The sequence below is a fragment of the Lates calcarifer genome, linkage group LG20 (genome assembly GCF_001640805.2).
Source record: "Lates calcarifer isolate ASB-BC8 linkage group LG20, TLL_Latcal_v3, whole genome shotgun sequence".
Lineage (NCBI taxonomy): Eukaryota > Metazoa > Chordata > Actinopteri > Centropomidae > Lates > Lates calcarifer.
In genome coordinates, this window is record NC_066852.1 from 15,608,645 (window position 1) to 15,680,733 (window position 72,089).

General features: G+C 41.3%; 1 protein-coding gene across 1 annotated transcript; it reads left to right on the forward strand.

Moving 5' to 3' along the window:
* Positions 1-17,565: 17,565 nt before the first annotated feature.
* Positions 17,566-36,721, forward strand: fgfr4 (fibroblast growth factor receptor 4). The gene is made up of 21 exons (XM_018692200.2): positions 17,566-18,376; positions 20,839-21,056; positions 24,326-24,498; positions 24,587-24,737; positions 24,860-24,910; positions 25,630-25,899; positions 26,330-26,419; positions 26,530-26,696; positions 26,865-26,988; positions 27,921-28,111; positions 28,236-28,374; positions 28,482-28,675; positions 28,854-28,999; positions 29,370-29,491; positions 29,600-29,710; positions 30,014-30,204; positions 31,853-31,975; positions 32,634-32,704; positions 32,864-33,001; positions 33,162-33,267; positions 33,739-36,721. Exons 2-21 carry the CDS (start codon positions 20,969-20,971, stop codon positions 33,913-33,915), a joined length of 2,823 nt encoding a protein of 940 aa, XP_018547716.1. The 5' UTR covers positions 17,566-18,376; positions 20,839-20,968; the 3' UTR covers positions 33,916-36,721.
* The last annotated feature ends 35,368 nt before the right edge of the window (positions 36,722-72,089 follow it).

Here is a 72,089-nt window from a genome sequence, read left to right on the forward strand (position 1 = left end):
CATTACTTGTGACCAAAGTGAAAATAACACTTTTATTGGTGGAAGACCTGAAGGAGGAGGTTTTTGTTTGATCAAGATGCCAATAAATAGTTGTCATATTTGGAAGGAACGTGTATCTTTAGTAGTATGGATAAATTGATCCTTGGTCAGTGGGCTAAAGAGGAGTACACATTTGACCCCTCTACAGAAATATGTAGTACTTAAAGTCTCTTGGTAAAAGGTTTGGAAAACCTCTAACATTCCTCATTTGAACTTACCTGAGAGAAAGTGAAGTCAGGTGAGGTGAAGTGAGGAGGGCTGTGGAAGTCAGAGGCGGTCAGCTGAAGTCAATGAGCTGCTCCACGTAATCGTCTCCATTACATGCGACCGATTACATGTAATGATACACGTAATTACATAACATTCCTGCCTTCGTGGCCTAGGTGGACCCAGCTAACTACACCTGTAATTTAAGCGTTTAAGTGGAGGTTGTCCCTTTCATTGACCCCATGCTGTGTGAATGAGAATAAGTGTGTGTGAAGACAGTTAAATCGTGACGGGAATTATGAGGGAAAACATCCCTTATTTATTAAACTTATTGACACTGTGCAAAGTACAGCACACTCCAGTTACGAGCTTTGACAAGCAACATATGTGAGCTATACTTGTAGAAGCACCACAAAAAAAGAATTTGTGAATTCAGTGTCTTTATCAAACCAAAGCCTAAGAACCACCCCAAAATAATTTAAATTAAATTAAATTTAGCCTTATGTTTTCTCCATACTGCACACCTCCAGCTTAGACCATTTTCCCCGTCTGTGGAGCTGAGCTGCTTACTAGCCTCTTGCAATAAACCAGTGACAAAATAGCAGCTCCTAATTGTTGAGTTTAACGCCTGGTGATTACAGGGGCCCATAAAACTCCCCTCTGACAGAAAAACCCACCTCCCCTCACTCCTTCAAGGCCACACAGGGCGCCAGTGCCAATCAGCAAGTCTCTTTTTCTAACGCATTTATTCATTTTACAACCCAAAGAGGGAGGAGAAGTCTACACTCATTTAGCTAACGGAGACCAATAAACACTGAGAGATTTAGATTAATTGACCATTTACAACCAGGGGAGGGCTTGGGTAAACTCTGCATACTGAATCAGCTGGGTTGACTTTGAGCTTGTCTGTTGTTTATATCCAAAAGAATATGCATGTCAAAATACTGTAAACCAGAGGTAGACAGTAGTCAGAGACACTGTGTTACTTAACATGGTGTTTCTGCATTAACCTGATGACCTGATCCAAGAATGCAATCACCAACACAGATAATGATTTAAGAAAAAAAAAAAATACAGTCTAGAAACATGAAAGCTTAAGAGTCAATGAAGCTTTATTCTTTCTCAAAAGAGGATAAAAATACCCTTTTATATCAGAGTATTGCTCACTTGATTGCATTCATGTTTCAAATCCTTTAGCAGGATGAACAAGTGCAGAGCTGCCAGAGAAAAATCAGCTTGTTATTGATCTTGATGTAGGAATTTGCTGGGGCAATACTCATGCTCCTTTTTTTTTTTTTTTTTTTTTTTTTTTTTTTACCATCAGTGGTTTGTCTCCTTTTACAACCACAATTTCGTTGTACTTAACTGTACAGTGACAATAAAAGCCTATTCTTTTCTAACCTTTTTTATTCTTCATCGTATTTCTGCACACAATTGGCATAATTGCAGATATCAAGCTCACTTTCCTCAACATGAGATAATTTCAGATACTCCATTACAGTAAGCTTGAAAAAAAAATCATGTTGTATTAATTTTCTGAATGGATTTTGAGTATTTTTGTATTAGTGTGGTATTATCCTCTGCTTTGGCATGAAAATATTCTGTCAGAAACAAACATGCCGCTGCACGTACATTTGTCTTTTAAGTCAGTCCCAGCAAGTGAGTTAATTTTAAGTTGAATGAGTTTTGTGTTTTGGAATTTTGAGCACATTTAAAAGAATCAAATTACAAAGAGCACATAGTGTGTTGTAAAATGAATGGACAAAATGTCAGCTAAACAAAGACGGGTGGAACAGATTAGAGTTTTAGTCTCTACAGTGTTTTATTTGCACTATGACAGTTACAAATTAAGCCACTCTCTAAGCAAAGTTAAAAACTCTGCCTGAAATCTAAAGACATGGAAGTGAAATGAAGTACGTTAAAATAGTATTGGTACTCTGTGATTTATCTACACACACACACTCCATGACATTACATAGACTTGAATTCTTTTCCTAGAGACTTACCCTAACCCTAACCATAAGTACTACTTGCCTAGCCCTACCCCTACCCCTTAACCTTAACCTAAACCTAACCTTGTCCTACCCTTAAAACATGTCTTCAATTTAAAATTGAATGCTTTACATTATGGGGAATTGCTCTTTGGCCTCATAAGGAATACATGTCCCCATAATGTGCCTGTGTGAGCAGATATAGGTCCCCACAACAGGAGAAAAACCTAGACAACACACACACACACACACACACACACACACACATACGTTTGTACTTTTATAAATATCAGGACCTTCCCTGACAGAATGCATTCCCTGGTCCCTAACCCTGACTTTATGGGTCCGTTATGCTAAAGAAGTTCATACTTTGTGTTGTCCAATCCATGTCAAAAGGCAAAAGTGTAAATACCTGATTCAAGTGACCACCCTTGAAGGTGGGGTGAAAAGCCAGCCATCATAGAAAGGGGTCGCCCACTTCTCGGTAAACTGCTACATCAGTGAAACACCAAGAATTTAAACATACACTATGTATCTGTGTATTTGTGAGTCTAAGTGAATCTCCTGTGTAATTTTATTTTACATTTATACAAAAGGCTCCCAGACTCTCGGGAAGGCGATGTTAACAACAGGCTGCACAGATGGGAAAGTTTTTTGGTAATTTGACTTTAGAAAAACAGAGCATCACAAGCTGCCATTTAAATGAAAAGATTGACGGTATCAGATTGTGGAGCCAGGTTTCCCCTCTAATTTTGGTGGTGGGTGATGCTTTTATTTTTGTTTGGTTCCACGTCTATACTCGCTCTATTCTCCAGTTTACATTCTTGTGCAGTTTGGAGAACAAAGAGCTGTTTTCTGGTTATGAGAATCACCACTCGCCTCGTACTTTTAGGATTTTTTTTCTGTTTTGCAGTGGTGGCAGGTTTCTGCCTAATGGATCTGGAGGAAAATACTTGTGTAGTGGTTGTATAGCGTCTTTGTCAGTGGGGTCCTCCAGCCCAGGCTGAAGATGCCCTCTCATTAAGTCGAGGTTGCTGGGACTTATTGTTGTGCTAATCAAGCACAGATGTGGACACCCCGACTCCGGAAAATCATCCAAGCAGTTTTGACAGCAGACGCCTCTCAGGAGGAGGGGGGGATTTGAAATCCTGGAGGGACCATTATAATTGTTTTTGACAGGGATCCAATCCAAATATGTACATGCGTGAAAATGAATCAAGCTTTAACTGTCAACCTCTGAACTGAGATATTTATGATGGTGGTGTGGAGGAAAGAGACTGGTTTCTTTTGTTATGGATGGGAACGAGATGATGTTTTTTTTGTTTTTGTTTTTTTTAATTCAGATCTCCTGATGAGTTAGGAGAAGTGTGGTTGGTGGGAGTGAAAGAATTGATCCTCCCTTCCTTAACAGCAAACACCAACAATGTGCTCTCGAGTAAGTGGTATAAGTGTGATAATACAGCCCTGATGAACAGACTCTCCTTCTAGCTGTTTTTTCTCACTATCTCCTGAGGGAAATATCTAGTTCTTTAACTGCTAAACGTTCCACTATGTTTACCAGCTAGCCTCTAACTGTGCCTGTCTGCTGATTGCTGCTGAACAGGAAGTGTTAGAGTGATGAAAATGAACCAAAACAGCAGTTGTTAAGAAATTTGTGACAAAATTGTCGTTTTCTGAAGATGCTGGTAAACAGGATGCTTGCGTATGTCAGTGAGTGGAACCAATGTCAATTTGTGATGATGTGCACTCACTTAATGGCACAAAAACAACTCCTTATATTAAGCTCCTAGTCTTTCTGGTTTGTGTCCTCATATCTCGCTCTGATGATGCTCAGAAACTCACCTGTTGATGAGATATTTCCCTCAAAAACAAAATTATCAACCTCGTGTAAGTTAAAGGTACAGTCACAGGATGTTCACAGTCATAAAGATTGATCATTTGGGCAACATGAATGGCAATACCAAAATTTATGGCAATCCATCAAATATTCTGGACCACGGTGTTGCACCAACCAACCAACTGGAATTGCCAAACCTTACGGACAGAAAGTCACCCTCTAGCAGCTCATTAATTGTCTGCTTTACAAGCTTTAATTCATTAGCTAGTCAGCTAATTACAGATACCTCATGGAATCACCAAGGTTTTGCTCAGAAGGAGAGAGCTTCTGAGTTGCTGCTGAGATTTTTTTTTTTTTTTAATTCACAAGATACAACAAATAAAGTCTAATAATTTTGATGTAGCAAAAACACAGAGACAGCCAGGCCAGCTGTTTCCTCCTACTTCGAATCATCAGCATTACTGATTACAAGGTTACGTCCTTGTGGTGTACTCAGAAGAGGTGAGAATGAGGTAAATCTGAACATAGTTCCTGGTGACCTATTGGAGGCCCTCATTCTCTCACAGGTGTTTCATCACTCTTTATTTTTCAATCCTCGACTGAGCAGCAGAACCCAAGCAACCACAGAAAGCCTGTTACAAATTTATCAGTGCTGCCATTTGTCATCTTCATTCACAGACTCAGAGGAAGGTGTGTTTCCGCTCCTGTCACCAGCTCTCTCTGTCTGTCTGTCACGGAGCGAGACTGTAGTGATGGTGAGGTATGGACACACACACACACACACACACACACATAGAGGCTGTTAGTGTATGGCATAATGATAGAACCTTTGTCTCTGTGTGTGTGTACACCAGGTGGTTAGCTTGCTTTTTGTGCTTTGATAAACTGTGTGATTTGGTGTCTCTGATCCATGCTCCCTGCAACAACACACCTGCTGACAACAGCAACACAGCATAAGCTGAACACACACACACACACACACACACCAGTCTGGACTGGTATAGTCAGAAATGCAGTAGAATAATGCAGTTGCACTGTGTGTTAAAGGGCTGTATCTCCCATGCAGTTCTTTGTAAATCTACTCAAAGCTGAGACTTGACACTTTAATGTAGCATCCATTATTTTATTTCAAATTCAGTGTGCTGAAGCACAGAGTCTTAGGAACAAAAAACATGTAACTGTCCAAATACTTGTGGTCTGGACTGTAGTGGTCTTCATTGTTGGTGGTGGAAGTCTGTCATTCTGGTACTGGATTCAAATTACCTTCACATGCTCAAAGGATTCACAGGAAACAATGCATGTATGTAATCCAGAGTTACTGTATTGTTTCACTGATATTAGCTTCATTGTTTACTGTTCACTTCCACTGCCGCATCAGAGCTGTGTTATGTTACTGCTAAGTTAATCAACTCCTATCTCCTTTACCCCAGGCTTTCATTACATCATTTGACATTCTTACAATCAACTTAATCAACATCAACAGTAAACAAATACCCCTAAATTTCAGTGATTCCTACTTTCACTCTCCAGATGAAGCACAAGGGCATTCCTACACATATTCCCTAACGCGTAACCAATCAGCATCTTGGATAAACAAAAACCATCCACTCGCATTCCAGTCTGACCAGCGATAATCAAGCCTTTGTGTATCCGGTGATGGTGAAGAGGGCTTGGTTCATGTCAGGGAATGAATGCACTGATGCCACAGAGACTGTGGGATTAAGAACATGAAGGGAGGGGAGTCACTCTGCTGAGATTAACACCTCAGTTTGCTTTTCCCACATGGCCTCTCAATCCCTCTGGAATGCAGCATCACTGTCCCTTCAAACTAACGTCTTTCTTTACAATCAGGGCTCATTAGAATATGAGTCTGGACCTGAAGAGGGTCATGGGTTTGCTTCTGTCTGGACACGAAAAAGTCTTGGTGCACTGACAAGTAAACAGAAAAAATATCTGTGTATCTACACAGGACTGTAGGTTGTGGATCACTATCAGTTAGTTTCTAGATTTCTGGCTTTGAACGTTCACTTTCAAAAAATGTACTTTTGTGTTCTCTTCATCTCTCACTGGCCATCTGTTGATGATATTGCAATTTTGTTGTTGACGATACAAGTCATTAAAGGTCATTAATTATGTAATGTACCTTTAGGTTTCCATCTGTCCTTTGAAAAAGTTCCTAAATTAGTTTTTGTGTTGTGCTCTCAGTCAATTTACAAAAGTAGAATTTACTTATTTATTTATATGTTTTAGAACCATTGATAAATGACCTGGAATTTGTTCAGTTTAGAATAAACTTCATGCGGTTAACTGGGGGCTCTAAATTGCCAATAGTTAATAAGTCCTTTTCTTAATTGCATAACCTCTTAAGTTTGATCTTTTAATTTCCAATATTTTTAACATCTTTAAGCATTTTCAGGACAAAAAATAAAGTATTGAATGATGCACAAACAAAACAAACACAATGTTTATTCTGCAATATTTCACTTAAATGAAAAGCTTGGCCCAAAATGAAACCTTGTGAGTAGACTCAAAGCTGCTGTGTGTTTTTTTAAGTTTGACAAAAAAGAAAAAGAAATAGCTAACTGATTTATAGATATGTTGATTTGTTGTTGTTTTTATTTACAAGCATATTCATTTGCAAAGATACTGATTAAAACAAAAGGGGGACACATGATTTGTTTTTCTGTGAGTGCTGACAGAGATGCACTGTGATCAATCAGTTTATATTGGAATGTTTTGATGTGATCAATCACTTTATATTGAGATGTTGCCTTCAGTATCTGCCAAAGCAGCGCGCTTCACATCTAAAGATGGACTGGGACATCTCCGAGTTGTGGACAAATGGACAGCCACATGACCTGAAAGTACGAGCTTAAGATTTAAATCCCTCATCGTCTAACATCCCATTGTCCCCCAAATCCAGCCTACCTTTAAAAGAAGCCTTCTCTGAGCTCTGCAACAATGTGGCCCATAAGACCCCCCCAGACAAAAAGAAAGAAAGATCCTCTCTCTTTCTTACCCCCGACTCCCTCTCCTTCACTCTGTGTAAAGACCTGATCCTTCAGTGTGAGAAGCTCTTAATCAGGGGCCAAACAATGAGGCCCCAGATCCCTGCTTTTTGACAGAGGGCCTGATCTAATAAGCAGAGTAGGACTCAGATGAGGGGGGCGGGTGGCTTGATCCAAGGGATTACTGCGAGAGATCTACCCTGGAGAGGGGCCCTCCTCATGGAGGGAGGAAGGGAGAGGAGGAGGAGGATTAGACAGAGAGGGAGGGAAAGATGGTAGAAGGCATTGAGGACAAATAAAAATGATAGAAAAAAATTAATGCATTAGACATTTGTTGGTTCAAGCAGTGGTGGCTTCAAATGCATCTATAAAAAAAATTGAGCTTGTTTGTGCCTCAAACATGGAGCCTCACAATCCTGCAACAAAGGGAAAAAAGTACTTTAAAAAATTATTATTATTCTGGGCTTTTTCACCTTTATTCATACAGGACAGTGGAGAGAGAGTAGGTGAATGACATGCATCCGAGGCACTAAGGCCCATGTGGTACATGCCCTAGCCATTCGTCTATTGGGGTGCCCCAGAAAGAAAGTACTACTAAATAACCATATTATGTGTTCAACAATAACCTATTGTGATTCAGTGGCAAATTAAGGCTCAAGCCAAATATTTCATGCTCATACATTAATGTACGTCACTTTTCTGCACCTACTTCACAAGAAACCATCATTTGGACATGCAGGAGGCAGCAGTAAAGGCTATTTCATGGTTTCCACATCCTCAAGGGTCTACACGGGTCCACATGATATAAATTTCATCATCTGCCCAAACCTGCAATGGTCCAAAATTTGAATAAGAAGCAAAATTTGAGCCCTTCCTTCATTCCCTGCTTAGTCACCCAACCATCACCCCAACTCTACTATCTACTACCACCATCCCCATTCTACTATCCCGCCTTTTGTCCCTGATAGATATTCTCTTAGTCACATGATTACATCCCTTCATACACTGACCAACCAGGTGGGCAAAACGCACATAACAAAGCATTAGCAGCTGCATATATTTCTGTCTTTATGTTGAGAAAACTAGCATCAGCTCTATAATAACAGGAGAAAATATTCTTGGCCTATGTAAAAGATTTATGGTGAAATTACTTAAATATTCAATTAAAAACTGAATATAATGGTTAATAGTTATTAGTTCAGGGTTTTAGTCAATGGAAGGCAACAAAAGACTACATGGTGTGTGAGGTTAATTCATTTGAGTGCTGGAGTGCGTGGCTCTTAATGTGAAGCAGGGGGTGCCTCACTTCCTGTCCCAATGGAGAGGGCGGATCCATTAGCAAAAGCTACTGTGACACCGGGCGCTCGAGACCTTTGATGTGTTCATAGCAGCAGGCTCTAGAGGCGGAGGAGTGAAGACCTGAGGGCTTTCAAAGAGCAGACCTGGTGTGTCCAGATTGGGTCTCCATGCCCATCCATTCACAGTGTTATCTGTTGAAAACGAGGGACTTTTGTTCTGGACTTTTGTTCTAAACAACATATTATCTGATCAACTTATCAAAGTTTAAATCAACAAGCTTGTTTTTAATTTAATGACCATTTCAGTTTTTCTCCATTGATTTGTGTCCTGACACTGCAAATGCACTTCACATAGATTCACTTAACTTTCCTGGTGTTTGTTGAGAAAAACAGGCAGAGAGTTGCTCAAATGCTTTACAGTGTTTTGGATAAAATGAGGATCCGTCCATTCCAGTCTGATGTGGCAATACAAAATACAAATAACACGTGACGTCACCTCCAGGTCACACTGACCAGGGTCATGACAGATTATATTTATCATATTTACATTCATCTAAGGTTTCTGGTCACAGCGGCTGTGATGTGGGTGAAAGTCTGTGACTTGATTTAAATGACAGGGAGATAAGGAGGAGGTAGACAGATTGTCTAAAATATTTTGTAAGAATTTGAAAGTTAAGGTTTTTCTCAAATAAAAAACTGCAGGTGTGAATTCATAGTTTGTTTGTGTTTTCACTGTTGAGTGACTCATTTCTTGTTCCAGTATTTTTTTTTTTTTAGTTTGTGATTTTGATGATTGAACATGCATCTGCTGTTTTGCAAATAGAAACCCATTTTTGGCATTTGCGTCATTTGTTCTCAAAACCATGCCTTTTATTTTTAACAGTGAATCAAATCAATGGAGAAAAGCTGATAGAAGTGACTGATAACTTTATCAAGTTTGTTCTGGCACTTTGCTACAGTGCATGCCATGTAGCCATGACGGCGTCTGTGGTTTGATATCAGTCAAGGATGTGTATTGCATGTTGTGACTCTCTGTCTCCCCTTTGGTTCCTGTGTGCCTCTAATAATTAATTAGATAATAAACCACCAAAAAAGTCATCTTAACAGAAAAAAAGAGTTTGTTTTGCAACAGTTTCATAAAGTTGAGAGCCACAAACCAAAAAAACTTGCAGGAGACATTCAAGTTTAACAACAAGCCACACAAGGACAAGAATAACAAGTTATTGTATAACAGCTTTGGAAGATTATTTTTAGCTGATATCAGAAAGATAAACTGAAGCAAAGAAGAAATTCATGACCTGCCTTATAAAGAGATGAGGAAGAAAAGACAGGAGAGAGGCAGAGAGGAGGAGAGGAGGAGAGGAGGAGAGAAAGCAGAAGATTCCCAGTTAAGCGAGGTCAGGAGGAAGAGTTGGACCACAGATCTGTTTCCATCCTCTCCTGTTTATTGAACTGTAATCATGAATAATACCCCCCATATGTAACACGTTACCGGATTTCCTCCAGAATACTGCAGCCGGGAGTCTGCGTTCACTCAAGCCCCCACTGTTGAGGTTAACCAAACATGTCTCCGCACGTACATCCTGGGTATATCATACAGTGTGTTTGGATGGCAGTAATCCCTCTGTTGCCAGCCAACAATCTGTAACACACGTGAATAAACTACATACAAATATTCCTTTATGTGCATAGACATACTCCACAGATACTTTACAGCAAGTTAAGTAGTGTGAGGTGTGAACATGTATTACGTAAAGCTTTTGTTCTGTGATACCATTTGCTCATTAAGTGAATGGTTATATATGTATGTACAGTATGGAGCCATAGTTAATCATACCCTTACGCATGTCTTCTTATATTGTTTAGGTATTTCTGTGCGAATGGACAACTTTGATGAAAAACTTTGATGAAATGATCTGATATTAAACAATTAAACTGCGTTTTCATATGTGTCCACATCCATCAGGCCACAGCCTGTGTCCTTTTAGGGTTAGTGATAAGTAGAGCTTTAATACAAGAACAATAAAATGTTGCACTAATGAGATCTTCTTCTCACCTGATTGACTCCCAGTGTGATGAATTTTACACCTGGGGGAGTGCAACATGCTGGGAGTTGCTATGGATGTGGTACCTAACATTTCACACACACCCTACCCTGACCACCCATCTGACAGACACTCTCTCTCCCACAAACAACATGAACACACATAAGTATGTAAAGTAGGCCCAGTCCATTGGTATACATGCCTTCGATCACGTCTGTCACGTGTTGAGGATCCAGGAAGCATCCTGCTCAACTTACTAGAGGTAAGATTCCTCTCTGCAGATAAATACAAGAAAAAGTGACGTCACAGTGAAGAAAATTACAGAGGGAATCCTTCTCCTCCTCCGCCTCCGCTCGAGGTTATCAGTGCCAGGCCAGCGGGGTTGTTTCAGCCGTGGCATTCGTCCCAACTACTTCAAAGAAGGGACGTGTTCTCACACACACACGCACACGCACACACACAGGCAGTTAGCCAGCCAAACAAATAATTAACAAAGTCAGTGAGATTAATTAAAGCAGCAGGGTTCAGACAGGGTTCAGCCTTCTGTGTGTGTGTGTGTGTGTGTGTGGTGAGGGGGGGTAGAATGGGACTCCCCTTCTGGATGTGATTGGAAAACTAAAGAAGAAAGGGAGAAGAGGCGAGGGAAAACAGTGGCTGTCATTGATATCTATCTTCATGTAAACAGCTGGGTGTGTGTGTGTGTGTGTGTGTGTGGTTAGTTAGGAGGCAAGAGAATAAAACTCTCCAATGAGTAACTTAGTGTCCTACTGAGCTTCAAAAAAGAGTTAGCTGAAAGAAATGATAACAATATAGTCTTTCCCAGAAATTGAAAAAAGACTGAACAAGGTGGACTAAAGTGAAACAAATTGAACCAATTAAAATAAAATAAACTGCTATTTTAAATTAATCAGTTTCACTACCAGCACATCAAATACAAAATTTATGAAAATATCCAATAAAATGAGGATTCATACATTAGCAGGCAGTATTTGAGGCAAAGTTCACGAAATAATACATTAAAGTAATTACATTACTTTGTTGCAAGTAAGAACATAATGTTATTCAACAGTAGCTGTGACACCAGCTGAAGCCAGGTGTCATCTCCTGACTGTCACCCCCATCCCAGCCATACAATGGCTCATTTATTGAATGCACAAAATGATAATTGCTGTCACAATATTAGATTATACCTGAAAACTATCTTGTGGTTCTACGTATATATTGAATTTATACACACTGCTGTGGGGTAACATCTTAATGATGTTACATGACTATTATTCATTTGTTAATTGATGTATATTTTTCCTTTGGTTTGTTTCTTGCACTATTGGGAATCAATAAAGTTTAATCTTAGCCTATTATAAATATTTTCTGTAATCTGTTAGTTAGTATTTACAGAGTATTTGCTCTCATATCTGTTTTGTATTTGTTGTTTGTTACGTTGGTGTTAAGTGGGAAAATCCCACATTGCTGACAGTATTTCCTGCAGAGAACAGACAGAAAGTATAATTAGCTTTTGTAATATGAAACAGTTTAAAACATGACTGCATACTGAAATCCTTTGTTGGTACCATGTGCACTTTTTTTAACATCTTTGTGTCATCTGAAGTGATATTGTGATAATCATTTTATTCCACACAAAGCTAAGACACCACGATCTCTATGGCAGCACCATCCCATGTGCTGGAAATATTCTGGATGTTTTTCTTTGTATTATTTTATGGACATTTTTCCAGACTTTGGCCTGATATATTTGGTATCTATAGAAATCTTTTGATTTCCATTTAAATTTAAAATAAAGTTCTGCAGGTTTGATCAAAGTTTGGCTGCACAGCATGCGTTTGTAGTGACAGGACCACCTGTACATCAGATGACATGTTTTAATAGCAGGTCTCTTGCTGTGGGACCCTCCTCCCTGCCCTCTCTGTTCCTTTTCTCTCTCTCTCTCCCTCCCCCTCCCCCCTGCCTCTCTGCTCTGCTTCTCTTTCAGCGCTGTGTTTTGGCAGCAGCGCTCTCCTGCATCACAAAGCCCGTACCCTCAGCTTGTCCCATTGTGTTGCGAACATCGCAGGTAATGATTAACACAAACACACAACAATGGGAGCTTTAGCACCCAACCAGCGTGGGAGTCGATCGCCTTAAGGTCGGGACAGGCAGACGTTCACGTTGCTGACCTGTACTTAGAGGCCATGAATTCTATATGATTTTACATTTTTAGTTAAAGGTCTTGAGAAATTATGTTTTTAACAAGCTTGTGCCTCTGGGTTTATGTTTCATTCTATTTCAGAGCGTTTTTGAAGGCAGCAGTTTTCAGTTGTCTAAACCTCTGTCTCAAGTCCAATATACTGAATAGCAAGTATGTACAGACTGGTGACAAATCAAAGTAAAGAGCTTAATAAATCACCTGAAAAAAACAAATGTAGCTTCCATACAGGTCACAAAGACTCACTGAATAGTTTGATGAGCATTAAAATGATGTGAATCATAAGCTCTGGCCTTCACAGTCACCAAATCTCAACCCAAATAAACAGAGAGATTTCAGAGGAATAGATGAATTGTCTATTGTCAGAGACTTTATCTATTGATCTACTTTTGTATATCCCTCGTATATTTGTACTTTAAAGGTGCACCAACACTGAGCTCTGTTCTTCATATTGAGGTCAAAAGTGGTCACTCAGTGTGTAAATCTATTTTATTGCTTTGTTGGTGTCTCTGTGGGAAATCCACCCTTGATTTTATTGTTATATACAGTATGATAGTGTGTGTAGAATTTGATAAGATTTTATTAATTGTAATGGTTCTTTTTACACAGATTGGCTTACACAACCTGGTGCCTCAAAAGCTTTGCAGTTTCCACAGCTACCACACAGCTACCAAAAGTCAAGTGGGTGCTAGACTCTAAAATTTTGCAAATGGAAAGAAAACAAAGCATCCTCACATTAATCTCCATTGCAAACAACCAGTTTACTGTCTGAGCTTTCACTCAAACACACCTGATACATGAATTGATATGTTTATTGATCTTTCGTGTCAACATGCTCCTCCACATTAAGAGTTACAAACAATTCAGCTTTTCGGATCTTAAACTGTAGTTCGGTCTCTAGTTTGGATGTAGGACCAAAACAAAAGATGTGCTTTTAAATTAAGACGCACTCGTGTTGGTCATTTTGAAGCTGAGCATTAGCTAAACAGTCAGAAATTTAAAAGTAAATGGGACCTGATGTTTCTATAATGTGTCCCTGCTGTGAAGCAGACTAATGAGCGACCAGCCACACCTCACACATTCCTCCTGACCTTTATTCCACCTCACTTTCCCTCCACACACACACACACACACACACACAGACACTCCTAACTTCACCTCACCCCAATGATTATCATTCACCCCAACATCACCCTTTCTCCTCCCCAATCTGTTATCAGCTGTCAGGCACCAACCAGCCCTGGTATTCCCCATTAGCATTAACATCAGTATGCAGCTGGCTATCAATGCTATCTGGACCTGGGGGCACCGGGAGGGTCGGGAGGGATCCGTCATATCACTGATGTCATCAGATAAAGTAGTGGGACAGAGGGTCTGGTCCTGGTCAAGGAGGGGTGGGGAGTGTCTTAAGTTGAGGTATTTTGATTCTATCAGCAGAGAGGAGCAGAAAATTAAAACTCATAAAAAAACTGTGTAAACAACAAACTTGTTATTTGCTTTTTTTTGAGAGTTGGATAAGAAAAATGACAACAAACAAAAGCACATAGATTTGCAGAAAGACAAAAAACAAAACCAATGAAAACAAACTAAAAGCAGCAGAAAAAGTGTTATACATAAAACTGAGGAATGACATAGGATAGAAACACTCAAAATAACTTACATTCATATGTCTGTTATAAGAAGCTCCAGGATTATTTAGTTCTCATAGTGGAAAAGACTGACAGGTGAACCAGAGCCACAGCCTCAAAGGACAAATGCAGGTAGAATTCATGATCACTGACCTGATGCAGGTAAGGCTGTAAGTTTTGATTTGATGTGAATGGAGCCCTGTGCACATGGTTGTAATCAAAGTCCAATTGGTGTCTCTTATTTTGTCCCAAACTAACAATATTGCACCAAGGTGACTGGAAATACAGGCTGCAGTGTATATGACATTACAAATACAGTTTGACATTAGAGCTGTCACACATTCAAGTTCTCTGTGAGTCTCCAGGAAATCCACATGGACGATTTTATTGCCTGTAATTTATAGTAGATATAGTTGACTCCCAAAACACATGTATTTGCCTTAAAATGCTCAGTGAGTTAGGGGTGTGTCAGTGTGCTTTAAATATAAATAGTGTGTGTGTGTGTGTGTGTGTGTGTGTGTATGTAGACTGATTATAAGATACTTGTGTTTTAGGAGGGGACAGCGGTGTTAATGTTATTGCACCTTGTTGTTGTGCTAATGAGACATAGGTGGGATTGTAGTCACCTCCATTGCTTCTCACACACACACACACACACACACACACACACACACACACACACACACCTGATTTTCTGACCCAATTCAGGGGAAACTTGGAGGGTAACATCAAATTAATCATTAGTGGAATCTGTGCTCGTCAGTCCTGCTGTATTGAACCAGCAGTGAGTCACACACACACACACACACACATAGACACACACACTCAGGTATGACACAAACATACTGAAGCTGTCCCAGCAGTCGACCACGCAGCACTAGCTGGCGTTAGCACAGCTCTTATCTACTTTATGACTTCCACTCTGCCTGGTTTATTTGTGTACTTTGACTTTCGCTGTAAAGCTCTGTCTGACCTGAGGTAGCACTGTGCGGTGTCAAAGGTCAAATCTGGAATTTATTTCAACACATAAATTTCAGCTAAAACCACGTGTACTGCTGCCACATGAGGAGTTTGACCTGCGGATAAAAGTAAACGGAGTGTGCAACTTCTTTACCTCTTTTGTGATTTATTCGGAACTTTTATTTTGAAGATGGTGGCGCTTTCTAGCAGGCAGAGCTTCAGATGAACATTTCTTAGAGCATCTCAGAGGCTCGCTTGACTAAAGCAGGTATCATGTAACTATGTTTGAATTCTGTCCAGGACCTTTGTAGCTTCTTCCCAACACTTCCTGTCTCTAATAAAAACTATGCAGCGGAGGCAAAACAAAAGATTTCTGAGAAGCTGAAATGAATTTACTGGTGGAGTCTAACCACTGTGGATTTTTATGGGAACACGGGTTAGCTAACCGGAAAACTTGAATGGTACAAAACCAATTCAATTACTGTATATTATAATATTTAGTCTCACAAGAAATAACTTCTGTTTGTTGTTTTGTCATGTGTGGTTTTGGTGAACGTCTCCTTCCCTCATCTGAAGTTTTTGAAGCACGCTGTGGTCAAAAGTATGTAGACACTTATTCTATATTCTACCCACATGTGACTGTTGAATATGTGAATCCAAAACCATGGGTATTAATCTACTGCTATAACAGCCTCCAGTGTTCTGGGAAGGCTTTCCACCAGACTTTTTGGAACAATGTTTTGCTCCCCATTCTGCCACAACAGCATCAACGAGTTCAGGTACTGATGTTGTACTGGCTCATAGTTGACATTCAATTTCAGTTTAAAGGTGTTGCATGGGGTTGAGCAGATCTCTGTGCAGGTCAGTCCATTTCTTCCACACCAAACTGGGAAAAACATTTCTTTATGAATCTCAACTTTGTGCAGAAGGGAACTGTCATCTTGAAACAGTGCACTATTCAAATTGCAGCAGTAAGTTTTTCCTTCACTGGAACTAACAGCCAGCATTTGACTCTATAATGCAGATATGATATGGCTGCAGAGACACAATTATCCCTTGAATGAATAAAGTAAGGTATCTCAGGCCTCAGTTTAGTGATAAACACATGAATCAAATTCTCCAAAAGCCACAATTAATGAGAGAGCACAAGAGGGGTTTCAGCAACATCAAATTAAAAGGAAGACACAAAGATGAAAACAGGAAATAAGAGGATTCTCAACCTTCTGACTTTTTCCTCTACACATTAGAGATAATAGACAGATAGCACTATTTGATCTGATGGCCTGGACGCTTGACAGAGGTTACCTTCTTGCACACAGAATCACACAGATGAAACTAAAAGTTCAGGCTCAGGAAGCTACAAATGGAAGAATTAACTTCTCCTTTATTTGTTTCTTGCCTTTGGATTCTATTGGATTGAGTAATGCTGCTTTAACAAAGTCCAGCTTTTATTACTGAAGCAAGATACAGGCACAGATGTATTGTCCATTGTGTCAAACCTTTCTGATAAAGTCCCAGCAGAGTTACAGTGGTGTGTATATAAGCAAAAACAAACTGAACTGGGGGAAAAGTTAATGAGTTAGTGAGTGAGTTCTAGTGATCTTATGTTCACATTTTTATCACTTTATTATCATCATCAGGTGTTTGCTTTATCAAACCTGTGTCTCATGCTTGTGCAGCAAAGATGTCACACAAAAACTATAAAACTTCTCTCTTCCCCTGAGAAATGATGACACTGGTCTCATTTTAGTAAGCTATTAAGCTTTTCATGCGAGAGGAGACATTAAGGCTCAGAGTGTTAAGCTGATAAAATCGGAGCTGATCTTGATTCTCCGCTGCAGCTAATGGGATTACTCGCTCCTGTTCTTTTACTGATGCAATTAAAACACGGAGGCAATTCACACGCATTCACTCACTGGAGCAACTTAATTGAATGCGCCTTCTAAAGAGGCCTTAATGCTCTGTTTGTAGAAAGGACAATAAACGCGCAATAAATTATGAAAAAAATCTGTTGTAATTATGTGATTTATGTGGTTAACTTGGCACGCGCGGCTCAAAGCGGGAGACAGAAAAAATCACAGAAACGATTTAAAATGTTACGTTTGCTTGCAACATTTAATAAATGTAGTGATTTCGGGAACTTGAGCGAGCTGTGCCGCTGCGGAGAAGAGGTAGAGGTAGGGGGTCTCGGGTTTTATTTGCCAGCTCTTTGCATGGGATGGGGGGTGGTGGTTCTGTGTGGGGGTAACAGAAGCGTACCCCTCCCCTCTCTCTCTCTCTCTCTCTCACCCCGTCCTTCCCCCTCCTCCCTCCTCCTGCTCCCCTGGCCGCTCTCAGACCATTGTTGTTGTGACTGCCGTTCGGAGAGCAGCAGAGTGCTGTAGGAGGGCTGGTGTGTGTGAGGGACGCAGTCACTCGCTCCTCTCTCTCTCTCTTTCTCTGCTGTAGAAAAGAAACGGACTGAGGAGACAGAGCTCCACATTGCAGCGGCGGGAGCTCAGATCTTTGCCGGGATAAACTCGCCGAGGGGAAAGGAGAACTTGCAGAAGCGCTGCGTAAAGACGCACGTAAAGAGTTTTATCCAACACGGCGCTACAGTCTAACCTAAGAGGGGACTCTGAACCAAGGGGCACGTTTTATCACCCAAGCTTTTTCTCTCATTCTCTCTCATTCGCCACATCGGATCTTTTTTAAAAAAAAAAAACATCATCAGAGAGAGAAAGGGCAGGTTTTTACACGCGCAAATCCACTTTCTCGCCGCCCCTCTCTTTGGTTTTCTTTCTCTCCATGGATTTAGCGCTCTGAGCGACCGGCTGCAGTGGACTTTGCCCTCCCCCGGGGATCACAGCTCCTTCCCCCGGTCACCACCAGGAGAGACCGGCAGCTGTCGTTCATATTCCAGGGGTCTTGTTTTCTTGTTTGTTTTTTCTTGATGGATTTATAAACTCAATCACTCCGTGTTGAGCCGGATACAAAACACCCGAGAGCCGCTCACACAGAAACTTTGCTTTGGGAAAGGATACAGCGGGAATACCGGAGCTCCAAATGAGGATTTCAATATTCGCTCGAGTCGATCGGGACAAGGAGTGACCCACCACCACCATCACCATCACCTTGGTGCCAGTCATCACGGTGAGGACAGACCGGGAGGAAAGGAAAGGTGGGTGAAAACAGACTGAGACAGCTGGAGATTCTTGGAGAGTTTCATTCATTTACAGCGGGCATGGCGGAGTGAGGGTTAGTCCACAACAAAAAGCCTCTTAAGGAAGCTTCACATTCACTTATCTAATGCCTCAAATGTTGATATTAGGGCGATGTTACTCTTCTTTTTATTCGTCTTGTAGAAAACAGGGTACATTTCTTGAAGTAAGGCAGCACAAGGTATGTTTCTCCACCGCCTGACCTATCACTCATTTGATCACTCATTTGCATTGTAAACTAGCGGGTTAATCCACGTTTTGTAAATTTAAACGTAGATTTCGGTGAAGAAGCTGTGGTTTTGATGCCTGGCCAAGTTGAAGTTGTTGTGTTTTGCAACGCGCAGAGCCAAACAAGTCACTTAGTAGACATTGAACCTTCCACATGGACTATTTGTCAGCAGAGAAGACCGTGTCCCTCAGAGTCAGAGCGGAGTTTGAACCTTGTCAGACCACAGACCTCATTAAACCACATAAAAAACGACACATTTCATTCACGTTAAGGTGTCAAAATGAAAACGGGCGTTATGACAGTCCTGATCAGAGGCTCGTGCAGGAAAATCCTCTCAGGTTTGGTCCCTCGGTAGGAGTATTGCGGTTTGATTTGGCAACAGTTTCAGTCGTTTACTGATCCCAGGAGGTGTCTGACACTCTGCCGCATCGATCGATTTGACAGGCAACGTGACACACGTGCGGACACTGTAATCATTCAAGTCACTGTAACTGTACACTGTAACATAAATACTGACAGGTCTAACTTGTTTTTGGCAGCTCATAAGTTCAATATAACCTGCAGGGACCGTTTGACACTAATAGTCCATACAGGGCTGATTTATTGAGTGTGCTTTATGTGACAGAAATATGCAGTATATTAAAATATTTTCTAAAAAGGCCATACACAGTGGCGCCCTTCTCTCCGTCTCTTTTAGGGCTGAAAAGTAGAATACAGTAGAAGTGTTTTGGCTCCAGCTGAACACAGCAGAGTGCAGCAGCCAGGCAGCGTGCCAGCGGAATTAGCAGCAGCAGGAGAAAAAAGTTTTCCAGTCCTTAATTGAGAAAGAATACGTTTCATTCAGCGAGCTGGTTCTTTAAACGGTGTGTGTGTGTGTGTGTGTGTGTGTGGGCGCGGCCTGCAGGCATGGAGCGCACGCACCAGGGTCTGGCGCCTGTGCACAGTTGGCTCGACTCACAGCAGCAAAATCACTGTATTATTCCTGTAGCGTTCTTATAGGCTGTCACAGTTTATAGTTTGTCTGCAGAAAGAGTTTATGGAGATAGCGTTTTACATAAAACCGATTTTTAAATAGCTATATTATAATGTAATGTAATTGTTTTTATAGCAATAAAAGTAGAATAGTAATTTGTGATACTGGGTACTTACTGAATATATCTTTTATAATGACAACAAAATCAAACCTTTCGATCCACATTTGTGGACATTGGATGTTGTTTATTAACTCTTATTTTTTATCAGGAAACTTTATTTGAGTAAAGTTCTTTTATATTGATGTTACATATGTTTTATTAAGAAAACAAATGAATAAAACAGGCTTGTGTCAGAGCTGAAACAACAGGTAATGCATTAGCAAGTATTCTGAGTAATCAAATAAAAAAATAAATCATAAACACGAGTTTCAGCTTCATAATTGTAATAATAATTAATAATTAATAATTTGTAGACAGCACCACAGAAGAAGAAGAAAGTGATGGGCATTTTTCTCTATCTAACAGTTAATTGGTTAATTAAGAAAATAATCAGCATCCTAATAAATAATAGAAATAGTCTTAAGTTGCAGCCCAGTTACCAAATCTGCTGCTGTTTAAGATTCTTAAGTGAAGTTCAGAGATATACTCTGATATGAAACGCTCAAATTGAAGCTTTCACTATTGCCCTCTGAGACTAAATATGTGTCAAAGTGAGGAGACCGTGCTGTAAGTACATCATAAACCTGTTTTTGCTGCCTGTTTTGTATTTCCACCTCCTGTCCTGCACCTGAAGGCTCATCAGCTGCCAGCTTGAATCTCTGCTGCTCCTTCAGATTCTGTAGCTTCCTGGCAAGTTTCAAGTGTTTTCCCAGTAAGGGCCCATTATCCCGGGGCAGACTGAGCGCCATCCATTGACAAACAACAGGCGGTAACAGCCCTGCTCCTTATTCATGACGCAGGAGAGCCTGGACAATGTGAGGCCGACGGGACAGTTAGCAGGACATCTGGTTAAGAATACAGCTGCTCGCAGTCAAAACAGGCTCTCTCTCTCTTTAACTGTTTGGCTGAACAATTGTTTGTGTTTTTGCCACCCGTTTGAAAACCGAACAGAAAAGTTAGTGTCTTTAGCTGCTCTCCAGCCAGATCTCCCTAAAGAATCAAGTTTCTGATCAACAGATAACCGACCGTCTGTGTTTGTTTGTCCTCCCTTACCTCACAGGATCCAGATTTAGAGACTTTGTGGGCTTCTGAGATTGCCAATGCCAGGGACTGGAGTGTGAGGCCCACTCCAGGCTTCCAACATTTATCTCTACCTTTTAACCACAAGACACACACGTCACATCTGGAAGATGGCGAGGGTCTGCACGTTCTGCGTTCTCCTGCTCTGTTTGGTGGACAAAGTCTCGGCCAGGGCCATTGACGAAAGACGAACTAAAGGTAAGACGTCTGTTCTCCACTGAGATCATAACATTTTCTGGGCATCATAAGGTTTTCAGACAGTTTCCTTCATGTCATTACCTCTTACTCTTGGGGGACTGTGAATGTATCTGTAAAGGTTTTGATCAGTCCACTGTTGCTTTTTAGAGGGTTCTAGTTTTGTGTTAGCCATGACCCCAGAGGAAGTCCAGGTGACAGAAAAATGACAGAGAGGCTCTAGCAATGTCTTGGAAGGAGAGAAGAGATGGGGAAAAAAGCTCTCAGTGTTTTTGCTGCCGTAAACTGTGCTACCTGATCCATCCAAGGCCCTGGGGCTCGGAAGTGTAAATCTGCCTGGCTGTGTGCCAGCTGTAGAGGATGAAGGGGGGGGGTTCAGGGGCTTTTTCATTGATGCTTTACAAACAGGATCCAAAGCAATAAATCAGTCCCTGTCAGTTTTAACTTTCATCAAAATGTTTCTATCGATTTAAGTGTAATCAGTCTAACTGTTGGAATCTGCATTTTTAAAAAATGATTTTAATCGCTTGTATCTCTGCTGCAATAAGGCAACGCAGTTTTAATGTCAGATTAATAGGATGACATTTTCATCAGGATGGGTGTAGACTGATGAAAGACAAAGTGGATTGTTGTCCTGGAGGCATCAAGCACAGAAGTCTCATTTCCTTCACGGTGGCCTCACTTTGTTCTGCAGGGCCAGCTGGGGCTTGCTGTTCAGACGACAATGTGCAGAAAAGGCCTCTCAGCTTAATTTAAAAGGAGCATGAGTAAAGACTCAAACCAGGTTGATAACAGAAAGATATGTTGGTCATAAAACAAGTAAGTTTCACCTGTGGAGACAAATTATGGTGCAGATTTTTTTTTATTCAGTCAATATGGGCCACAGTGATCACAGAATCTCTACTCTGTGAGATCCTGTGATGGGCTGTCTCAGTAGGAAAGTTGGTTTTCAATTCTGTTTTAAATGAAAGTCTCATTGTATCAATCTACTACTATGTTACAATCTCTCATTCATCGTAACTGAGAGGAGACAGAGATATCAGAGAGAGAACGTGAACTTCCCCTTGATGTCAGTTGAAAGAGTTACAAGAGACCCTGCCACCTCCCCTCAGATGACTCCAGCTAAACAGAGATTGAGAGGGTCACAGGGATCCACAATGCCCTGACACTCCTGACAGGGTTGATTTAATTCAGTCTTCACTCTGGAGGGATGATTCAGAGAGTAAGAGTTGGACACAAAGAACATAGTTTGAATTTAATATTGGATGAGAGATACACAGGTTTTTTTTTTACAGCGTATGTTTTTTTTTTTCAGAGGAACGTGTTTCATCTAACAAAGCTTTTATTGATCTCTTTAAATAACCCTTGTGTTTTCTGTCACGTTGCTAATCTGATAATGGCTGTGAGTGAAAATAAATCACAGCGCTCTCCAAATATAATTATACATCTAATGTTACTAACTGCACGCTGCTGCTGCTGCTAAATACAGGGATCTGACTTGTCCAGTGTTTTTTTTTTCCTTCCCCCGGAGAAACTTATTTTCAGTCCTGTTTTCTCCCACATCATTACAGATTATATAAAAGTCTGAGTATAGCTTTTGTCTGTACTCTCCTGCTGTGATTTCAACTGCCCTCCATCTAAACAAAGCTGAATATAAGAAAGAATCCTGTGTTTTCCTTTAACATGGCATTTTGTATTAAAATTGCAAAATCAAGAAAGGAAATGCTGTTAATTATTTCATTAATCAGTGACAGGGAGACATTTGCGAGACTGAAGAGAACAGAGTGCGCCAAAGAGCGCCATCTTTTCCTTTGGTCTCTGAAAAGATGAACTGGGTTGGCATTTTTTTAGGAGTGCATCTGCTGGTCAGGCAGGGTGCTCAGGCCAGAGCTGCTTGTGGACAGAGTTGGTCCAGTGAGTGGGTTGTGATTTTTTAAGTTTACGTTCAAAGCTGCTTCATGAACTTTGATGGGCAAAGACAAAGTTGCCTTTGAATGCAAAATAGAGGGAACTAGGATAAAGAGATTAATCTCAGTAATTCCAAAACAGCGGGAGCCAATCAGGAACAAGACTGGGAGATCTGGTAATTAAACTGGTATGAAGTACATACTGTATTAGTGGATTTTGCTGCTGAAAGTTCCCTTGGTCGGGGCATGGAGGCCTCTTCATTGTCCCAACTGGTTTCCACAGAGGGCTCTGCTGCCAGCCCAGCCGGCTGGCTGACTGGCTGGCTTGCAGCAGCTGAGCGGTTTGTTTGTGATGTGTTGTGTTTTGTTTGCCCCCTCGCCTCTGGGTGACAATTCACACTCTGCTGCAAGTTCAACTCTAGGGCACCGTCCCTATCCCTGCAAGTTCATTAGCATGGCTGCAAAGTGTGTGTGTGTCTATATGTGTGTTCAAATCTGTGATTTACTGCAGACTATTTTGTGCTCAAGTTTGCTCCACTAGAGGAAAATGTGTGGTTTGTTGGGATAAAATTAATTTTCTTAATGTTTGGAACTCAGAGGACACAGTCAGTAGTTTCTCAGTCTAAACAGATTAAATGATGAGTGTGTCCACATTATAACTAGCCACCAAGACCTTTCTGTTTTTCCTTTGGCTTTTTCAACCAATCACTGGTTCCGATTTTCCACTCCCAAGGTTGAAACCTTGTATTTGTTCCTGAAAGCATTACCTTTACGTTTACTCTAAGCGATTAAGGAGAAAAAAAGCCACGCTTCACTCCGACAAGAGAACAGATTGCCTTTTCACTAAGGGCTCGCAGGAAGCAATCAGACAGAAAATTGCCCATTGGAAAATTGCTCATTCTGAGTGACTGAGCAGTGAGCAAGGTCCCCAGCCAGGGCGCACATATGCTCTGACAAGCGAGTGGGCGAGCACATAAGTGGTTGAGTGACCCACCGAATGGATGGCACTGTGGCTGATGGTGACACGATAGTAGCCGGGTTATCAGGGCACTCTATCACCAGTTCCTGGTGGCATTAAATGACTGCGGCTGTTTAGGAACACGGTGTTCAGTTGCCGAACCTTTCAGAGGTAAACTGAAACCGCCAGCATGTGTTTTGACAATTTTTGTCCTGTTCACTCAGGGCGCATTCAGACCAAGGACTCCTTTATTCTGTGAAATAACTGTATCGTGACACCTGAAACTTAGTTCTTCTAGACATAAATGACCATCATTCGCAGGAAAAGGTTAGATAGCAGGCAGTGCCTTGTCCAATCACTCACAATAAAATTCACAAGAGGGTAAAAAACAATCCTTTGTTCGCCAGATCTACGGGTCTCCAGACCTCTGATCGTGCCAGGTTACCCAGAAAACACCACAGCGGTGGTGGGCGGTCAGGCGAAGCTGACGTGTAAAGTCCACAGGCTGGCATCCACCAAGGTGCAGTGGCTGAAGACGGAGGTCAGCCAGGGAGGACCGCCTCGCCTCAGGGCTCTGACGGTGAGAAGCTGACACACCCATTTTCTGCTTAGAGAGTGTTTTGATTCTGTTTTTGTCAAATTAACAAAATGATCTCTCCTCCGTGCAGGCCCTGCAGAGCAACGCGTCCAAGCTCAACACCCTGCATCTGTCCAATATCACTGTGGAAGATGCAGGAGAGTACATCTGCATGGCCGAGAGCACCCATGCAGGACAGACGGTACAGGCCATGCAGTCGGCATGGCTGGACGTCCTGCCTGGTGAGACACACATGTCACCAGCTTTTGCACAGCTTGTTGGACTTTTAAGCCACTATAGTTTGAGCATTCATTCATAATACAGTATCACACTGTTTTCTAACCTCAACGTTTCCCCTCTGTAGGCACCATCATTTCCCGAACAGTGGAACTGAGTGCTGCTGAAATCCCACCAGGTAAGTGTGTATGAGAAAACAATGGATGTGTTTCTTTTATTTCCAATTGAAAACAATCACTGTAGAGTCTCAAAACATTTGTTATACCCTGAAAAGACAGAGCAACTATTGAAGGTGGTATGGCAGCCATCTGTGCGGGCTCAAACACAAACATCCTCCTCTCCAGGCTGGAATGAACTTCTCTCCTCCCTTCGCTCACTTAGATCTCCAGTGAACCTTCACCGCCCCTCAGATTTACTCTCCATCCACTGTCACGCTGCAACATGTTCATTAGCTTTAGTTTCTCTTCCTCCTCATTTCTTTTCTTCTTATTTTTTGAGTGAGTGAGCAAGGATGGGAGGGAGTTTGCAGTGTTAGCTAGATCGCTCTCAGTCCCACAATAATCCACACAGGGACAAAAAGATGAAGAGGAGGGGGTGTGTGGAGGAGGGTTGGGTCAGTTAGGCCTCCTGGTCTCCATGGTAATTTCATTGTATGTGTGTGTGTGGGGATGGGAGATAATGGGGTTGAGGAGTTGAAGGTCATAGTTGAGGGGTTGGCTACTTGCTTTAGAGAGGCGATAAAGAAATGACCTGCTGACTGGCCTTCTCTGCGAGGTGATGTGTGAAAAAGACATTAATTGAAAGTGAATGACAGGAAAGAAAGTATGAAAAAAACCAGGCAAAACAAGATCATGAACATCAATGTAAAAATATGCTTCTGCTGCCTGGTTTCAACAGATGTTCTTGAGGACCTGAGTGAGGATACCACGGAGCATCTTCTGCTAGAGCCGGGCAACGTGCTGAAACTGCGCTGTGACATGAGCACAAGGCCCGGCATGGCAGTGAACTGGTACAAGGAGGGAGGCCGGGTTCTGCCCACACCCCGCATCCAGATCCGTGGCGCCATCATGGAGATCACGGACGTAACATATGAGGATTCGGGTGTTTATGTTTGTGTTCTCCGGGGAACCAAAGAGCCTGTGAGAAACTTCACCATCACTGTAACAGGTGAAGACACTAACACTGTTGTGTATTGCTTTAAGAGTTTTACAAAGCAAGTCACGGCTTCAGTCAGTGATAATATGGTTACCTAAACAAAGCTGAGGATGTTACATCATTTTAGAGCTCACATGATTGCCCAATTGATTCATTTATTAGCATATCTACATAAAAGTATTAAGCAACTATTAATCAAATAGTAACTGAAGTAATTTTTTAATTGGGTCCAGCTATTCAAATTTGTATATTTGCTGCTTTTCTTAGTCTCACGTGATAGAAAACCGATTGATTAACCACTTTCTGAAAAATTTCTGATCAAACAATTAATCCATGAATGTGCAAATCTGAATGATGTGAATTAAATGTTTGAAGTTCACTGTAGAATTTGTTTCCCAGCTACTTAATATCTTCATACCATCTATATTTGTCATGTGTCCAGACTCATTGGGGTCGGGAGATGATGACGAGGACAACGGCTTGGAGGACTCATCGGCTGAGATCGAAAATGACCAGGTTTACATCTCAAGAGGTGTGTTGGTTGTGGTAGCTGTAATCCTTGAGGATTGAGGAGAACTCAATCTCTTGGCATCATCAGAGCGTTTTGACTAACAGTTTATTGGCTGGTCTGTGTCCACCCAGGTCCCTATTGGACTCACACCCAGCGTATGGAGAAGAAGCTGTATGCTGTTCCTGCGGGCAACACGGTTAAGTTTCGTTGCCCGGCCATGGGAAGCCCCATGCCAAGCATTCGCTGGCTCAAAAATGGGCGTGAATTTAGAGGAGAGCATCGCATTGGAGGCATTAAGGTTAGAAATTTGAATGATCTAGCAGACCTTTGATTGTCAGTATTGTCACTTGCTTTGAGTTGGTTGTAGTTTTTCTTTGCTCAACCATTGCTTGTACTTCATCATGTTATCCTGATCATAAACTCCTGAGACTCCTGAGTTAATGTTATTTCATGTGTCTTTTGACAGCTGAGACACCAGCACTGGAGCCTGGTGATGGAGAGCGTTGTTCCTTCGGACAGAGGAAACTACACCTGCGTGGTGGAGAACAAATATGGCTCCATCTCTCACAGCTACGTCCTCGATGTCCTGGGTAAGATGTGATGATACATAGTTCAGGGCCATCTAGACTATTTGTCTTTCTTTACCAATATTTTGTGGAAATGTTCAACAGCTACTAGTACATAAATAATAATCTTCAAAACAGGCATAAGATGTTGTTCTAAACCTTAATGATTTGTGACTGGCTGACAGTATTTATAGCAGCAATAGCAACAGTTATTTGTTAGCACATAGGAAACAGCATCATGTCTTCAAATAAAGCCTCCAGTCTGAGGGAGGGGATAACCAGAGGGGTGAGGAGAAGGTGACAGGGGCTGGTGTGGACGCCTGACCGTCCACATTTTGCCCGTCACAGCGGACGCCAGGCGTCCACACCAGTTTTCTACCTGACCTGTGACAGGAGATCAAGGAGGACTGTGGTTTATTTGTTCGTTTGTTCGCTGTCCGTCCACCACGGGGTCAGTTTCTGTCCCCGCTGACGGGGGGAGAAGACTAACGAGACAACTAACGAGATCAGAGAGCGAGAGCAACCACAGATCAAAGAGACCCCGGCAACCAGCTGACAAAGAGCCACACTAATGGAACAGATTTTCATCCTGAAATGACATTTTCTGCTCTTTTGCCAGCAGACAAACACATTATAGGTACCAGTGACAACTGCTGGCCATTTTCAGACATTTGTTTACAAGTATCTGGATGTTTTAGCCACAGTTTGGTGCGACTCCAGTTTCCCCCTCATTTGTCCTGCTTTCATGGACTCCTGGTATGAGGGGTGTTTCTGAGACTGTTAGAATTAAACCATGCTTGGCAGATCAGTTAAATATCTGTCTCCATGTCTCTGGATCACCTTTGAACTCTTGCCCTGAGAGGAGGGGGGATTCCTTTAAACTGTGGAGCTTAGTGAGATATTTCAAAGTCTCTGCTCACTTCACTCACATCCTCTCTGATTTCTTCCCTATACAGAGCGCTCCCCCCATAGGCCCATCCTGCAGGCTGGTCTGCCAGCCAACACCACAGCAGTGGTGGGCAGTGACGTCCAGTTCCACTGTAAGGTCTATAGTGACGCGCAGCCTCACATTCAGTGGCTTAAACACATTGAAAGAAATGGCAGCCGCTTTGGTCCTGATGGCACACCTTATGTACAGGTTCTCAAGGTTGGTGACGTATTAGAGTTTTTTTTTAGGTTTGTTTAAAAAAAGAACATTTTAAAAGACATTGTGTTGTGACGATCGTTGTGTACTAACTTTTTCTGTCACTTTCTGCGTATGTGTTGAGCAGACCGGCAGTCTGAACATGTCAGAGGTGGAGGTGCTCTACCTGTCCAAAGTTACCATGGAGGATGCAGGAGAGTATACCTGTCTGGCTGGAAATTCAATCGGTTTCGCCCACCAGTCTGCTTGGCTGACTGTCATCTCAGGTAAAGGACAAAGATTTTATTCAATTGCTTTTAATTGTCTTTGCCCTCTGTAAGTAGTTTTTGGTTTGTCACTTTCGGGGGGTAAAAGCATTTTTTTCCGTCTACAGAAGAGGAAGCAGCAGATGCTATGGACACCATTGAGACCAAGTACACCGACATCATCATCTACGCCTGTGGTTTCCTGGCACTGATCATGGCCATCGTCATCGTGGTTTTGTGTCGAATGCAGGTCCACCCTAGAAGGGAGCCATTTGATGCTCTTCCTGTTCAGAAGCTCTCCAAGTTCCCTCTTCGCAGACAGGTACAGAGCATTATGTATCGTGGCAACTTAAATCTGTCTCCTTTAATAGATGGCCAGGTTACGCTGAAAGCAATGTCCAACCATGTCTGAAGAAAAATGAGTTTATAGCTGTTCTGAAACCTTCCTGTATGTTCCTAGTTACTAACTAAATTCTCCCTTTCTGTATCTCCTCCTTTAGTACTCAGTCGAGTCCAACTCATCAGGGAAGTCCAGCGCGTCTCTGATGAGGGTGGCTCGCCTTTCGTCCAGCTGTTCTCCCATGCTGGCTGGAGTCATGGAGTTTGAGTTGCCCTATGACCCAGACTGGGAGTTCCCCAGAGAGAAGTAAGTTATGTGTAATGTAGAGTCAGTTGAGTCATAATTTGCAAAGAATGTAGCTCATATTTTGGAAATTATGCCCACCCTTACATTTGAAATCATTATGAAAGGGTTCTGTGTCGAAGTTTACATTAAAGTTGTACCTCTTGCATAGAGAGTATTTCTTCACAAAGTTTAGTTTGGCTGCCGGGATCTAGACTCATTTAAACATTGTAGCTCTCGCATCATGCGGGGACCTAAAAAGAGACAAGTCCGCAGCCCATTTTTGGCTCTGCCCAACCCATGTTTTAAGAAACCAGAGCCTAAAATTATGGATTTGTACAGTTTTCATTTGGACATACATACTTTCACTAACGCTCGCTCTTTCTCTCTGTAGTCTAACATTGGGCAAACCTCTAGGAGAAGGCTGCTTTGGTCAGGTGGTCAGAGCTGAGGCCTATGGCATCAACAAGGACAGTCCAGACCAGGCCACCACTGTGGCAGTCAAGATGCTCAAAGGTAGGAGAGGAAATGATACAGACACAGAAATACCCAAGGGATTAGACTGAAGTCTGCAGTCTGTGATGAGGGCATGCTTGTCTAAATGAGAGGTATTTTTCCCCTCAGATGACGCCACAGACAAAGATCTAGCAGATCTCATCTCAGAGATGGAGCTGATGAAGGTGATGGACAAACACAAGAACATCATCAACCTGTTGGGAGTCTGCACACAGGATGGTGAGCGTCTGACAAATGACTGAGGCTTTCTCATTTGTTGTCTCAGCTTGTGATCAGTCAAATTATATTGATGGTCTTATTGGCTCCCAAGCTAGAGAGCATTAATGAAAGGACAGCATTCTGTTTGTTAACACAAATTAGAACACACGCGCCCTTATTTTGAAAAGAAAACAATGCCTTTCTCTTTACCTTCTCAACCTCCTCCCAAGCCACATTGTAAATCTTAATAAACCAACCTAAATGAAACAGGCTTTCAACTATGGTGGTCCCAACAGTAGAAACAATCCTGTCTTTCACCCCCAGGCCCTCTGTATGTGCTGGTGGAGTATGCCTCCAAAGGCAGTCTGAGGGAGTACCTGCGGGCCCGGCGACCCCCAGGTATGGACTACACTTTTGATGTGACCAAGGTGCCTGAGGAGCAGCTCACCTTCAAAGACCTGCTGTCTTGTGCCTACCAGGTGGCCCGAGGGATGGAGTACCTGGCCTCTAAAAGGGTAAGAACTTGTAGTAGCAGCGTGTCTGAATCTCTTTGTGGTATAATTTGTTAAATTATACTTTAGTGTTGGTACTTTGTGTCTGGGGGATTGCTGTGAAGTCCTTTTCAGTTGAAGTAGCCAAGAAACTAAAATTTAATGCTGAAACAATTCGATTAATCGATCAGTCAACTCAGATAAAGTCAGTTGATCAATGCTTGCATACCCCTACACGTGTGCTTTGTATTGATTCAATAATAATAATAATAATTTGAGATTTCTAATATATAGAAATTTCATTGTAATTGCCAGATGGTGGATTTTGCGTTTGGGGTGCTCTAAGGAACTTAACACATATTGGTCCTCATTACAGTTAAATGTGGCCATGTCCCTGGGTAGGAAATACAGCCACAAAATGAAAGCAGGATAGTAAAATGCTTACATTTGTGGACTTCTAAATTGTATCATGGGATGTAATATCAGGAGTTTGGTTCTGACTTGAAAGGAAATGTGATTAGGATTGGGTTCCTTTGTGCAATTCAGTGTTTTTGTATTTGCGCACTTGGCCTTCAGATGGATGAGTTTGTTTCAGATGGGTCTGGATGGCAGCTCCAGCTCTTTCCTTCCCCCGGTCTCTGTTGTCGTCCTCTGTGCTTCTGTCTGTCCCTTTCTTTCCATTCTTCCCATTCCCACCCCCCCATGTTTCGATTCCTTTCATTTTCCCAGCATGCACTCTGTCTGTGTGCTTCTTATCAACACGTCTCTTTGTCTGGCAGCCGGTGTCTCAGACAGGCATTCCTGAACAGAAAGCTGCCGCAGCCTCAGCACTGTTTACTCTTCTCCATCCATCTGTCCGTCCCTCCATCGCCGGGTCTTTGTCCTTTTTAGCGCTGCCATAAATCTGTTAGCAAACAGGCAAGAGAGCCATCGTTTGGGTGTAGGCATCAGGTTTCTGGCCCTGCAGCCTCCTAAGAATGCAGGAGCCTGAAACTAACCCTCCATTATGGGGAGACCCACAAACCAAGACTGGTTCATTTCGCACGTCCCCACAAATCCCACGTCTATTTCGAATGAAAACCAAAATAAACTTAATGACATCCATTCAATGTGGGCAAACAGTTTCTTTCTTTTTTTCCTCCCAAAGGGTTGTTTTTTCTTCAAACTCCCGGGTTTCTATATAAAGACATTTTAATTTTGTTGCGTTCACTAAAATGAGACACTGTGTGTTGACTTTAGTCTCCTGAGTCTTTTCATTTTTGGAGAAAAATCTGCAGTGAATCATTTCTACCTCCCCTACCTTCGTGTTTTTACCAAATCATGGCCTGGAGCAGACAGAAACATGTCATGTCACAAACTGAAATTCAAAAGACCATTTCAGGAATATAAAACTTTAGATAATTAAGTTTGGTTCAACCTTCGTGGCTAGGACTGTAAATTTATACCTCTGCTAAAGGGAGCGTGGATACAACACTAAAAGCGGCAACATACTCAATGAAAAACAATGTATTCAGCCCATTTTCCCAATTAGATCTCTGATCCCACTAACCAGCACCATTTAAACTTTATGCTAATCTTCTAATCTGGCGACCCAGCAGTTGGCCTAAAGCTCATTTTAGGGTTTTGTCATTCCTCAATTCTCACTCTTTCTCCTCCTCCTCTCTCTCTGCAGTGCATCCACAGAGATTTGGCAGCCAGGAACGTTCTGGTGACAGAGGACAATGTGATGAAGATTGCTGACTTTGGCCTGGCCAGAGGAGTCCACCAGATCGACTACTACAAGAAAACCACCAACGTGAGTGACGGTTTGCAGCCGCATATTTTCAGGAATCACTTTGTGACTTTCCAGTGGGAGAACTCTGTTTTCCAGCAGTTAATGAGTGGGGTAGACTGCAGCCAAATTACTGCTCTCCTTTTTCTTTTCCACAGTTGAGAGGCTAAGAAGTTGTCATCATGTAGCATAACATTTCAGGGAAAATATTCTTTTCCTGCTTTCCTTGATCCAATGTCTTTATGCAAATGATCAGCTGCAAAAAAAGAGTTACCTCAGTAACTAAAATGTTAATCAAGTAGGAGATCGAGCTGAATCTGACGTCTCTGTTATAGTCCAGATATCTGGTTTATTAAAAGGTTAAACTTAAAAAAACTACCTCACCAGCCCTGCTTGTAAACATGTCTGCCCCTCAGTCAGGTTCCTCCTGCCTGGCTCCTTTCACAGCTTTAATGCTCCTCAAGACAGATGTCTGATGTTTCCCTCTGATTGGCAGCAGGCTTAATGGGACTTAATTAGAAAAGAGGGGAGATGAGGACGGAGGAGGGGGAGGATTGCGAGGGAGGAATGAGAGGGCACTGAGAGATGTAGAGTGAGAATGTGGTTTGGAAGAAAAATGTTTACAGTGAGGCAAAAGAAGAAAAAAAAAAGCGGAGCTCTAATGTTTCCATGTCCATTCCAGGGGCGGCTGCCGGTGAAGTGGATGGCACCAGAAGCCTTGTTTGACAGAGTCTACACACACCAGAGTGACGTGTAAGTTTAACTTCTCAAACTCAAAGTCTGTGCGGTACAAGACTGATGTAAATTACAGTAAAATGACAAGGCTTCATATTTCCTTTTATAGTAGAGAGAAATAAATATACATCCTTGTCATTAATACTCTGCCTCTCCTCGTCTTTCGCCTGTCCTCAGGTGGTCGTTTGGTGTACTCATGTGGGAGATCTTCACGCTGGGTGGCTCGCCATACCCTGGCATCCCTGTCGAAGAACTCTTCAAGCTGCTGAAGGAAGGACATCGAATGGACAAACCCTCCAACTGCACACATGAACTGTAAGCAGGAGCTCCCCCCTTTAATTTTCTACTGTTAGGGTCGTCTACACCCATCTACGTTAGCCAAGAGAATCTTATGTTGTTTGAAGATATTTTGTTACAGTAAAGAGGTAGAGTGGTGATTTATTGTTGTTAAGTGTTTGTGTTTTTTCCTCTGCAGCTACATGATGATGCGCGAGTGCTGGCATGCTGCTCCCACCCAGAGACCGACGTTCAAACAGCTGGTGGAGGAGCTGGACAGAGTGCTGCTGTCTATCTCTGACGAGGTGGGCTTCAAACACACACACACACACACACAAACATGCACACATGCTAACATATTCACTCATGAAGATGTACACACACATTTTCTACTTCCTCTCTCAATCTGATGCCCAGATGTCCCCAATACACAAGAGTCAAAGCGTAGAGAGTCTGCTCTAAAGACTCCAAGCAACAAAACCAAAACCAAATGTGTTTTACTGTTGAAATTGATGAAATGTCAGAGACTTTTCCATAGATCAGTCAACAGCTGATGTGATTGATTTGTTTGTCTTTACTTGCACTTAATCACAGAACTTTATAGGCTTAGATACAGACCTAAGAACCTTTCAACTTAACCAAATCCAAAAATTATTGGTCCAAAAATGTTGTTTTTGTGCCACTGTTTGCTGTTTACATTTCTATGTAGTTTCCTTTTCTGCTTCCATGGAGACAACAACAGTTGGCTAATGTCTGGACTTCCTCTCTCCTCTCAGTATTTGGACCTGTCGACGCCCTTCGAGCAGTACTCCCCGTCATGCGAGGACACGTCTAGCTCCTGCTCCTCTGACAACGACTCCGTTTTTACCCACGATGCCTTGTCCACCGACCCCTGTCTCCTGGGCTACCAGGATGTGCGCTCCCGGATAGACATGAAGACTGCGCTCCGATAGGCACTCACACATATACACACACACCAACACAACACAACACTGACGGCCATGCTGAAGGTCCCCAACAGCATTTCTAAAGTTAAGTTAAAGTTTTTATTCTTGTCAATTTTTACATTGGACCTTCATTATGGCACCACACAAAGCCCTTAGATATAGGCGGGCATCTTTTACACACACATACACACAAATACACACATGTGCACATGGAGCACTGAGGCCGTTGGGCTTCATTACATGGTGGAGATTTGTAGGAAGGCGTTTGACTGTGGGCAGAAGAACGAGCAGAAGAAAAGACGATAAACAAACAAAACATGGTACTTTGGACTTTCAGCTCGGGCACTGTACTCAAGAACAGTTGTAACGTTGGAAAACTGCGGCACTAAACACAACAGCAGAGACCCTGGTACTCACAATGACTTCTTTGATCAGCTCTTCCTCAGAGAAGCGATGGACAATGATCTCCTCACACAAACTCAACCCAAAACCAGGGCTTGAAACCTCGGTGATAAAGACATTTTTAAAAAATTATTTTGCTATGATAAAAAAAGAAGAAACTGATTGTTAAATATAAATCTCTCTATATAAGATTATTTTACTTTTGTGTTGCTTATTTAAAAAGAAAACGGTCTTAAATCTCAGGATCTCTCGTGCTAAGAAGCTGCTGTAACAGCAGCAAAGTGCCTGAATTTATGATTTCCTGTGAATATATTAGAATATAAAAAATATTGTATGTACATATCAACAACAGAAAGACAATTGCCTTTTTATAAATTATTCTGAATGACACACTCACAAAAAATGAAGGGTATTGGAGGCGAAAGAAGAGAGGAATTTTATCAAGTGTTTCAAGTGCCAAGCCTGTCACAGCTGTCAAACTGTCTTCATGTTCAAGTTTCATTCCAAAATACGACCACACAGAACGTCCTCTATTAAATACACTTTCCCAAATGGGACCTTAAATTTACAATTTGTAATCTGAATGTAAATTTAAAAAATCCAAACACAATTGGAGTTGCTCCCAAATCATGAACTAACAGTAGATGTTGTTAAAATTTGGTTTGCATCAGCAACAACAACTTTTGCAAACATTGTCTAAAAACCACCCTGTATTCTGATTTATGACCAACTGAGAAACACAAATTATCTAATTTTCCATTGACAATTCAAGCCTCAAGTGTTTGTGGTCAAACAATTATGGATTGGGCCTTAAAAGACGGCTTAAAGTTGGGAAATTTTGGAATAAAACCCTCCATTTGTCATTTTGTAGTGCTGCAGCCTTCAGCCCAAGAAAACAATTAGTGGGTAAATGCAAGAAGGAGCCCAGTTATTGTTGCTGTTGTTGGATGAAAACCACAAATTTGCAAAACTCTTTGGACACAAAGAAAGAAAAAGCAAAGTTTCTCACAGGCTTTAATGTGTTTAAAATGAGTTTTGAGCAGGTCTCCAAACCCCAAAGGTCACAAGACAGACTCATTTACAAGTAAAAACAACCATGTAAACTTTGAGACAACATCTCGTGGTCTTCCTCTAACAACAGCTTTGCTTGTTCAGTCTTTCCCTACATTGCTGCTTTGTCAGAGACAGTGCGTCCACGGTGGGACTCACCCTGAAAAGGAGGACTGACGATTCAGCCCGAGGACTCTGTGGGGAGCTGGCCCAGGCGCACTGTCACTGCTGACAAGGAGAGGAGGGCAGGGAAGGGGAGGTGGGTTTGGGGGGGACACTGAATGTGAAAGCCAGTGTGATTGATTTCAAATAGAGGAGAAGGGGGAGGGACTCTCCTTTGTTTGGCTGTAACCCTTCACCCAACCCAATCTGTTGGCGAGGGGTCCTCAGGTCCGCAGCCTGGCCGGACAATGAAGGCTTTGCAGCCTTAATGGGTGTGACTACGGACCAGAGGGAGTTTTAGGGGGTGGTGGTGGTGGTGTGGGGATAGCTTGGGCTTGTGTGCAAATGAAGAGGCTCTTATTATGGTAATGGTCTCCTCTTCTCTTCCAAAGGCCCCTATCTTTATCCATAGCCACCATCTTTTAAATTACAAATCTTAATTCACATTCGCCGCTCTGCCGCTGCCACCAGGACCAGCTGCAGAAAATTCCCCTGTGGGGTAAAAATGCCAACTGGGTCCAGGTCTGCCTCCTGAATCTGACCACAGACAAAACAACTAAAGACACAAACAAAATAACCATTGACAGTTGTTGTGTGGAAAGAGACCTTTCTCCAGATCTTTGATCCCTCAAAGATCAACACTTAGCAGTTGGTCAACGGTAAATCTGCCTGTCAGGATTCACCAAACTCCATTCAGAATTGGGTAAATTTACTCATTAATGCTGGTGAAACACACAACCTCCTTCAGTCTCCTGAAAGAAATTTCATTTGGCTAATATAGGCATCACAAGTTGTACTACACCATTATTTTCTGGTCCTTTTTCTTCCAGATGTTGGAAAGAAAATGTAACTGTTTAATTCTAAAATGCTTTAAATTCGTCACTCAGTCCATTTTACTGTGCACAAAACCAGTCAGCCATTTCATCAAGGAAGGATTAACGTTATCTACTCTGCTCATTTGTTTGCATTTTGTGACAGCTGGTGTCTCTGATGGATATCTCATTTTGGGATGAAGCTCTTGCATTTACATGAAGTGTCCGGATACAATTTGCATCTTTACATTCCAGTTATCCCAGATACAAACTGTAACCAATCACAACGTTCTTACACATTTCCTCAAGAGAATTATTTTAGAAATATCTAATTTATTTGTTTATTGTTTTGTTTTTATATGAAATAAAGTATAATTTAAAATAAAGCATGTCCTTGTCTATGTGTTAGCTAGAAAAAAAAGGTAATTCAGTCTGTCAGGGTAGACAAAAACCAGACTCAGAGTAGAAGCCAAAAACATCCTGATTCTGGGCAAGTTGTTATCGTTCTCATCAGCTAATATGCTCTCATTTTAAACCTACAAAAACAGAAATGTTCTCCTTGTGCTGTGGGCTGTCGTCAGGCTCAGAGGACACCTGGCTCACAGTGGAGGCTCGTCAGCTTATCTAGTTCACCTGGACTCTTTGGCTATAAAAGCTGGTCCATGTGCTCTCTTGTCTCAGTTGGCTTCTGCTCTGCACTGGCTTGTCTTCATTTTGCACCTCAACAAAAGCACATTTCTGTTAACTTTGGTTTAATAAATATCATCTTATTTCGGTAAATCCCTCCTTGTTCCATTCCTTGAGCCAGTTTGTGACTAATGGGATCTCATGTGCAATTTTGAGATTTAACTTGAGAAGAAATTAGCTGGTTTGATCAGCTTATTCTCTGTGTCCTCCACGTGTCCTTGTTGCAATGTTTAGCATCTGCATTTAGCATGATGTTTACGATTTGAAGAAGAACCAGGAAATGTTTTGGTTCTTAGTCTTAAGATGCAGGTGGATACAAGGGGAGCAGGAGCTTTTGTCTTCACTTTGGTTGTGTTGCAAGCCCATTCTGTCATTCTATACCAGCTGTTGAGATTTAAGGAAAGTGCTGGTACATGTGATTTCAGAGTATACCCACAGTTCAGTGGGTAGGAGCCATGTATACCCCTTTTAAGGGCTGTAGGAGACTTAACAAGATGAAGACATGTGTTTTACTTGCGTTGGAAACAAAGGGAATAAAATCTTGAAATATCACAAAGTGTTAAGTTGGCTGAGGTAGAAAAGTTGGTGTGTAAATAATTATAATGTGAGTAAGTATAATGGAAACAGACTTAGTGAATAAACTGACATACTCGAAGCACATGAAAAAGCAAGAATCAAACAGAGAGGGACAAATGTGAGAAAGATGAAAGACAGAGACGGGCACAGAGAGACGGCGAGACGGAAGAATGAATAGATGGAGGTTAAAGGTCAAGAGGAGGGAGGAGAGGGCAGCGGTGATCCCAGCCAGCCCTGGCTTTTGAAGTTTGTGTGTGTGTGAGTGTGTGTGTGTGTGTGTGTGTGTGTGTGAGTGATTATATGTGTGTTTTATCTCCTGTGTGTGGTCTGTACATGTACATTGGGGGAAACAAGTATTCAACACACCAGCATTTTTTTCATTAAACATATTTCCAATGCAGCTTTTCATGTGAAATTTAGACCAGACATTAACTCAATAAAACTACGAAGACAAAGAAATCATAACATTCCAATCTGTAAAAAAGTTATGTGTAATAACGTGGAAAGATTTGAACTCAGTATTAAAAAAAAAGCATGAAAACAGCTGAGTCCACTGATTAGTTCTTCTAGCTGTGCTAATTAGGGTCACTCAGCACCTGAATGCTTGCAAAAAATTGTTACGAAGCTGTCACACATGAAGCTTCTCGTGATGGGTAGAGGCAAACCGCTTTCCCACGAGCACTGATTAGACAGATCAAGCACAAGACGACATGCCATGTTTGGAGGAGAAATGGCTCTGCATATGACCCTATAAATACTGCACCTACAGTGAAGTTTGAATGTGGAAGCATCATGTTATGGGGTTTCTTCTCATGGTGCTGGCAAAATCCAAATTATTGAATGGAGCTATGTACAGGGAAATCCTTGAAGAATCTGTTGCCATCCACTAGGATGATGAGACTGAGATGCAGGTGGACTTTCCAGTAGGACAACGATCCAAAACATACTGCAAAAGAGACTGTCGTTTGGTTCCAGAGGAAGAAAATAAAACTGGGAATGGCCCAGCTAATCATCAGATGTTAACCCAACAGAATATTTGTGGTAGGAACTGAAGATCAAAATTCACCAGCAGATCCCCAGGAATCTTCCAGATTGAAAGATATGCAGATGAATGGGCTAAAATCCCATCTGAACACTGTGAGAAATTAGACATGTCTTGAAGCTGCCATTGCAAACAAGGGCTTCTCCACCAAGTATTAAATCCTTTTCAGTTAGTGTGTTCAATACTATTTTCCCTTTGTCATTCCACGTTATTGCACATACTTGTTTTGTTTTTTTTTTTTTGTTTTTTTTGTTTTTTTTTTAATGGAGTGTTACGATTTCTTTATCTGTGTAGTTTTATTGAGTTAATACCAATATCTGGTCTAAATTTCATGTGAATAGCTGCATTGGAAATATGTTTTTATATGTTCATGGTGTGTTGAATTCTTATTTCCCCTTCCCATATGCTCCCTTCCTGCTTCAACTGATAACGCACTCTGTGTGTGTGTGTGTGTGTGTGTGTGTGTGTGTAATTGTAACTACAATTCTCCCAGAGTCCTAAAGGAGCTGAGGATAACACACTCACACTCAGTCCTGAACCAACAGACTCTGTCCTGCTCCAACGGTTCAGACTCTTTGACCATGTTCATACCTGGCATAAACATGTATCGTGTTTTCTGTGTGTGTGTGTTTTTTTTGAAATCTTCCTTGTTGCATTATTTCTTTCTATTTTGCTGTTTCTATCGTCTTCCTTTCATTTCGGATTTGCACTTCTTGCCCTCGTGTGTTTCATGCTCCTGTGATTGTCTCCCCTGTCCTGATGTGTTGCACCTGTGTCTAATTGTCTCCCCCTCTCCCTACACTGCCTTCTGCACCAGTTCATCTTAATTCTCTGCAACAAGTGTTCCAGTCATTTTCCTAGTGTATTTGTTTTCAACTTTCTAACCCTTTTTCCTCCGTAAACAGTCATGTATTCTCATCACATCATTTCTGAAATTATCAAAACAATACAGATTGGGTCTGCTCCAGGAAAACTCTTCTGGACATTTGATGCACACGTAATATACTGTCTCTCTATGGTCTTTTTGAAGTTTTCAGACGTTGTGGACAAAGAGAGAGAACTAACTGAGTACATACCTCTGCCACTGCAGAGGATGTAGCCGGTGTTTCAGTGTGGCCCAGACCACTTCTGAATATGGTCTAAGCAATTGCATCTCCAATGTGTTCCCAATGCCTTTTGGGTGCATTCACACTTGTGCTTAGAGCTTTCCACTCGTGTGATGATGATGCACATGCAATAGAGATAGAGAGGCCTCTTGGATCCAATCGGGTATTAGAGGTATTGACACACAGACTCGTGACCTGCAGCAATACAATGGGACCTGTCACACCTGTTTAGACTCAATATGCTTTGGTGCTGAGACTAGACCTTTTGAAGCCCTCTAGCCAGTTAGCCCAGTTTATAGTGAATTTTGCACAGGCAGTCAAATACATCAGGTTTAAGTTTGAGTTAAAGACTGAGTCAAGATCTAGCTTAAATTTAGGATAAAAATGTTAAGGAATTAATATAGTCAGCATTTTATTAAATGTTTTCATCTGAACAATATTTCAGTTGACAGAAAACCCTTATGTGATCAGACACACACACAGATCTTCATGTCAGCTGTTTAAACACAAAGACCCCTTATCTCCAAAGAACAGTCTGTTTGATCTATTGAGGTTGCCTAACTCAGGATTTGAAGTGTGTGTGTGTGTGTGTGTGTGTGTGTGTGTTTGTCAGTGTTACCTCTACTGACCTGGCATCATGAAAGGAAATAGTTGAGGTCATTTAATGTTTGTTCATCACTTATGGGTCAAAAAAAAACTACATTTACATTTCTGTCAATGTAATGCTGTGGTGGTCTTGTGTATTTCTGGTCACTACGACATCTCATGAGGAATTCAGGATCAACAGTAGTTGACCACTTGTAACTTCCTGTATGAATATACTGTATAGAAATAGTTCAACAAGGAGTGAATGTCTTGGCCACTTGACCACTGACCATATGTTACGTGTTTGCACAGAGGGAGACAGGGATAGTTTTGGAGTCTCTGCTCTCATGCTAAGCTGACCGCTGGTCCAGCACGCCAGATTTGTTGTGGTTTATTCCACTAAATGTTCTGCTCAGGGGTGCCTCTCTGATTAGTCAGCGAGTGTGTCCAGCCTGTATTGTGGGACTCTATTTGTTGTCTAATCCAGCTCCCATTTAGTCAAATGAACTGTTGCCGCCGCTGGGAAACCCCCCACTGACTTTCATGATGATTTTGGGTGTTGCTGAGCAAGCTTAATATCAGCACGAACCTCAACACCACCTTCTCTTTAAAAGGAATAAAGTGCATATCCACACTTAGATGAGCTTGTATCTTTGTGTCTGTATTTTTCTTCCCTCTGACCACACTAAGCAGTAACTTTATCATAATCTTGTTTGAGCAGTGCCTAAACTAGTAGTAGAATAATATTTCAAAGTCATCTTGAGTTGTGACAATGTAAAACCAACTGTAGTAATTTCACTGAACTTGAGAAAACAAATTCAATTAACTTAAGATGTTACCTTGAATCTACTGACCAGTGATGCTGGAAAACACTAGTCAGGAATCAAGTCTTTGATTGTAAAGGTAACATGCGAGGATACTCTCACTAATCTTACAAAATTAAATGTGTACGTGAGCATAAAATTCAGTACTAACCATCATCACACTTAGCTTTAGCTTAAGCTTTGCTTTCATTGTTATTACAAACAAGTCTTAAAATAAAAACTATAACTTTAAAGTAGAGTGATTTGAAATGAACAAAACTTCTATGTTTACATTAAGTTAAAGATGAGTATTTGTATGTTTTACAGTATACCTGAAGTACCAGCAGGTTGTTTATTGGACCTGTCTTCCCACAGTGTTTGAGTATCTGAGAGTCAACATGAGTCTGTAACTTAAACTCAACAGGATGTTCGTGCCTGAGTGTTTCCTCTGGCACCAGACATCTTTATGTTCTTCTGTGTTTTCACTCAAATGGCATCGTCTTCATCTGCAAAAATATTCCAAATTAGGAGGGAAAAGTGCAGAGTTTGAATGAACTGCAGGTTGTAACTGTGTGCTGTCTGTTTGAGGATTTAAAGCCTCATCCTTGGCTGCTCAAGAGACTTTCACTGTCAGCTTTGAACAGAGAATAAGACATACTCCAGATAAATTTTCAGTAAATTCCGGTCTTTATTTGTTGAATCAACAGCAGTTATCATCACTTGGCAAACTTCAGTAATCAAAGGATCATATTTATTATGAAAGCACTGCGACCAGACACTTTGATCCTTTAAAAAGGAAAGAAAAATGTCTTTCAGAGGCTAAATGAATTGTTCTGCTGACAATATCTATCACGTCTTTCTCAACCCGTCATCCATATAACGTCATAGAAATTCCAACTCTCATCGCGAGCAACCTAAATATTTAAGGCTTGCTGTGCCAAAAAACTGAATCATACCAACTCCAAACAGCAGTTCTCAAAATCCCCTGGTTACCTGAGGGATATAAACTCACAGTGGAATGAAGAGTTAGTCTGAGAAGCAGAGAGAAAAAAGCGAGAGAATGACACACTCATGCCCTCTAAATGGATTCATTTAGTGAAAATAGTTATATAATGTGATATTCACCTCGTCTCCTTTTTGGAGGTGTTTCTCTTCCAAACTGTCATTGGTATAATCATCAGTTCTTGCAGGGTATTTACCAAGGTGTGAGGAGGCACAACCATAAAGACTAAAGTCAGAGAGCACTGTAAATGCCACATACTATTGTACATGAAAGACTGTAACATGGTTGTCTAGATAGGTGGTATGTATATGTTGTTTACCTGTGTATACACACCACTGGACACAACTGTGAGGGGCTGTTTTATTTGACATTTTGTGATTTAAATATCTGATCAGGCAGCAAACAGAATGTGGGGGTCGACTACAGAGATGTGGGGCCTACTCCTGTTTATCACAGTTTAAAGTTTAACTGATTTGCTGCAGCACACTGAACCCTGGACCACACACACACACACACACACACACACACACACATACACAAGTGGAGCAGTTCTGCGTTTTGTGTGTGTGTGTGTGTGTGCAATGTTTGTTGGTCTACTTTATCTATTGACCTCCGGAAGTATTTGATTCTGTCTACACACACAGTGTGTGATAAGGCCAGGAAGAGTGTGTGGACACAGGATGTTGAGTTAACACTGGGACAACATGAGAGGGAGCTTATCACACAGAGAAGCAGCCGTAACACAACAGGCAGCCGCGTGGATCCATACCGCTGTCTGCTGACACAGCCTGGTGGAGGAGAGGACACCAGTTACAGTGAAGAGCTCATTCTCAATTTACTGTCCCAAAAAATCACCAGCGATAAAAGGTGTGAATATGAATAGATAGATAACGTAACAACAGTTGAAGTCTGCATTACTGACCAGGCAACTGCTGAAATGAACCAAAGCCTGAGAGGTCCCAAAGCTGTTTTTAATTGGCTGGTTTGTGGTAGTTTGATGAAATGCAAATATGCTTGAAATATGCACCACTTAAGCCCAGTGCCCACAGTGGAGCCTTGTAAGTACATGGAAAAGAGAGCGGCGATGTAATATCTCAGGGAGGTCGTGGCGAATATTCAACATTTTACAGCACTGAAAATGACTTTCCACTGTTGCGCAACGAGTTTGATCAAACCAGTTATTTCACAAGCCTGTCATTATATTTCCATCACTGTTTGTCCTTCCTGTCAACAAAAATATCTGCTCCAAGTTAAGTTTAACCCTTACAGACTTTATAGACGGGGTCATTTTTGACCTAGCCTGTGAATTACCTCAAATTCTGAACCAAATATCTATTTTGGTTTCATCAACACTCAGTTCACTGGTCATTAATCTTTGATTAATGTTTCAGGAAACAGGGACAGTACAGTTATGGTTTTACACCATCACCACAGAATAAAATGTTCATAATCATGCTTTATTATGGCTCTATTTCACCTAAGAATGATTACTGCAGGACTCACAAGTCTGTGCTTTTGTGTCAGTGAACAAGTACAGTTACAATAAGTTGTTTGTTTTGCAGTCCTGGTGAACAACTTACAAAGCACTGAATGGGAGGCTGTCTTGTAATGCAATATCCAGAACCCTTTCATGAGTAAAAGTCATAGTAATTATTGACAGGCAGTGTAAAAAAAAAGAAACAGAAAGAAGAAGAAACAATATGTGGTGAGTCCTCTGGAAGTTCTCGTCACATAAGCCCTTTTATAAAACCTGTAAATGTTGCTGCTTTTATTCTGCCTCGATGTTCTGTATGTAAGTTGTAAACGCAGCATGGTGAAGGCATTGTTCTCCCAAATTGACCTCTGTGTTAAACTGAGAGCCGGCACAGCGGACAGACACAGAAAGGTGCTGTAATCAAATGTCTTAACAGCGATAGAGTGCGTTGTAAAAGTTGCTGTGGTTCAGTTTCACTGTCAGCAAAGGTGATGCTTCATTTTAGTAAAGCACAGAATTGATAAGGAGGTAGTCAGGGTGGGCGGCACTAGGGTGTATGTCCAGACTCCTGTGAGATTAGCTTCAAGCAACAAGGTCAGGGAAAGATTGTAATTTCAGATAAATGTTACAACAGTGAACACATTGTATCTTGTGCTTCAAGTCACTGCAGAATTAAACCAAGACCATGATCTTTTCTTTAATCTTAATCAAATGCTGTGAGTGCACGGTTTGCAACGTTCATTCATTCATTTGCAACATTTAAAAGCATAATGCATTACATTTCCTTCAGAACATATTTGCTGTTGCAAATTCGTTTATAAATGTCAGTTACAGAAGACAGGGTTGTATGTTTGTGTGTATATCAGACACAGAGAGATGATTTGACTGGGACAGTCTGCAACAGGCCGGATCAGGTAACATCGGAGCAGAGACTAAGGTCACAGATGACACAGCACCCCGAAACCGTAGACACACCCCCACCCCCCCGCCTGGCGTCTGCGGTTACCCACAGAGCCAAAACAGAGACGTATAGAGCTGATGGTATTACCTGTTAATGACATTCCGTCAGTATATTCTTTGTTTTAAATGCACACATTTGACAACGTGTCAACATCATTCCTTCCAAGTGCACAGTGCACACGTTTTATAAATGAAAGAAAAGAGTGCAAATGAAAACAAGCATTAACCACATGATATGAAAACATTTGTTAGCCTGTCTTCTTTTTCCTCATTAAACCAAATACTCCAAACAGACTCAGTTATCCTGTAAACATCATGCAGTAAAGCACATAAAAAGCTCATATTGTGATATTGTTAGAGGCTGGAGGCCCCCCGGCATCCTGAGCTGCACATGCAGACAGGAGGGGCCCCATAACTCTGGTTTGCCCTCCACCCGTCTCCGCTGCTGCCGACTGGTCCTCGTTATTTATTGCTCTGTAATTTCTGCAGACTAATTGATTTGGCTCGGCTTTCAGGCTGCAGGGAGACAGGAAGTCAGGAGAGCGAGAGGTTAAGAGAGGAAAGTGTGTGTGTGTGTGTGTGTGAGAGAGAGAGAGAGAGAGAGGGGGACAGAGAGAGAGTGTGTTGGTGGTGAGAAGGACAAACATTTCTTAGAGATAGACAGATGTGTGTGTGTGTGTGTGTGGAGGAGAGGATGAGTGTGTATGAGAGGAACACCTCTCTGTGTGAACATCATGGGTGTGTCGCATTCATTGCTGGTTCATCACGTTTGTGTTTGTCTGCTTAATATGTAGAAATTAAGGATTAAAAATTTCTTGATGTATCTCTTGACTGTATTTTCTGACTCACTTTGAACCACACATGGGTAACAAATTCACTTGTGTTTATCAGAGCTTATATTTACTGGTGCTTGTGTTAATACTCCTCCATATTTTTAGTGGGACTAAAATTTATAACCAGACCTCATTGTGACCTTTATCTATTCTTATTAACCAAGTGATGGTGACATTAGTCACAGTGTGTGACATCAGTGAACAGGGTAATCCGCTCTCATTAAAAATTAATCAGATTATGTCGACATGAATATTTTGTAGTAGTAGTAGTAGTAGTAGGGTAATACCAGTGAATCTATCATTTGATATTCATGAAAGAGAGGTTTTTAATTTATCCTGCAGGTAACAAGTGAGGTGAGTGCACCCAAAATGTCAATAATAGTTTCTCATTATACGTAATCTGTGTGTGCACAGCTACAATGAGCACAGGGGGGGTCAAAGCTAAACCATGAAGTTGGCTAGGAAAGTGAGGGTCATGTGACTGACAGACAGCCAAGGGCGTCAGTAGGCTGACTGTTCAGTGCTGTTGCGAGCTTGTCTACTTACAGTGAGGAAGGTAATAAATGACTGTGTGTGACACTGTTGTCCTTGGAAAATTAGAATTCCTAGAGCAAAGGGATAAGTGCTGTAAAGTTTCAACCCAACATGTTTATTTACATGCATTTAGACTTTTAAATTTAGTTTTGACTAATATGAACAATACAAACATATTTGAATGTTAAATTAGTGAAACTTAAGACTTGTAGCAAGTTCAACACTCCTTAAAAATAAAATCTAACTTTTTATCCATTATGAGTATTCATACAAACAAAATCTTAGTTAATTATGTTTTCAAAACCATTTCTGGAACCCTTCATTATGGTACTTCCCAATTTATGGCTAAGAAAATAAGACCTTTGTTGTAAAACAACAGAAATTATCCTGTAAATGAAATATAAGAAATCAAGCACGCTTCAGTCTGCAAATTGATTTTTAATGTATTCGTGTGTGTTCACTTAACTGTTATGAAATGAAATGAAAACATCATCTATCTGGATTGGAGGAAAACACATTTAAAACAACCCAAAAGCACAGGACAGTTTGCTTTGGAAAATGGTCAGCAGGAATGTAAGTTAAACATTAAGTATATGTAATTAGCAGTAAATGAGTTAAAACATGCAAAGACACAAGTATGGTCCTTTTAAGCCAAACTAAGCAGCATTTGAGCTTTGGCATTAGGTCAACATTAGATTTCTACAATTTATAGCTCCATGTTAAGTGGTCTCAGGTCAGAAAATGAGGCTTCAATTAAATTATCCCCCAGACAACACTTAGTAAAGGTCAGTAGCTCACTGAGATCAGCCCGCTCAATGTAAAAAGCATCAATGAACTGTTTGTGCAGCCTAGACCCAGTCGATAATGACCCTACTTAGGCGGTGAGCTGAAATCAGCAGAAGGCTTTCAGGGGACACCGTCACACCCTGAGATCTAAACTGCCCCCTCAGGCATCATTATAAACAGACACACCATGGACAGCAGGAGGAAAAGGACTGGACGAGATATAAACTCCACCTCTGCTGGAGTCTGCATGTCACTGATCTCCTAAAGATTACAAAGATTACATTCACAGTTTTGAAGGAAACACAATCCTGCCCATTTTTTCTTATCCAATAAATAAGCCAATAAATACACCTATAACATCTACTCCATGATTAATGTTTTAAGGGTATGTTTAGGCAATTCAAAGCACTTCATTAAGCTTAAGTCTAGGTCGTGGATTTGTAAAGAAGTTGACTCTGACTTGAAGCAGGAGAGAGGAAGCTTTTAGAGAGCAACTTTACATGCTGTGTTAGCTTGAACAAGCCCCTTCTCAAAATTAAATCATGAAAAACACAGTGTAACCCTGCTAACTCATTTTGCACTTTGGTTTATGTGTGTGTGTTAATTTGTGAGCTTTACAGGTGTTGGTAGATTAATTTTGTTTCCTTTGGACAGCGCCAGACTGGCGGTTTCCCCATTTCCAGTGTTTATGCTAAGCTAAGCTAAGTAAACTTTTCCTTTAACTGTGCTATTCTTCTATTTATCTTTGAGCATTTGCATAAGTTAAATTGGATTTCATTAAGAAAAGTGGATCTCCAGGAGCCTTTATCTCTCTCCCAATGCCGCTAATGCTACGTTGTCACGTGCAATTGTAAAGCTGTCAGAACCTCATCATCTGTTGCATGTCTGTCATGTTATAGAGGCTGAGACAACATGCATGAAGAGAAAGTGTGGGAGACAGTGAGCCTGTACAAGGATAACAGAAGGGAGAGAGAGAGAGAGAAAATGTTTTGTGTCTCTCTGAGAGGGAGAAAGTCTGACTGAGGCAGAAAAATGTGTGAATAATCCAATCCAACCTAAAACTACACGGCTCTTTTAATGGGGAAAGATTTCTGGATCTGAACCCAGACAAACTGGTGCTGGCTAGACTGCTCCACAGGTCAGGCCAACATCTCTTTAGGTGGAAAAATAAAGGATTTAATAACATAAGTGAGAAGTGCTTGACTAAGTTTCTTATTTTGTGAATGAAAGTCCTGACTGTGAAGCCTTTAAACAACTAGATGAGCTATATTGGAAATCAAATATCAAAATGTTTCTTTTTCATGGGCAATTACATAATGTCATTGTTTTTCTAGATGGGTCATGACCCAGCAAGATTCCCCTCTCTAAGTACAGACTAACCCATATGGACACAATCCCTCACTGGCTTCCCACCCATTAACCCAGTCGTATTTGCTGGATTGCACACACCATGCTTAAGTTAAAGGGCGAGTATACTCTGTCAGAACGGTTTGTGGGGTGGCTGGATAGCATGTCATAGAGAAGTCTGGTAGTGATTAAGACACATAACACATAATTGCAATGTCCCCGGTTCAATGTTGGCCAGGGACCTTTGTTGCATATCATCCCAGCCTCTCTCTTTCTCTCTCTTCCATTTCCTGTTTGTATCTCCACCATCACTGTCAAATAAAGCCCAAACTCTTTCAAATATAAATAAATTATCATGTCATGTATCATTATACGAAAACCCTTTAACCTCAGATTCGGTCAGTGTTGCACTCCAACATAAATTGCATGATCAGATCATCTTCTGCGGTTTGAGAAACTTCCACTTCCCCTTTGCCTTAAAAAAACTTTTCAAAACTGGATAAACCAAAAAAAAATGAGGAGGTTTTCAGCTAGCAGCCATATATTATCTTGTGGCGGAGATAGAGAAGACAGAGAGAGAGAGAGAGAGAGAGAGAGAGAGAGAGAGAGAGAGAGAAGCGATGCCATTTCTCAAAGGTGTGAAAGAAAAATAGACAGCAGATGTCATCCAAGCAGGGGGTCTGTCTCATCCCTCCCCATCCAGATGACTTATTGCCTCTCACTGCGTCTGTCTGTCTCTTTTCTCATGCTAAATGTGCCAGTTAAACGTTTTGGAAAATGGAAGAAGAGCTTATGACAGAACTAAAGGAGCTTTTAGTGTTTTTCTTTCTTTTTGACTGAAAACAGGAGGTGTTCTGGGGTCCCAGTCTGCAGGGAAAATGATATATATTGCTGCTTTTTAAAATTGTGGCTGCTGGTTAATTGGTAGATCATCATGCAGTGGCTATGCTGGTGGCTGTTCAGGTCAAATGCATTTTGGATCAGGCTTAATAGTTTTGTCACTCAGTTCAGTCACTCAGAGTATAAATCAAATTAAAGAATCCTGTTTTTCAGGATGTTACGCAATTTCTGGTATTAACTATTACAGTGTATTAATAAAGCCAAAGGAAAAAATCAGTAGGAAAAGAGATTAGAGTTGTGACCTCAAGATTAATAAAATATGAAATATAAAAATATGAAATTTTGAAGATTTCTAACATTAAATTCTTCTTTTAAATGGTTGGTGTTAAAGTGGTGACAGTTAATATTCCATGATATCCCAAACTATGAATGTTTTTCTTTAATTTCCTCTTAATTTGTGATGCAGAGTGTGAGCAACATTTAGGGATTTACTGTCTACTTTTATTAATTTAAGTTTCTTGTTGTGGCCATTAAAGTTGCCTTTTCCTTGTCCATGTCCAAGTACAAATTTGAATTAAACTGGACTGAATTGGACAAATATAAAAAAAGAAAAAGAAAAAAAAAAACTGCAGCTTCAGGTTGATCCACATGTGGCTCTTCAGTCTGCCGAACCATCGTGACGCCTTCGCTCAGCAGCTTTTAGGAACTCTGCTTCATGTCTGTTAGTGCTTCAGCAACCACATCACAGGTCGATCTACACATGGCTGAGAGGGTTCAGAGCCTCGACCATGTGTGAGCTGCAGTAATTGGTGGTGGGTGGTAATTGCCCAGGCGTCACTGAGCGGGTGTGTTTGTATGTATATAGTGTGTGTGTGTGTGTGTGTGCCATGTCTCCAAAGTGTCTCGGAGTCTCTGGTCTCTCCAAGCTGCTGACAGTTCCCCATTAGACACTTCATTACTGTCAAAGCAGCAGAAACAAACCATTCGGCTCTTACCGTGTTCTCTCCATCAAAAATGGGCATTAAAATAATTAAAATGTGATTATAATGTGATGAAGACTTCAGTGGGAGGAAAGCAGAACCTGTGTTGAGACTTCACTACAGGAATCATATTATTTTAATTTTTTCACACATGTAAGCTGAGTTTTCATTTTCCGTCGTGTCTCTTCTTATTTCATTTTGTCCTTCCACCTCTTCCGTCTCACCCTCTGCCTGTTCTGCTTTTGTTTCTGTCGTTGGTTACTGTGGTTTATCTGGAGGAAAAACGAATGTCTTTACCAAATTTAATGGCAATCCATCAAGTAGTTGTTAGGATACTTCAGTCTGGAACAAACTTGGCCGCTGCTAGCATGGCTGAAAGGGAAATATTCAAGTACGTCAGGTGCCCTCCAATCAGAGGACATTTGCCATTGCCTGAAAAGGTGTAAGTAGACTTTCAAGCTCGACAGTGGTGTGGGCTTCTCAATTTAAATGTTAAATTATTCTCTACAGTGTCATCAAACATAATTAAACCCACCTGGTTTGCCCATCTGCTCTCTAACGGGACAGTCTGACTCTGTCCAATCAGATTCTGGTCTAAGGACAGGGTCAAAATTTGTACTTGTAACTTCAGTGTCACACACACTGTGGGAACTGAGTTTGACACACAGATCTCTGCTTTGTACCTTCACAGTGTCTTTGTGTAACCTCACCACTGATAAAATTTGTTGACAGATTTTATTTACCTCATTACATTACATTAGATTATAAGTTTACAAGGGTTGATTTACAACTACTAACTTTGGAATTAATTGTGAACATCATTTTACAAGCTCAAAATCTTATATACCCCATATCAAAGTTTTTTCAATTGTCTGTGAGTTTAATAAGTTTTTCAATTATAAGAATAAAGCCAGGTTTTTCATGAATTAATCATTTTTGGCCCAGTTGTTGTTGTTTTTTAGAATCCGCTGGTATGAACCATAGTACATACTTTCAGCTGAAAGTGAAAACAAAGATATGCACATGGCAATATTTGAACTAAGAGTCGTACAACCACATGAGGCTCCATCTACATGGAAAGCTCAGTGGGTGAGCAGTTTGTGGTGTACAGCTTTCAGGAAATCCAAAACCACTTTAGGACTGTTTTGTGATTAAACTGAAAAACTTGTCAGTCAGATCACGCAAAGTCAAAGTCATTTATTCAATAGATGTGTTTCTGTGACTATTTAATGCATTCTTCCATTCCTCACAAACATGTTTGAGGTATTGAGGAAACTGAATATTGATTTCTGGTATTTCCTTTCACCTTTTCTAATTCAATAGACTATAATTCAGTCAATAACTCTTAGAGCTATGGTTATAACATGCCAAAATATTTTTTGAACTTCAAGGCAGGAAATTGAGCAGCATTAAAAAAAAAAAAAAAGAAAGTGCCTCGCTATAAAAATTAGACATTGAGGTTACCTCTGCAGACTCACCTCATTTCCTCGCACATGGCTTCAAATGTGTCCATGTCATTTTTTTCCCCCAACTATAAATTTCCATTTCAAAGTTTTTTTTAATGATATCTTTCTTTGCATCTAAACAAGAGAGTCTCCAAGCATAATTTAACAATATTACAGGTTTATGTTTTTTATTCAAAGCATAATCTTAGAGGGACTATTTCTAAGTTTTGCTATTGTTACATTGCCAACGTTAGCATTAACAGCTGTTTACTTACCAGCCTGAAAGAAACACTGAGTTCAGCATCAAACTTCCTTATTCCTTTCCCCATCAAGAGCTATCTCCACCTGTGGAAAGCAACAGCAATGTCTTGCTTCTATCTCTATCACTTCTTTTCTTCCACTAACGTTAGCGTGCTAACCAGCGAGTCCCATGCCATCTCGTTACTTTCCGTTAGCGGCTCATTGTAGCGTCCAGACTGCTCTTAAGAAGTAGCTCTGTTCAGAGAGCATATTCTAACATCTTGTCTTGTAAAAGCAATGTTGGCTGATGGTCTTGGCAAGCAACTATTACCACCACCCGCCGTCAGCAAGAAACCACATTCAGCGGCAGAGAAAACTTACAAATAGCCTCTTTAAACTTACTTGCCATTACTAGCACACGAGTCAGAATAGCTGAGAGTGCACCTTGGTAGTCGTAGTCTGCAGTGCCAGTGTAAAACTTTTTATCTTTGCGTGGCATCTACGGCACGGTTAAGATAAGGAGGGGTCATTATTAAACAGGTAAACATTAATTGCAGGCCTAAGATTGCTGCATAAAGGGCACAGTACTTCCCACTGTGGCACAGCTTGAGGCATTAGATGTACTGTAAATCATCCAGTGTTGATGTAATTCCTGTGATACCGGGATAAAATTAGAAGCGCTCCGACTGTATGTGTCAGTGCAGAAAATGAACAGCACCTCTACTTTGTGAATGGGTTTGATATAAATGAAAAGGTTACCCAGTGTGACTTGAACTCTGTCCTGTACTTTCTCCTCTCTCTCTTCCAGGTAAACTGATTATGACTGTTATCAGGCTAATTATCTGATCTGCTCTTCCTCTCCGCCTCACTTCTCCTGCAGGAAAACAGGAAGGCAGGATTAGAGCGACGCGCTGCGCTGAGATCCGGAGAGACCGGACGAGTTGCTGGGTGGAATGCACACATACACACACACACACACACACACACACATATAAATGCAGAGTGTGTGAGAGAGGGTTTAGAGTCACTCTGAATACACAGTCTATGCACAAACACACTTTCTCCCACTATCTACCACACACACACACCAGTGTAATCACACACACATTCATGTCCCCATTAAATCAATTAAGTAATCATGAGCAAACAAATAGCACAAACAGCACAGGGAGAACTCGCCGGATCGTGGATCTAATAAAAAAAAGTCACGGGGGCGAGGACGACGAGGAAAGAGCCAAGAAACAATAAGGGCCTCAGACTGCAGCCAAGAACACCACAGTAACGTTTACGACCTGCATTAGGGTTCAGACCCAGTCATTATGAGGAAGAGGTGCTCATTATAGCCTTTTATGGGAGGAAACAAATAGTCTCCTGTGACTCGCATTTTAGTTGAAATGCAAAGATGCAAAACAACATGTAAAAAAAATTGTGGCTGCAGTTGGCCAAGAAAACACGCAAAGTTATCTTGGACAGATATCTGTGACCTTGAGAGGCGGTAATTGAGCGGAAAGGGGATGTAAAACATCCGCTGGTGGGGTTTAGGGTTTTGTGTGACTGTGCACACACTCACACACACTCACTCACGTACACACACAGCAGCAGCAGTGGCAGCAGTGTTAGTCCCATGCTGGCCTCTCTCTGGCATTATCTCATAGCCTGAGCACTCCCGCTCCCTCTGAGGTCGGCCAGCTCCACGCACAGAAGCATTACGCACATCTGCCTCGCATTAATCGGCAAATTATGGAAAAACTGCGCGTCAAAAGACATTACTGGGGGTGGTGGGGGTGAAGCGGTGGGATCTACACACACAATACAACCTCACATTATTTTTCTCTCTTGATTGCACTCCTTTTAAAATATACTGTACATCTTATGTGCATTGTGTTTGTTTTGTGTTACAGTTTTCCTCGTTTTTGGGATTATTTTAACTCTATAGGCAAAACAATACGATGTTATTTCCCATGGTTGTTTACACCTGTGCTTGGATTTATTTCACAACTACACACTGACAAATTATAACTACAACTAGGTCACAAGGGACCCACTTCCTCGTTCACAGCCACCTACTTTGCTGGGGGGCCACCCGTGACGCTTGTTGCCATGGATACCATTCACTACCACAACCACCGCATCCATGGGCAGCTAATAAGAAATTCACATGACCTCATCGCAGTGCAGGTGGTTTCTGTGCCATTTCTTTACACTGAGAGTGAAAACAATCAGCAGGAAGCTACAGATTACACACTGATGCACTGATATCAATAAAGTTTTTTGTGTCAAGAGAAACAGTGAATCAACAGTAAAGGGATTCCCCAGCGGCCCTTTCCATTGGAGCAACAACAGGAATTTCCAGGGGACTCCCTTCTGCTTAAGATGATTATTGTTAAAATGTAGTTTTCCCAGTCCTGCACCTCAAACTCCTTGCTGGTGAATGACCAGATATTTTCAACAGATACTTTGCCTTCTGCATATACTGGATCAACACTGATACGTACTTCCAGGAAATAGCCCTAGCCTCATGTGCTGAGTCTCTGACAAAAGCTCAGACTGCCAAACTGCTGTCAATATGCTATACTGGAGGTGATGAATAAAATTTTTATCATGTCCAATAATCTCCATCAGAAAAAAAGCAACTACCATGGTTGACAAATCTGGACACTCTTTAATTTCTTTTCTGCTAAGAAACCGCACTGACTGCAGATAAAGTATTTTAGTCTCATTAGCTTTTTGTGACGCAGGTCAAATTAAATTTAATGTTCATGCAGTGGTTTGGTTTTTCCCACAGTGCATCTTGAAGTGGATGAAGCTCGTCTTATCAAACAGACAAAGCGTATGATAATAATTTGGTGACATTCTTCTGAGTCCTTGTCAGAGGTTGGTATTTTTCATCCTTTTATCAGCCTTATTTTCTGGCACCAGTATTTGATCTTGGCTCTGGAGAAACCAGCATCAGGTTTTGCCACTCTGCTCTCTCATCAGGACAAACATCCAGTGTCTCTGTCTAACCACTGAATGTACTCCGTGGTCAGATCTTCCCCTCCCCTCCCATCTCTTAGATATTTCTGTAATGAATAAACTTTCTCACCTCTGACATTCACTCTCTAAAAGTTTGTGTTTGTCAGCACTTATGGTTTACCCATCGTCCCCCCGGATACTGACTCATTCCGTGACTCTCTCTTTCTCATTAAGATTTGGATGCATCAGGTTGTTGCAAAATGTTTCAGATGACACTAACTGACCTGACAGAGTCATAGTTAGTTTGTTTGTTTGCTGGTATGTCAGTGTGCAAAATGTCACTGATCAGAGTTGGAGGAAAACAACGAATAATGCATTTCAAACATCAACAAGCCACAATAAAGTGAAGGATCATCAGTACAATATAACACAGACCAGTTTATAATTAATGCCTCCAGTATCCAGCTGATAATCTTTATGGTCTCGACATTTTTGCTGTTGTTTAGGTTTTCAGTAAATTGTCAAAGTTAAACATAAAGAAATTATAGTTATTCATTTTGGCCACTTGACAAAAAACGTACATATAGCTCTTTTGATGTTTACTATTGCATAACAATAACTATCTAACTAACTAACTACAGTGTTTTCACGATTCTTTAGGGCCACGAGAGCTTTGGTGCAGGTCCTCAAATCACTATGGATTCACTGTCAGATACGTCTGCTTCATCTGTTTGTCTTAATGCTCGATGCTTCTGTCTCTTTATTTTCCATATTCCTTCACCTGTCTCTCAGCTCTACGAATGTTCACAGGTGGTCTGCCATGTTTTTAGAAGTGTTTAATTGGTAAAGAAAATCCCTGCTCTGTATCTTTTCCCTACAGTAATATAAAAATAGAATTTAATCTAACTCAATTTGTTAGTTAAGCCTTTTTCATTTTCCTGTGGTTACTATTTCCTAAACTTTTATTCGTTTATGAGTTTGCATAGCTATTGATTGGGGTTAGGTTTGATGATTCAGCAGATGATAACTGGTAACTAGTTGGCACTGTGTGACTGTTGACATAACACAAAAGTAGCCAGAGACACATGGCTGATTTTTGAGTGCTAATCTGGGTCATGTTAATCTGAACATCCAGGTTGCAGCTGCAGAACAAACTCCTAAGTCTTACCTTTTCTCGTTCCCTGTCTCTCTCTCTCTCTCTCTCTTTCTGTCTCCTCAGATCTGAGAGTTGTAAATCCAGACCATCTTGGCTTCATTTCTGACAATCTTATTTACTCCCCAACATCACAGCACTCGTTGCTCATTTCCTGCCGAATAAAAAACACAATTTAATTTGCCTCATTAAGGCTAAATGTGGAATGTATGCAATGTGTGTGTTTGCGTGTAGGCATGTTTGGATGTTTTCATGCCAGAACCACAATGAACACACAAGCAGTAATAATAAGTGAAAGAGAGAGAGAGAAGTAAGAAGAGAATGGAATAATGCTGATGGATGGTAAACGGATAGAGTGAGATAGGCAGATGTGGAGTAAGACAGAGAGTGAGAGAGAGTTGGAGAGAGTTTTATTTCACACTATTTAACTTTTCCTGATGGTGTTCTGCTGGCAGGGAAATACCTGATTAGTCAAGTTGTGTAATGTGACTTCCTCTCTGCTGACCTTCAAACCACTCACTGAGTTCCAAGTGCAGAATAAAATAAGATAACATCAGCGATTAGACTAAACAAATTATGTATCAGTCAGACCTTAAAAGTTTATCTAAAATGTCACAGATTAATATTACAGCAAATGTAATACCTAGGTTTGGATTTTTTTTTTTTTTTCACAGACACAGATATTTTCCTCAGCAGTTGGTAGAGTCCAAAAACTAAAGCTAAAAGAGTGTGAATATTGGATATATGATAATGTTGCTCCATATCTGGTGGGTGTGTAAATATTGCAAGTGATTGTTTTCTAAAACGTTCATCTTATCAACTTTAAAAGGTGATGGTGTCACAGTCACAGCAGGAGAAAAATTTTGGGGTGAGAGCGAGGACGAGAACTGTGAACCTTGCATCACACCAGAGCTTTGTTCTGACAAGGGGAACTGAGGCTGAGCTCATTTAAAGAAAATCAGTATCTTCAGAGATTCATGCTATGGGTTCTGAATGGTATGACAATATAAGTGATGGGAGATAATATCCACAGTTCTCATCCTGGGTAAAAGTGCATTTACGTTCAGCCAAAGCTAATATGAGGCTTCAGCAGTCTTAGACAAAACAAGCAGATATCTTCCAAAGTTACAGGGTTTCCCTCTTTGCTTTACTATCCTCCTGCTGCAGCTCGGCAAGGAGACGCTGTCCAAGGGAAACAAATTTTGTACTAAAAAGACAGTCACTTGATTTGACTGCGTGGATGTTAATGCATTTTGGCATGAAAGAGTGCTGTGGATTTTGTCCAGCATCACTTCCATTGGAGACAGATGGAACAGTATCTCTTCATGCCCAGAACTGATATGACTCTTTCATCGTAAATATGGACATGTGATGTATCGACTTAAACATTTTTGAACGTAGCCTCTAAAGCTTGTAACACTCTCTGTAACACTGATTACTTCTGTGTCACACTCTCTCACAGATCTTTTATTTTAGCAAATGTATATTATATTCACATGCTATACCTGTGGTACCTCAGTCTTCAGTCCTGTTTGAGTGCAGACAAACAAATACCTCCCGAAAAAACCCACACACACATTTACACACACAAAACCATCTTTCATGGCAGAATCATCCAGCGGCATAAAGTGATTCCCACCCAGATACAGTCAGCCTTTCAGCCACGCAGAAGGAATCTGACAGGAGTGTGTAAGTCACTGTGTGAGGTTTAACGTCGGATGAAGAAAATTACTCAGGGGGAAAAGAATTAAATAAGCACTGAAACACACAGTGCGTACAACTGTGCTACTGTGTGTGTGTGTTTATGATAAACATACCACACATTTGCTTCTTAGGTGTGAGATTCTGATGCTTTTCTACAACATTTGAGACATCAGTTTGTGCTCCAGTAAGTTATTTTTGACATTTCAATGACCAAACAATAAAATGAAATAAAATGAATGCTGGATTAATTGATGCCAAGATTATTGTAGGCGCAGATTGCTAGTTTAGTGTGTATTTTAGAGGGGAAAGAAAGAAAGAAGAAATCATAATCACTGCGTAAAATATTTAGAAATGCATTAAGATGCGAGATGTATATGAATAAGAACTTTCTGCAACAGATGTCTTACATTTCAGATAGTAAACTGTGAATCAGCTGCTTTCTCAGTGAGGTGGAGATGTCTGGAAAAAAAAGCTTAAAAAATGCAGGTTTTTTTTCATCTCATTGCTTTATGAGTGCACACATGTATCCTTTATAACAGAATCTCTATGTTGTGAATTGGAATGAAATAAGCTTGACTCAACTTGTTTCTGAAGGTTTAATTGTGCTTTGACTGCTTTATTACCTCCTGAGCTCCAGGTACTTGGCTCTCCTTAATTCTCTCAAGTGGTGTGTTGACAGTGAAAACAAGCCGGGGGAACAAACGCCAGGAGGGATCCAAGGATCTGATTGCACAGCCTCAAACCCCCCTACTTGGCTCAGGGTACAATGGGGGCTTGGAGGGAAAGATGGACGCTCATACAAAAGGTTTAGAGTTTTGAGAATGTGTAAGTGCGCCGGAGGTTTCTTTAGATATTCCTGCTGGAATGCCACCGCACTGAGAGCATTTTCACTTTTATGAGGAAGTGTGGTTTGATTTTCTTCCAAATTAGGAGGAAGAGACTTGTGCCAGAGTGAAAGCAATACTTTTAATTCTGAAATGTTTTACAATTAGATTTGTATACACCAGATACATTGCAGACATGTTTAATGAGAGGGTATTTTTCAACTTAAAGGAAAAAGTCTGGTCATATTCTATGTTTTTCTTCCATGAAAAGACCAACACCAACAACTCAACAATGAATGCGTGTTAATGAAAATGGCTGTGTGGCTACACTGACACTTAAAATCAGTGACAGTAGAGGACAACAGAGAGAAAACAAAGTTTCCCTGACTTTACTGCCCACACAGCCAGTGTCCCTCAGCAGGCTGGCTTATGTCATTGTTATGGAAAAGCTCTGTTTTTCCCATACACAGTATAACACAGAGTCAGTTTGTGTCAATCCTACAACATAACTTCCCCGTGGCTGTAAATACTCACTTGAACACCAAATGTGTATTAATCCACCTCTAAAAATAGTCCCCAACAAAGGTATTATTTATAAATTTATTTAAAGGACTGAGACTTTTGTGTGTGTGTGTGCCACACACAGGGTAAGGAAGTCAGATTATTGGTTTTGTTTGTTTTTACAGCCTAGTCATATAAATCTCACAGGAGTTGACTTTGAACCATCTTCTTCTATTTGCACTTTTACTTTAATTGAGATGATTTCTCAGATCTCATTTTGACAAATGCTGTTTGATTGACATGATCAAATCAGTTTTACAAAGAGACTGATCGTTTTTATTCCCTTAATGATGTATTTTATCCATTGATTTACACCACTTTTATTAGCCTGAGAATTAAACAACCTGAGGTATCTCATCTGTCCATCGTTTACGAAATTAGTCTGATAATGCCATGTCAGTACAGGTCAAGACAAGGTCACATTTTTATCCTTTGCATCATCTTTTCATTTGTAAAGGGTACTCCAAAGTACCATGAAATACAACCCAGATGGAGAACTGGTGATGCCAAGATCTGCAAGGAATTCTAATTATCAATTAGTAAAGACATTTTATTTTGACAGAGGGGAAGCTAGAGAAGGAGGAGGGGTTAGGAGGAAGGGAAGGGAAATGGTGAGGTAGCCTGAAAGTTAGGGTGGAGGTAGAGAGGATGTAGGTAGATGTGGGGAGAGGGCGGGGGGTTATTAAAAACGAGATAGAGAGGTGGTAGAGGGGAGGTAATAGGGGAGGAAAAGGGGAAGGGGGAGAAACCCAAAGCTCTTAGGGAACAAAGAGGCACTTATACAACTAGCAGCAACAGCTGAAAACATCTTTAAGCTGAGCTGGGCTGGCTGAGAGTTTAGTTTGTGTGTATGTGTGTGTTTTTGTGTGTGTACGTGTTTTTGTTACCTCACTGGGACCTTCTTTAGGATAAACACTGACTTTGTTAGGACCAGTAGTCCTTGTGGGGACCAATGCTAGGTCCTAATAAGGCAAAACATGATTAAGTTTAGGTGAATTGGGGTTATTTCAGGTTAGGGTTAGGCATAAATTGGTTAAGGTTAAAGTTAGGGTTAGGGTTAGGCTGTCCACAATGAATGGAAGTCAATGTCCTAACAAAGATAGGAGCGCAAACCTGTGCGTGTGCATGTGTGTGTGTGTGTGTGTGTGTGTGTGTGTGACTAAGACCAACAAGAACCCTGAACCTGTACTAATCATATACTGAATCTGTTTTTTAATGTTCACAATATTCATGAAGCCTAAGCTTGAAGCGAATGCAGCATTTGTCCCATGAAACTGTGGCAATTTTCAGGACAATCTGCTTCTTAGAACATAAGATATATTGTGTGCAAATTTCACTTTTTCTGCCCAAGATGGGAATGGTTCATCCTCTTTAGACCATGAATGTGTTCAGTACATTTTATAGCAAACTCCCCAGTAAATATGTCCATTCCTTGTGTGACATTGGACATTTTGGGTCAGTGGTGTTGCTACAGTACAGAAAAGATCCAAGGGTCATCAAAAACAGTTTGATTAATCCTCTGGAGACCATAATTAATGGTAGTAAATTTCATCACAATCTCGACATTAGTTTTCAAGAAATCTTGTCACGGACCTCTGTGCTTGTCAAGGGTAAATTTTAATCTGATACTGAGGTCAAGGATGTCACTAAGACTATGATGAATCATCTCCTGTGGACCATGTTTATTCAGACATATTTCATAGTAATCCAGTGTGCAATTGTCGAGGTATGTTGATGTGAAAGAGAGACAAATTTGTGGATGAACTGACCATCTGACACTACAATACTCAGGTCTGTTACAACAGCAGTGAAATTTGGACCAAATTCAGTTCATTTCAGCTTGGTTTTGGGTAGCGTTCAGCTTTGGTGAACTTTGACATAGAAAATTGCAACTGCAAGCAGTCTTGACAGTGCTGGCCAACCATTACTTTCATGCTGGTTTCTCCTGGGAGCTGATTTTTATTCCCTCTGTTACTTAAAGCCCCCATCCACTCTAAAATGTGTTTTGTTTATTTTATTTTTTTTACCACACTTGAATGTTTGAACTTTACTGTGCAGATTGATGTATATGCATGTTCAGAGTGTAACACCAGGTTGTTTTTACATTTGTCTGCTGAAAGAAAAAAAAAACAATAGCAGACCAATAATTATTCAGCACGCAGTATTTTCACGTCTTAAAACAAGCCGGGACGGGAACTAAACGCTCTACCTGGTCAACAACATCTCTGCAGATATATGTAAGACCTCACTGGCTTCTTCCACTCCTCCAAAGCTCCTCTTCCCATCCTCCCTTGCGCCTACATCCTCTTCCACCACTACTCCTCTCCTATCTTTTTCCCTCCTTCACTTCTTCGCACTCCCCTTCCTCTTCTCCCATCCTGGCCTCCCTTATCTCCCACCCTTCCTCCATGCCAGCTGTTGTTTTGGAGGCTATGAGTGGAAGGTCTGCAGGTCAGGACCTGGGCAGGACCTCTACAGTCCTCAGTCCAGATAAATGCGGGCATTGTAAAGAGAGCAGAAAGTGCATGAGCCATTTTGAAAACATCACTTGTGTTTATTATTATATGCTGATTATTTTCACTGCTTTATCTGAGTGTTTGGCACACAGGAAGGGACTGGGACTGGACGAGGAGAAAGCCTTAAACTTAGGTCCATGTGAAGCTTGAACTGATAGAAAGTATTTCAATACATGTACTTTGACCATTGTAATTTACTATTCAGGTTTATGTTTATTCTAAAATTATATGTCACATTGAGACATCTCTTTATCAATATAGTTGTTTATCTGACAGCACTTTGAGCTAATTTTGATGAGATATACAGATATGTATTTCCACATCAGAAATATAAGATTGTATGTGTGTGTGGGTTGTTTTTAAAGATCTGTGCCACACATGAACAAAACATTGGGTCACTTTCACCAGAAACTGCTCTTACTTGAGTAATATTTAAGTGAATGAACAGTAGTTCCCTGTTCAGTCAGAAAATCTACAGTTGTTTTCCAAAGCTGAGGCAGAGCTGCCCTGTCAGAATATCACTAAATCATTAAAGACACTTTTGGAGCCCCACAGCCTCCAGAGCTCCGACTCAATGTAAGCTTTGTCCTCAGCATCAGGGAGGGGAAGGTGAGTCTGGGCTGTCTGAACCTTGACCTTTGAACTTAGAGGTCACATGTCCCTGGAAGCCATTTTTTAGGCCCAAAACTACACAAGGCAGCTGGGAGGTCTTCCATCTCAAACAACAGTGAGAGTACAGAATTGCAAGAAATGTTCACTGGAGGTCTAAGACTGAACAGCACAATGATGAGTTCCCACTTGACAGGCAGCATTTTAGTTTGACATGGTACCAACTTTCCCACCCATTCACTTTTTGCTCTCTACGTCACAAAGGTCACATTTCTTTCTGAGAGTCAAATATGATATTTATGTGTCTGACCAGTTAGAGATCTACAGGAGGCCTATGTAGTTCTCCTGTACTGTCTGACAAGACTCTCCTTTTCTTTCTGTTGATGCTATTGTCCCTGTGAAGCAAAGAAAGGTGAGTTTGGTGTGTTTGACCTTTGACATACACAGAGGTCACATGTCCCCAGTGGCCAAGAACTGAGCAGTATAAGTGATGGACTCTGACACAGGATCACTTTTTCTACAGCAGGTTCGGCCAAGTGGTTATTTTTGATTCTTCATGTTCATAGATACATAAGGAGTGTGGCTACAAAACATAACTTTTCACCTTATTTTCCACCACTGGTTGTGAACCTACATTTTCACATTATTTATCATCTGGAAAATAAATAGGGACACCATGAGTGTGTTTAGATCCATTCTGAAACAGTAAAATAACAAATATTAAGCCAAATGCAAGAACAACTGGGATGAAAATATATGATCTTAAGTGGCATGCACAAACTTGTCACATTCACCAAATTTTTTGTACTTAGAATTTTCTCTAAGGCAGGAGCAGAATCTACATGTGGTTCAGACCTGTCAACCAAGTGCTGCACAGACTCTTTCTCCTCCCTCATGGGGGAAAAACATTTGTTTGACTGCAAGAATAATCTGAATATGAGTATGGAGTTTAAATATGTTACTGAAAAATACTATAACAGCTAATGTATTTACTGTGAGGTTTCACCCCAACAAGGTTTTTTAAAGACTGTATTGGCGTGGATATTTTGGCTTAAAAACATACAATTCATCAGATAGTTGCCTCTTTATGGCACTTCTATGTCACTGCTCAGAGGAACATCCTGCATTGTACCAGATGATGAAACCATTTTCTCTTGTCCATCTCTTTAACTGTCACATCCCACCACTTTGCTTAAGCATGTTTTGTTTTTTCAGTTGAACTTTATGTTAAACCATTCCCCCTTTTCTGTCACAGCATGGCATTAACAGCTGTTGTATTTTGTGCCCCCCCAAGTCTCTTTATACCACTATTGATACAACTAAATTTGTCATGTTTTCATTTGGATTTAACCTCTGCAATGTGAGGTTTTTCTTTGTTCTTTGGTGATAGTTTTGTGAATGGAACTTGCTCACAATTGAGGCAGAACAGGCAACTTTATATGGTAATTTTGGGCCATCAATTGTGTTATCAGTGATCGCCCGCTCATGAACAGGTGGCATTCATCAAGTTGAAACGGGCAATTAACAAGAAGTCTGTGCAGGTGGGAGAGTCTACTGAATCTGACTTTAGGTGACAGTTAACCAGGCTTCAGCAGATCTGGTCTTCATTTTTAGAATCTGTTTTTTTTTTTTTTTCTAGCAAATAGTCCATTAAAACATGTTAGCTCTGATGGACCATATCAATCCCATTCTGAGTGTAGATTATAGTCTGAGCTGCACAGATGGCAAGGTCAGTCCTGTCAGTCAGGCAAAGGGAGCTGAACCTCTTTAACCTCTCTCTCTTAGATTATAGTCACATGTCTTCAAAAGCTGGAGTCTGCCCAAAAAGATTTAACTCTTGTCTGCAGATGCCTGCGTTTGGAAAAGTTTTTTTTTTTTTTTTTTTTTGTTAATGTAGAAAATTCACTTGGAGAATGTGTTAATAGACAGTTGAAGGGTTAAGATTTTACCTCTTAGCTTGTACTAATTTAATACTCTTCTAACTGGCACATTCAAAGCATGTTACTTTAGTAATTCTTTCACATGATAAAAACAGGATTGTTGATAAAAGAAACCCTGCTGGGCATTTTTCAGCATCATTACTCAATGTTCAAACTATTCCACACATTTAAATCCAAAGCTGCCCACTGAGACTGTCCGCACCAGACAAAACCAGACCAAATAAAATAAAAAAGGTATAGGTATGTTGGTACCACTTTTGGTCATGTGCACAATTCTGCTGCAGCAGATAAGATTTTAGTGCCTTGCTCAAGAGAACATTAATGTTAATTTTCTCACTTGCTTAGAGATTTTGTTACAGGCTTGCTTTGAGCAGAAATGATGAAGCACAGCCTATACACAACATAACTAATCTAAAGTCTGGGTGGTCCAGGCATCACTGGTAGGAAGTGACCAGCAGCTAACGACAAAGTTCAACTCAAGCAGTTAAGTCAAGCCACGGGGCTTTAAGTGAACAATGAACAAAACCAAATCCCTCACAGATCCTCATAATGTTTCAGATCTGTAATGCAACTTTCCTTTTCCTCCTGGCCTTTCAGTCAGGATATGGCCAAGTCAAGCAGCAAAACTACACCACTGTGCCCAGTGAGTTAAGTCTAAGTCCCATTCAGAAACTCTAAGCCTGTAGTCACAAAAGTGAGATCTTCACAGTCCTGTGATGGAAGCTTCCTCTCTTTTTGCATCTGCGCTAACACAGAGTTTAGGTACTTTCAAACAGCGAGCAGCCACTGCTGCATGCAGCTGCCGCCCATTCAGCACAGAATACTTAACTGTTGCAGCTGGACGCTACTGCAGCACCACAGCTACATACTCCCTCAGATCCAAATAGCAACCAACTCTGTACCAACTCTACAGGCTGCTGCTATCCATGTACTCTGATCTCATCATCACACAGCCACGCAGAGCAGGTTGTAGTTTAAAGTACAGAGATTGCTGGGCAATATGACACATTTAACTTAGCATGTTTAGCAAACAAATATCATTAACATTTATTAGCCCAGACCGAATTATCAAATGTTGCTCCCTACCTCATCATTGTGATCTTTTAGCTGAGACACAACTGTGACTCCTTGAACATGGTGACAGTTCTTTTCTAAGTTCAACAACTGAGACTATACAACAATAGATTCTTTAGTTGTTTTTAGTGTTTTTGTGGAACAGAAACATCTTTCATTATGGATTGTACTGACTGGGACTCAATGTCATAGACACATTCTCATTTCAATAAAAACATGATATAAGGCATGATGTCATCATCTTACATGAATAAACCCAGCGTCTGAATTTTCATAGGCCATTTTACCCTGCATTAAATCATAGTTTAGTTGCAGCACACCTATAAAAGTCAAACTTTAACAGCTTCATCTCTGTTCCTTTGCTATAGGCTTTCACGTGCTGAATCCTCTGGTTTTCTCAGCATGTCATATATTTTCACCTCACTGTTGGCTGATCATTTTATCAGGCAACACAAACACTCGGAGGCAAGAAGCCAAGAGGCCGTCAGTTTCTTCCTGGTGACCATAAAACAGCATAGACATCGTGGTTCATGCTGAAACACGAGGTTGACATCCTGCTGTGAGTAATGTGCTAATTAGATTTGGCCAGTGGTTGTTGCCGTAATCAAATCTATCCGGTGCTGTGGGGCCGAGAGGCTGAAACCTGATCTGAAATCCCAAATATGCACTTGGACCGTCTCTCCAATCTGTTTCCCCTCAAGTCCTGGCATGCTGTGCTATCTGTCCACCTCAAGTGTGTGTGTGTGTGTGTGTGCGTGTGTGTGTGTGTTTAGAGAGACAGAGAGAGAGGGGGCATGTCTGCATGTGTGTATTTATTATTGTGAACATATGGGAATGTTCCTACTGTGCTCTTCTACTCTGCTCTATTCTATTCTACTATGCACAGCTGGACCTTGCTGTATTCTACTGTCCACTTAGTCCACTTTGCTCTACTCTATTCTGCTCTCTTTTCCTTCCTACTAAACCGTGGTCTTTGTCTTGGCTGCCACGTCTGCTAAATAAAGCTTGAATAAACTCTACACTACTCTACTTTGTCTCAGTTTACTTTAACAGCAGAATGCTAACAGGCTAAATGAAAATGCTAACATGCCGATGTTTTGCAGGTATAATGTCTCAGCATGTTCGCCCATCTCAGTTTAGCATTTTAGCATGCTAACACTTTTTAAACTAGTTCAAAAAACACAAATCAACTGAGGATGATGGAAATCTCATCAGTATGGTCATTAGCCAAAGTACTGAACAAGAATCCATGCCATGTAATGCCATCTTCTGTACAGTATGCATTGCCAAATCAGAAGCATGATGTGTAACACATCAGCCACACAGTTTAACTCTGTGACTGTCTCCACTGCTGGCTTCAAAGTGGGATGTTAAGACCCCCCCATTTTGCCTCTGTACCTTTAAAACAGAATAGCGACGCAGAATAGCAGTACAATATTCCTGCCTTGAAGAGTTTGTAAATGCGGCTAAAGTCAGTAAGATTCATCCTCTGGAGAACATGAATGTTTGTACAAAATTAGACCTGAGTAGATGAGAATGGAGCAGAGAAGACTGCTTTTTGCTATTCTACAGTAATGTAGAGGTCTTCCCATGCTTTCTGACAGTATTACGGTGTCCAGCTGACTGTGCTGTGGATCCACCTGTTCCCTGTGCTCAGAGCTGCTTCCTGATCCGGATGTGGGAACATGAGTATGGATGACTCCGCAAGCAAAACAAGTGACTTTTTTTTTTTTTAACTTTTCTTTTTTTTAATCGGAAGAGTCGGTCTTATCATCCTCCGGATGGGTTTTGTGGTGGAATGTGGCAGAGCTGAAAAAGTGTTGATCTGTCTCAAATATCCCGGAACAAAGGATGTGCTCACTCCTCGTGTTTTTGTTGGCTCCATTTTCTCTGGTTTTGCTGTTAAATGTGGTTTCAGGCTTCGGCAGAGAAAGAAATGCATTCTACAAACAACCCTTTTCCTCTGCTGTTGCACAACTCTACTGTAAGTGCTGTGGTCTGTCAAAAATACAGTAAGAGTAAGATCTCATTTTCCTGTAATTCACCTCATTCATTGTTTTAACTGCAGAAGCCGCACAGGCAGACTCTGAATATTTAAGTGTTTTTCTGTTGCATGTAGAGCTACAGGGAAACTTTCCAAATATAATTTTCAATTTTGAACAGATGTAGAGACTCTTTAATGGAACTGAGCTATATTATATAATATTAGGGAATTATAACCAACAATATAATCAGACAAGTATAAAACACTTCACAAAAGATAGTAAATACATCAGATCATTAATGAGAGCATATGTGAGTAGATTTCAACTGTATTTTAAGTTTGATTTTAAAATGCTGTTGCAGAGCAGCTCTTTATTTCCTTTGCTCTATGTAGCTTTACATAGGATAATTTTACTTTCATCACAACTCAGGTCTTATTTTCATAGTTTTGCAAGTTAATTGCAGAGATCTGGAAACACGGCAACATTGTCACAAAGAAGTCTAATGGGGGAAGAAACATGATCAGTCTGACAGTCAAACAGGTTGTAAATAAAATCCCAGGTTAGCCAAACCTCTCGCCTGAGCCAAACATCCATGACAGTTTTCAAACCGACTTCCTGGTCCAAGTCTGATTGTACATCTGCCATACTTACTGTAGTGTAGTTGTACTTAGCGTTTTCCTGCCCTTTTACAATCTGTCTAATTATCTTAGCATCTGCTTGGACTTGTTGCCCTTTCGTATTTCATTGTAGCAGTGTCACTGTGTTCCCAGATAACTGATAGAAATGGCGGACAATGCATAGTACCACCTGTGTGTGACTTTAGATAGCATGCCGGTGTGGCAGAATCAGAAGCACGATGTGATGTGACATATGACACAGCAGCATCTGTCCCGCAGTTTTTGCTCTCCCTTTTACACAGATGTCGATTCAGCTCTGTGAGCGCGTTTGTACCTTTTACACAGAACAGCAATGTGGAATAACGGCACAGCATTCCCACCTTGAATGGGCTGTGTTAAAGGGGTTAAAGAGGAACAGACTGATAAAGAGGTAGACATGGAGACAGAGAGGGAGTGGTGTTAGTTTTTTCTACAATGGAGTTGGTGGGTGAGGAACAGATTATGCAGAAAACCACTTCCAGAGGAAGTGTGTTTTAATGCTGACAGAGTTCCTGCAGAGGCTGTTATGCTAATCTGCCCCCCCCCTTGTTAAACGCTGCAGAATGTCCGCAGTGGAAGAGGGAAAATGCACCATGAAAACCTATAGGTCCGGTGAGAGAGAGAGAGAGAGAGAGAGAGAGGGAGGGAGGATACAGTGCACAGGAAGCAAACACTGCATGTTTTTTATCCCTCCAATGCCAACGCCGCTGCACTCTTACTCTGCTCTGACCCATCTGAGGGGAGAGGGGTGTATGTGGGGGGTGGGGTATGAGGGGTGACATCTTGTTTTCAGAGTGGACTGCATCCGTCCCCACAAGCCCCACACCACCTCCACCTCCACTTCTACAGACACACACACACACTTCACCACCACACCAGATTTTACAGCTGGATGAAGAGCATCAATGGGAGCACTGAGCGAGTGGTCAGACAATGGACACTGCGTCCAGGCCAGCACGCCAACCCAGGATTTCCTGGCTTACACCACAAAAAAAGAAAACAGAAAAAATTGTTAGACCCTTCCGGCTGCACAATAAAGAATGAAACTCTTGTATGTTGGGTAATCTCACAATCCAGACAAGTGGTGTTAGTATCAGTTTGCAGGTTGAAACGGGCAGTTGGCGGGCAGATATCAGGTGGTTTGTTTTTAACTGCCATTGTGAATTACTGGAGGGCTCTGCCTGCCCCAGCACCAGGCCAGTCTGACACAACAGGGGCTTTAAAAAAGCAAACAGAGGCGGAATAAGCGGTGCCTTCAAACATGAGTGCCACCGCCGACATCAAACGCTCCAAATCTAACCCCGATCCTCCCTTTCACTGTCGCATGAGCTGGCATGGAAGCTGTCAGGCCTCGTTAAGGGAGAGATGCCCACCGCCGGCTTGTCTGCGGTCCCAACTGTCGGCTGCTCTGTGCAGCTTTCTGTCTGACATCTCAACCCCTCCGTCTGACTGTCTGTCACCAGCTTTCTTGTTTGTCTGTTCCTCCGTGCACAAGTTGTCCCTGAGGTTTCTGAGGAGTGGGGTGAGGGGAGCGTGAAGGTCGGCACGGTGGCGAGAGCTGAAGGGCAGAATGTGGGGGGTGAGAGGAAGTGGGGAGGATGGAGGGCAACCACATGACTGAGACAAGGTTAAAGTTGCTGCAGTTTTTTTTAGAGATGGCTATTGGTGCAACTATTTTTGTGGGGGGCAGTGCATATGAATCAAGAATGACATTTTAAAAACATAAATACATTTTTAAAAAACTGCAACATGCTATGACTGTGTTTAAATTTGCTTGAATAATTAGCTATGACTTCACTGAAGTTTGCTTCAGGAAGATTTTGTGTTGTATGCCAATGCCAAAAACGTCGTGTTATTCAGCAATCTGTCAAGATCATGTCATGGACAGTCAAGATGGCATCATCCTATGGCGACATGGGGTTGCTGTGTTTGTCAGTCTGTCTGTTGTTTGTGTGTTTTCGTGTGGATTACATTGAAGGTTTGCTCTGACGGTTTGACAGTTTGATGGTTAACCATGAACCTGAGCTAAACTTTGAGTCAAGTGACTTTGCTGTCCAACCCATGGATACCAGGGCTAGTGGAAGAAGAGCTAACTCTAGCATTAAACGCCAGCAATGGCCAAGGAAGCGAGGCAAACAAGCCGGCCTTCTGGTTCTGGCTTAGAAGACGGAAACATGGGCCAGATAGGGGTCATCTTCCAGGCTCTCTCTGCCACTTTTGAATTCAGTAGCCCATATCTTCACCATGATGTAAGAATGGGCTACTTCCCCTAATACCCTTGAGACCAAGGTAGCAGATTACTGCAGGAAGGCTGATGTTGCCCATCCATCCACCTATTTTCTTCCACTTATCCAGGGTTGGGTCACAGTGGCAACAGGCTGAGCAGGACGTTCTTCTCCACAGCAATGTTTTCCACCTCCTCCTTGGGGATCCTGAGGTATTCCCAGGCCAGATGAGATGTGAAAATCCTCCAGCGAGTTCTAGGTCTACCCCTGGGGTCCCCTCAGAGTTTGACGTGCCCAGAAAACCTCCAAAGGAAGGCGCCCAGGAGGCATCCTAATCAAATGCCCAAACCACCTCAACTGGCTTCTTTCAACGTGAAGGAGCAGCAGCTCTACAGCCCATCCATTTTCTCAAACAGTGCTGACTTTCAATTATTACAATTATCCAAAACAGGTATACCACAACTTAACTTCAAACTTTCTGCATAACCACGATTTGAACTGCAAGTACGTGTAACGACAGTTGTGTAACTCATCTCCTTCTACCTTAGGCCTAAAACTCTTCAATCATCCTTAGTGAGAGGGGTTTGTGCACATTTTTCTGCCTTCTGAATGTCAGCATGACCTATTTAATTATTGCTTACTCAGCGTGGCTCCTGCATTATTCAGACATTATTCATTTAACTGTGACGTATACTACAAAAACTCACTGCCTAAAAGCGAGAGTCACAGTTCCCACTCACCTTTGATTTCCTGTAAACCCACTCTAACTCCTGTGATCTCCTGAGGAGCAGAGCATCAGGGATTCCCTCATCCTTCCTGCCCTCCCCTCCTCTCTTCGTCCCCTCATCCTTTACTTCCTCCTCCTCTTTGCAGGGGGAACATAAGCCTCTTATCGAAGGGCTTCAGGGAAGCTGAGTGGCTCGCAAACTGTTTAAAATGTATTGCTTTCACACATCTGGCTTTGAAGGGGAGGGGGCTGCTCTTTGGTTCCGTAAACAGGATGAATGTGGATGTGAATGTACAGTTGGTGCATGTAAACTCCAAAATCCACAACAACATTTTGAGAGAAATAAAATACCTATTATTTAAAATCACTAGAAAAGAAAGAAAGCAGTTTCTTCCTCCTGGAATATAAAATCCAGCCTTACAGGTGGCTCAGTCTCGCCCCAGGGAGGTGAAAACTCTCCCCTTGGAGAGTAACGGAGGCAGACAGAGGAGGTTTTTGTGCTGAAGGGAAATGAGAGAAGCTGCCGATTATCAGCACCAAAAGCAAAAGATCCCGTCATTCTTAAAGCCCTGGAGCAAGGCTCTGAAGCCTAACATGCTCTTTTATCCCACCCTGATTTGAAACACAAAAGCTTCTCATGAGCATGACTCTGAGGGCAAGGTGGAGATGTGGAGTAAGTTGTGAAAAAATCTTAATCTTTCCCTTAATTAGTCAAAGTACAAAAAATACAGCATGAAAGCAGAGCCTGTCTTAGTGAAAAGTTTGTTAATTCCTGAGCAACTTAAGAGACATTTGGGATGACCATAGAGAGGCGTGATGCAAAACACATTCATTGTTCCCTAAATTCACAGACATTTGGTTTTAAGGAAATTTGAGGAGCAGTGAGTTTGTTTTAAATGAAACGTGATCATTGAACATCCGCGTGACAAACTTTCAGCCATCTGAAGTAAATTACAAAAAATTTACTCCTCCTCAACTCATGCCAGTGTTGTGTTTAAGTCTATTTCCCAGAGATTATGTTTCTCGCAACCTTAACCTGAGCCCAGTTTATCCAGACTTTTATGTTTTAAGCTTAATCTGAATCGAAATTTACCTTAACCTCAACCATATTCTGTATAGGACAGCTAACCAGAGCCTAACCTCAGCTCTAACCCTGACCATGGCAGTCAACAATATGAATAAACACTGATTGAAGGAGGGGAAGGGAAACGGCCTTCGACACAAAACCGGTCCCAGCACTACCCTGGATTTATTGTCAGTGCAAACTTGCATCTCATGTTCATACAAAAGTGAAAGAAGATTAATCACAATGTCAGCACCACTTTTTGTATCGCTGCCTGTCCCACAGCTGTGTACTTCACCCGCCTGCCAAACAGAACCTTTATAATAATGTAAAACTGAGACATCCTCCTTTGTAAAATACAGTAAAAATACAAGAGAAACCTGCGCCAGAGGCATGAAAGGTTATGTGAAGTCCTAAGTTATGTATTACTAAATTCCTGCAGTAGAAAAGGGCTATGTGTGGCTGCTAGAGACCACCAAACAAACAATCTACACATTATTGTTGTTGTATTTTCATTTTTA

Coding starts and splice junctions, on each gene's coding strand:
- fgfr4 (XM_018692200.2), top strand. CDS start 20,969: ATGGCGAGGGTCTGCACGTTCTGCGTTCTCCTGCTCTGTTTGGTGGAC. Junction 24,738..24,859: donor ATGGCTGGACGTCCTGCCTG/GTGAGACACACA, acceptor TCCCCTCTGTAG/GCACCATCATTTCCCGAACA. Junction 30,205..31,852: donor AGTACCTGGCCTCTAAAAGG/GTAAGAACTTGT, acceptor CTCTCTCTGCAG/TGCATCCACAGAGATTTGGC.